Raw genomic sequence first — 72,089 nt, forward strand, 5'->3', positions numbered from 1 at the left:
TCCCTCCCTTCTCTGTTCCTGGCTGCTGATGCTCTCTGATGTTCTGATCAGGCTATTCAGATGCAGACTATTAGACTGAGAGTTGGTCATGTCCACTCCTGAGCTATTCCTTCTGTTATACTGCCACACAGTGGTTCTCCAATGCATTGTCCTCTGTAGGGATCACCACTGAGCTTCTCTATCAGATCCTTAATTCCTTCTCCCTGCTGGTCAGTTGCATTGATGTCCTTCCGCTATAGGGAAGGGTGTCTCAAACATTTTAAACTTAACATATCTAAAATTGAGCTTATTATCTTCCCCCCCAAAGTAACTCAGGCTTATAATCTGGGTTGAATCTCCATATCTGAACCCCCATATTTATTCTGTTGCCCAGTCTTATCAATTTTACCTTTGTTAGAGCTCTTGTATATGCTTTGTTCACTTTCCTGATTCCTGATTAGTTTACATAGTTAAACTCTCTGCTTCAAGTTTCTTTCTCCATTCTGGTCCATAGTCTACTCAGTTGTCAAATAGATTTTCTAAAAATGCAAATCTGATCATTTCATCTTCCTATTCAATAAGGTCTTGTAGGTCTCTTGTACATATAAGATCAAACTTTTAAAAAAATAACTTTTTATTGACAGAACCCATGCCAGGGTAATTTTTTTTTACAGCATTATCCCTTGCACTCACTTCTGTTCCGATTTTTCCCCTCCCTCCTTCCACCCCCTCCCCCAGATGGCAAGCAGTCCTATACATGTTAAATAGGTTACAGTATATCCTAGATACAATATATGTATATAGAACCGAACCGTTCTCTTGTTGCACAGGGACAATTGGATTCAGAAGGTATAAATAACCCGGGAAGAAAAACAAAAATGCAAGCAGTTTATATTCATTTCCCAGTGTTTTTTCTTTGGGTGTAGCTGCTTCTGTCCATCCTTGATCAATTGAAACTGAATTAGCTCTCTTTATCGAAGAGATCCACTTCCATCAGAATACATCCTCAAACAGGATCATTGTTGAGGTATATAATGATCTCCTGGTTTTGCTCATTTCATTTAGATCAGTTCATGTAAGTCTCACCAATCCTCTCTATATTCATCCTGCTGGTCATTTCTTGCAGAACAATAATATTCCATAACGTTCATATACCACAATTTACTCAACCATTCTGCAATTGATGGGCATCCATTCATTTTCCAGTTTTTAGCCACTACAAACAGGGCTGCCACAAACATTTTGGCACATACAGGTCCCTTTCCCTTCTTTAGTATCTCTTTGGGATATAAGCCTAGAAGTAACACTGCTGGATCAAAGAGTATGCACAGTTTGATAACTTTTTGAGCATAGTTCCAAATCACTCTCCAGAATGACTGGATGTGTTCACAATTCCACCAACAATGTATCAGTGTCCCTGTTTTCCCACATCCCCTCTAACATTCTGCATTATCTAAGATCAAATATTAAAACCTCTCTGGCTTTTAAAGCCCCTCATTACCTGGTCCCTTCCTACCTTTCCATTTTTCTTATACCTTATTCACCCTCATGCACTCTGAAATCCAGTGATACTAGCTTCTTTAATATTCCTTGTATGAGACACTTTGTTAAAGACCTTAGCTTTTCCACTGCATTCCGGTTTTTCTCCAGTTCTCCAGATCTATATCTGCTTGCTGGACCTAGATGGTTCCATTGTATCGCCTTTCTGATGCCATGGTCCTCTTCAAGAACAAAGGACAAATAACAACTCTTGGCTCTAGGAGTTTTCTAAATTTCCCTTATATCTAGAATTCTCTCCTTTCTTATCTCTGCCTCTTGGATTCCCTGGCTTCCTTTATGTCCCAGATAAAATCTCATCTTCTACAAGAATTGACTGAAAAATACAGGGGATGATGAGAACCAAATTGAAATGGATAGAAGTTTAGATCTGCTGTTTAAATTGTTGGCATTCTGTCTTGATTTGGAGCTCAGGAGATCTTGTTATATTTTGTAAACTTTCCTAAAGTAGAGAAAGATCAAATCATGTGGATTTGGTCCTTTCTGTAGTAAGCTAAAAACATGCTTAAAAATAGCAGTGGGGCTATATAAGAATATAAGAAGAATAAAATCGTGTGGGACTTGGTTACCATGTTGTTTATATTATCTTTCCACATAGTTTCTTTCTATGCATACACATAAGATTCTCCAACAAGGGGTAGAATAGAGACTCATGTTAGGTGAGAGAAGAAAGGGATTAGCTAGATACAATCATCAGTTCCCACCTTCTAAGGGTGAGATTGTAGAAGCTGATTTTCCTCTTCACCTTATCCAACCAACCCTCAAGAGTATCCAGCTACACTGAGAAATCTCCTACTCATTTTAAAATAATTTTACTCTCTTAGCCTACTTTTCCCCTGGAGGGGTGGAACCTACTGTCCCTTAGAGATACACTAAGTCAGAATCACTAAGACTTCAAGCATTCTAATTCATCTTTCACCCATTGTTATTCCAATATGTGACAAACTGTCCCCACTTATTACCCTCATTTCCTAATTGCTGGTTGCTTGTCCCTAAACTTCCATTCCCTAATCCCCATCTTCGTGAATCCGTCTCCTCCTTTATTATATTTCAACTTGTTCCATTCCTTTCAGTGTGCTCTTTGGAATTCTCATTTAATATTCCCAAATATTTCTTTCATTTTTGTTCACTTCCTCTTTAGATTTCTCACAACTACTTGCAATCATAGACACCCAGCTTCTCCAGAAAATTTTGTCCTTGATCATCATGGTTGCATCTCTCACGCCCCATGTACTGGTCTGAGAAGAGGAGTCAGATTATTCTTTGATCATTTGCAAACTTTCCTTTTGCCATTGTTACTAAGCAGCTTCTTCTTTAAAGGTCCTTCTTTGGAAATTCATTATTCAGTCAGATCAAGGTGACTAATGCCTAATGGGACCCAGTCATTCCCTTTTCTTTCTCAAGAATATCAGTACATTTCTCATTTGTCTTTTTTCCTTTTCTTCAACCTGTGGACTTCAACATTCATGTTGTTGCTCCTTCAAATACCCTAAATTTCTAGTTTCTTGGTCTCCTCAGATCCCATAATCTGCTTTTCATATATAAGGTTCTGGCTCTCATTTCCAAGTGTTCTACTTTCATGATCAAAACATCTGATGTTCCTCTATTTGTTTATAACTTCCCATCCTTCCACCCCCTCCTATGCTGTACACCTAAGCCTATTCTTCACCCTTCAGTTCCTCTACCTCTTAGTAATTTCTTGGGCTATTACACCTGCTCTTACTTTTCTTTCCTTCATTTTTTTTTTTTTTTGTCTTGGCTCTAAAATTATACAGTTCAACAATTCAAGTCCTTTGCTTTTGAATTCCTTTCCCTCTTGTCTTATAACCACTCATCCTTTACCAAATCCAACCCTTTATTACTTCCACCATCTGCCTTCTCTCCTATTCATATGCTGTTGAATGGAGTTGGAATAAGCCGTTAAACTTAACTGATTGGGTTCACTACAATTTCCCTTCCTCTCACCTCAACTGGGTCCTCACTGAAGCAAACAATCCTTTTACTACTCCCTAATTGATTGCCTATCTCCTTTCCCAAAGAGATGCTTCTAAATCTCTTCTTTCCTAATGTACCTCACAACTCCTTACCCCCTGCCTTTTCAGCTAAAGACATTTCTTCCTTTGCAGAGAAAAATTGAGGCCATTTTTTTCTTCTTTCTCTTCATGACACTTGCCATCATCCACCATTTTCTTCTCCTTTCTTCTAGTCTCTTATAATGAGATTCTTCCTCCTTATAAAAATGTCTTTGATCTAATTCTCTTTCTCTCTCCAATCTTTGATCTTTATGTACTGGTTCCTTCCTGGATGTCTTAAATCCAAATTTCCCTATCCCTAGGCAACTTTCACTAGATCCTTTTATTCTTTCAAGTTACTGGCTTGTATCTCTTCTCCCTTTCATAACATTGCCTCCATTTTTCTCTCTTCTCACTTCTCAGTCCTTTGCAATCTGTCTTTCAGCTATTTCACTCAAATAAAATCACTCTTCCCAAAGTTACCGATAATATCCAAATTGCAAAATTTGATGTCTTTTTTCCTCAATATTCCTCCTTCTCAACCAGAGTGTTGCATTTAACTTTGGTGAGCATGCTTTCCTCCTGAATATTCTCTCTTCTTTGGGTTTTTGCGATACTATTCTCTCTTGATTTTTTAATTTTAAAAGGACCATTTATTAAACTTTTTTCTTCAAATTGTAATCATTTTCTTGAAATATTTTGGTGCTCTGTATGTAACACACATATGAAACAACATTGTGTGGGTTTATTAAAATTGAATTTAAACTAGAGCATTTCTGGATGTTTCATCTAACAAGTTGTCTATTGCCATTTAATGCCATTTTGGAGAACACAACAAAACAAAAAATATTGTTTTGTATGATTCTACATTATTTGTAGTAGCTTCTATTTTTCTTACCTTCTCAATTTGGGAAGGCAGGGGAAGAAAATTTAAAGCTGAAAACAAAATTAAATTAAATTTAAGAAAGGGAGAAAAAAAGAGAAAAAAGTGCTTTGCACACTGCATAACACATAATAGGGATTTAAATGCTTGTTCCCTTTTCCTTCCTTTTTCTTTTCAGCATTATCATATCAGCCTAGGCTTTTTTTTTTTTCTTTTTTTTTTTTTTTTTTGCCTTTCACACCAGGCCCTCACTTTCTGAGTTTGCCTCAGGCATCCTACATGCTTAGAATATATTCCTCCTCAGTTCTGCCTTCCATACTCTTTAGATTCTTTTAGGATACAGTTTAAGCACCATCTTCTACTTGAAGCTTTTTCTGAATTCTGCAACTGCTACTGCCTTCCTTCTGTAACCATCTTGTATTTGTACTTATATGTACATGCTATCTCCTTTGATAGACTGTAAGCTCCTTGAAAGCAGAGATTTTTTTTCCCTGTCTTTGTATCCCTGGCATCTAGTATAATATTTGGCACACAGCACGTGCTTAATAAATTCTTGATTAATCTATTGATTCTAAGAAGTAACATTGACCTTTTTAAACTAATTAGAGCCAATTAAATAATGAATCATATTTTAGTCTTTCTTAGTATGAAGATTCAGAGTAAAGAGAGATTAGCATCAAGTAATCAATCAATAAACCTTTATTTTTTATTTTTCAATTTTATTTTCATTTCCAAATTTTCTTCTTCCCTTTACTCCTTCTTCCTATTGAGAAGACAAGAAATATAAAAGCCATCACAAATTTGAAGTCATGCAAAACAAATTTCTGCATTAGCCATATTCCAGAAAAAAAAATGAGGAGGAAGAGAGAAAAATATATATACACATACATATATATGTAAATAGATATACACACACTTCAATCTACACTGAGTCCATCAGTTTTCCTTCTGGAGGTGGGTAGCATGTTTCATCATGAGTCCTTTGGAACTGTGGTCCATTATTGTGATGATCAGTGATACTAAGACTTTTATAGTTAATTATCTCTCCAATATTGCTATTATTGTATAAATTGTTTTCCAGTTCTGCTCACTTCATTTTGCCTCAGTTCATATGAGTCTTCCAGAGTACCTAAAGTGCCTACTATGTTCCAGCAACTAATTATTAGATGCAATCTCTAAGATTACCAATTTTTTTTTTTGCACTTTGAAAAGAACTGTATATATTTTTGTATATTCTTGGACTAATCCTTCACTTAATCTAATCTCTTTTAAATTCTCCCTTCCCCCTTCTACCTTTTCCTTTCCCATATAGGTGAAATGTATTTCTCTATCACAATGTAAAGGGACAGCTAGGCGGTAAGGTGGATAGAAGACTGAGTCTAGAGTCAGGAAATGTCCTCTTTCTGAGTTCAAATCTAACTTCAGATACTTACTAGCTCAGTGATCCTGGGCAAGAAGTCACTTAGCCCTGTTTGCCTTAGTTCTTCATCTGTAAAATGAACTGGAGAAGGAAAAGGCAAACCATTCTAGTAACTTTGCCCAAAAAAGCCCCAAATGGGGTCATAGAGAATTGCACATGACTGAAAACAAATAAACACTTTAATGTATGTATATGTAATGTAGTCTTCCTTTTTTTGATCAGTTCAGATGAAGTGAGGAGCAAGTGTCAGCCATTCCCCAATTCCCTTATTCTTTTTTTGTAAACATGTCTCTTTAGGCACTCTAATTATGTGAGCTAATTCCCTTAATCTTCCTTTCCCTTCTTCCTCTTTCCTTTTCCTTTTTTCCTTTTTTGGGGGGGGCAGGGAGACAATTGGGGTTAAGTGACTTGTTCAGGATCACACAGCTAATAAGGTAAGTGTTAAGTGTCTAAGACTGAATTTGAACTTAGGTTCTCTTGTTTTCAGTGCTCTATCCACTGTGCCATTTAGCTGCCTCTTTCCATTCTTTTCATAAGATCATCACGATATAATAGAATTACTTCAAGCCTAGTTTAATTGAACTTCTTATATGATTCCTGATGATGATGGGGAAAAGGGGGGATATATATCATCTTCCCACTTTTGAATGTAAGCAGTTTGCTCTTGATCATGATTCATTCATATATACTTTTTAAAGTTTTTCTTTATTCCTATGTTTGTACTTCATAGTTTTTTTGATAGTTCTGACTTTTTCATCAGGAATGCTTGAAAGTCTTCTATTTCTTTAAAAAACATTAAAGATTTTGGCTATAATATTCCTAGGTGTGTTCACTTTAGAGATTTTTTTTTTCCCCCAGAAAGTGACTGATACTTTCTATTTTCATTTTGACCTCTGATTCTAAGACTTCTGGAAAGTTTTCTTTTCAGATTTCTTGAAATATAATGTCTATATGTTTTTTTTTTCCCCTCATGGCATTTGGAATCTGATAATTCTTATCTTTTTTCTCCTTTATCTGTTTTCTAGGTCATTTTTAAAAATGAAATATTTTATCTCCCTTCTTTCTCTTTTTTTCTACTTTGTTTTAATATTTCTTGTTGTCTCATGAAGTCATCGGCTTCTATTTGGTCCATTCTAATTTTCAAGGAGTTGGTTGGGCAAAACTGTGTATCTCTTCTGCCAAGCTCTTGATTCCCTTTCCAATTTTTCCTTCCCCAATTCTCTCTCTCTCTCTCTCTCTCTCTCTCTCTCTCTCTCTCTCTTTGCAATTTTCCCTCAAATTCTCTCATTCAATTTATAAAAAAAAATTTTTTTTCCATCTTTAAAAAAACAAAAAACTCTTGCTTTATTTATTTTAGGAATTATAATTGAGTTTATGCCCAATTTCTTTGAGGCTTTGCTAGATGTTTTGAAATAATTTTCTTCTTCTGGGTTTGTTTCTTGAGCTTTTTTGCACTATAAAGCATGCTGTGGTGGATTCCCTTTTAGTTTTCCTATTCTACCAGTGTATTTTCTTTGAACTTAATATTAGGATTGGGCTCTACCACATTTCTAAAGGGAAGATCTGGACTAGTCCTATTGGGGCTTTCTTGATGTATATTAATATTGTATTCTTCCAGGATTTCAGGAATTGGCAGGGGATCTTTTAGGGTTTTGGCCCTCCCAGACCTAGAACAAAGCCTGGTTTGTTTATTTATTTATTTTGGCTCTTTGGTCAGAACTCTGCAATTTCCTGGATTTGTATCTGAGAGAGAGAAAAAAACTGCTGCTAGATGTCTTCCCTAACAGTCAGATGGGGAACTCTTGATTCAGAGATAGTATTGTAGGCTCCCTTTTGGTTTGGGATTCCTACATTGATCATCCCTCAGTAGGCTGGTTTGGAAGTGAGACCCTGCTCTAATTCTTGGATCTGAGCCACAGCATTGCTCCTACTGCTGCTTTTGAATCTTTTCCTTCCTTAATACACAGTCCAAGGCTTCTCTATCTAGAAATACTAGTACCATGCTCAGGTTCCCTTTTCAGTCTTCCTTAGGTCTCTGACTCAGAACTGGGTAGTGGGTAACAAAGCTGCCAGTTTGCATGTAACCTCATTGCAGTATTCTGGTATCGATGTGGGATATCCTTTGCCCTGATACAAACCTCTCCCTAGTGCTACATGGGCAGTGTGCTTTTGGCTTAATCCCGTCCCAATGTCTGCAAACTTCCCTGTCTCCTTATGGCTAGCTGGGCTGGATCCACTGTGATTTTGTCTGGATTTCCTCAGAGAATGTTTCAAAGAGAAAGTAAGAGTTCTATATGACTTGAAAGAATTTAGAAGAAGGGAGTATTACCAGGTGACATGGAGACGGGAATGAAGACATGAGTATGGTATTTTCAGGGGTAAGGATGTTTTGGGACTAGTGAAAATGAAACTGCTTAAGGAAAGGTGGATCCAGATCTTGGAGGGTATTGAAAACCCAGCAAAGGAAGTTGAGATTTGCTCTCAAAAAAGTCAATCAAAATTTATTAAAAGCTTATCATGTGCCAGATGCTTGATGGGGCAACAAGACAGAAGTTAGTATGGTGAAAAGGCTGGTTAACTGAAGTTAACCAGATTGAATTGGACTCCTTAATCACACATTTAGTAGCTGTGGGATTTTGAACAAATCACATTATTACCGAGTCCTAGTATCCTCATCTGCAAAATGAGGGGGTGGAGGGTGGTTAGGATAGATGATCCCAAAGTGCTCCTCCACTGGCAACACAATGGAAACAATGTTGTAGGAATGCTATATTATTATTTTGTTTATGTTACTCTGGAGTATAGCAAGACAAGATAACTAAATGTGATCACTAAGTGTCCTTTGAAATATTGTTTCTTATTGCCTTTGGGCACATGATGAAACTGATTCCACTCAGCTCCTTTATTTGCCTTTCCAAGGAGAACTTGTGAGTCATCCTTCCATTTAGCTAAAACTTCCTCATGATTTCTGGTTCAGCATTGATGTGGTTCTATTTCTTAGTAGTATATCAAGTCATAAGTTGTTAGACAAATTTTTCACATTTACAGACAGTCTAAAAACTGTGAATATTAGTACTCTCTGCTTCCTTCCCACCATTCTGCTTCTATTACTGTGGAAGCAGAAAAGGTACAAACAAGAATGAGGGTCATTTTGTGTTTTGAAATATGAAACATTTCATATTAGCTATGAATTGGGCACTGAGTGTTGTTTATATTCTTCATATGTTTCTATATTTTGTAAAACTGTAGTGCATAGATCTCTATAATTGTGAAAACCTAAAATAATTGCAAAGTTGTATATTGTTATTTGACTCATTAGGTAACTGCAATGTTCAGAAAACTACTTGGGGAGGAGATGAGTAGATATGATCATGTCACTAGGACTTAGAAAAGGGCATTAATTTAGAGATTTATAAATCAGGAGAGAACTTTAGATATCATCCTAAAGTCTTACATTGGTGCATTTGGTAAATACAAGCCTGATCATGTTTCTGAACCCTTTCATAGATAATAATAAGCCTTTAATTATTTATTATTGTGTTTTTATCTTACTGCTCCCATCATATCGTAGCCATTTATTCTTCTTGAAGTCTAGCTCCTATCCCTTAACATAATTAAAAGTGCTTTCTTAAAGATGACCTCCTCATTATCCAATCAAATGCTCTTTTCCAGTTCTTATCATCTTTTATCTCTCAGTAGAACATTTCTCCAATGACTACTTCATCTTGAGATTCACATTCCCTCTGGCTGTCAAGATGCCTCTTACATCTCTAATCACTCCTGTGCCTCCTTCACTGCTTTTTCCACCTGATCCTCAGCCCTCTTCTTTCTCTATAATCTCTCTCTGAGTGATATCATTCATTACCCCAGCTTTGACTATTATCTTTGTTAAGGGTACAAGTTGTGATTAATCATCAATGTGGCCAAGAGCCCAGCTAGTGAAGTGGTGGTAGATGACCAGACTTGACTCCATGCGTCACCTTTCAGAGGGGATGGTGATGAGAGGTCCTTCAGGTGGGAACCTCCCTCCCCACCTCTCAGTTCTTGCCTCAGTTGCTACCTGAAAAGACAAAGAAATTTGGTCTGTTGGAGCCAATCGATTCAGCAGCCAATTAAAAGTCATCAAACAATAAACTAACAGGAAAAAATGAGAATATTTATATCTGAATTTATTCCGAAGTGGGGAGATCAAGGACCCTCTATCACATATTTCTGTTAGTGAGCTGCCTAAGCCTCCATATGGATTGGTCATTGGCCAGTTCTCCTTCTTCCCCTCCATTATATGTATAAATATGTTTCAATACCATTCTTTCTAAATCCCTTTGCTCCTAATTCTCTAATACAAGGATTACTATATATGGGCATTAAGCCCTAATAATAATAATAGCTGATGTTTAACTTATAAACTTTAAGGCTTTTAAAATGTTTTATGTACATTCTGCAAGGCAGCATGGTACAGGGAACAGCGTTTTCTTGGACTCAAATCCTGCCTTTGACACATACTTACTATGTGACTCTAGGCAAATCATTTAAGTTCTCAGTGCTCTAGGCAATTCCTATTAAGTTGTAGGGAAGGTACTGACCTACATTGGCAGGAGAAAATTTCCTTATTGGTTTTTTCCTATACCAATGAAGTCACAGGCCCCATTCCTTATAAACATTATCTCATTTGGTTTTTGTTGCTATTGTTGTTGTGTGTTTCATTCATATATGACTTTTCATGACCCCATTTGGAGTTTTTGTGACAAAGATATTGGAGTCTATATAGAGTTTTTTCCTTTTCCTTTTTTAAAAAAATCTCTTTGGGATACTGACCTAGTAGTGCTATTTCTAGATGAAAAAATATACATAATTTTATAGTCCCTTGGGTATAGTTTCAAATTGTTCTCCAGAATGGTTAGATCAGTTTACAACTTTACCAATAATGCACTAATATTCCACTTTTCTCATATCCTCTTCAATATTTGTCATTCTTCTTTTTTTGTCCCGTTAGCCAATCTGATGTGTGTGAGGTAGTATCTCAGAGTTGTTTTAATTTGCATTTCTCTGATCAATAGTATTTTAGAAATTTTATATAATTATAGTTTTGTTTTCTTAATTTGAAAACTGTCTGTTCATATCCTTTGACCATTTGTCAACTGGAGAATGACTCATATTCTTATAAATTTAACTAAATTCTCTATATATTTGAAATATATGGCCTTTATTAGACAAAGTTTTCTGCTTTTCATCTAATCTTGGCTGCATTGGTTTCATTTGTGCAAAAACTTTTAAATATAATATAATTAAAATGAACCATTTTACATTTCATAATGCTCTCTATCTCTTCTTTGGTCATAAATTCTTTCATAACGGGGAGCTAGATGATGTAGTAGATAAAGAATTGGCCTTGGAATGAGGAGGACCTGAGTTCAAATCCAGCCTCAGACATTTAACACTTCCTAGCTGTGTGACCCTTCAAAAGTCACTTAGCCCCAATTGCCTGGCCAAAAAAACCTTCCCAAAACACAAATAAATTCTTTCCTTATCCATACATCTGAGAAGTAGACTATTCCATGATCCCCAAATTTGCCTATGATATTATGATTTATTCCTAAAATCTTGACATCATATTGGTATATTTTCTTTTCAAAAAATGATTTAAAAAAACTTTTCAGTACCAGCTCCCTTATTATTTTTTTTTATAACAAGGAAGTCTCTGATATCTTCCTAAAAAATAGCTATTCAAAGTGGGATGAACAGCTTTGAGAGGAGGTGGGCTTTCCCCATGCAGAGCCTAGATGACCATTTGTTGGATATGGTAGATTGACCATTCCTGTTCTGTATGACTTGAACTCAGTGGCCACTGAGATCACCTCCTATTCTCAAATTCTGTGATGTTTACTTCCTACTGCCTGATCCCTTTTACTTGACTTTGTCTTGAATCTCTGGTTATTTACAGAACAGTCAGCCTTATTTGCTATCCTATTGATACCTCCAACCCAAAGTATTCCAAACTGATTTTATTATCTTTTCTCCAAGATCTTATTCTCCTCTAACTTTTATTTCTTTTGTTAGTGGCATCCCCATTGGCCTGTCTTGCTTATTCCAGACATTAGGGTTCAATTTTATCTGTTCTATTTCTATAGGACTTCACATATTGAAAGTACCTACTAGCCCTAATGGGGCTTTTTCTGATTGGTTGGTTTCTCTCAGAATTTCTATTTTGAGGAAACTCTGAGGTCACCCCTGTCTTCATTCTTCTTCAGATGACATTCTTGATTCTTCTCCCAGGCTCACTCTACAGTATATCAGGGGAATTTGTTTCCTCTTTCCCTTCCTCTCCTTTTATAGCTTACTTTGATGTGTTTTTTCTCTCATTAGAAGATATGTTCCTTGAGGTCAGAGACTTTCTTTCTGCTTGTACTTGTATTTCCAGGATACACACAGTAAGCACATAATAAATGCTTGTTAACTTACTTACTTACTTAAATTGACTAGAGGAAGTTGTATTTTCTTTAAAAATAGATTCATCAAGTGCCTTTTCTCCAATCCCACTGGTGGCTCCTTTTGCCTACTGAGAAGAGTTCAAATTCTTTCCTCTGGCATTCAAGCCTTTCCACAATTGGACATTACCCAGCTTTCTCAAGCTTATTTTATACCACTCAATCTATATAGTCTACATTTCCATCCAATAAGCCTAGTTACCATACTTTATAATGCCTAATTTTTTCTTGCTTCTGATTTTTTGTTCATGTTATTCCCTAAATTAGAATGATTTTCTCACTTTCTTTCTATTTGTCTAAATCCTACCCAAAATCTAAGGTGCAGCTCAAGTTTCATTTCCTCTATTATTCTAACCTGCTATTCCTGTCTCTCTTTTCTGAATTCTTATTGTATATTTGTGTGTGACAAATGCCTTAGCACTTGGGAATTAACCGATTCATATAATTTCCAGACGGTACAATGTGTACTAGTCTTTCTCTTCTACCTTGTTCCTGAGGACGTTCATCTTGTCTTAGCCTTCTTTTTTTGCATCCCTCCATGGCACCTGATGAACCAAGAGTTGATCAGTATTCACTTCATGGAGTGATCATGAACATTTTCCAGACTGACTCCAAAAAGGTTGCCTCATCATCAAGTGAGAGAGAAGAATGTGTTTCAGTAAATGAGAAAGAGATGGTAACTTTATCCAGATGTGGACTGGTTTAACGTTTACAAAGTACTTTTCTTCCATGATCTCATTTGAACCGCTCAACAGACCTTTGAAATGGGTTTTACAGGTATCATTAGTTGCATTTTACAGATTAGAAAACCGAGGTCCAGAGCTATTCAGTGCTCCATGATCACACCATCAATAAGTATCAGAGGTTGAATGCAAACTCAGGTCTTCTGAATGCTAAGCCCAATACATAGCATGTCAGAGTTGGGAGGGACCTCAGTGGTATTGGTGTTCTTATCTATAAAATGAGAAAGTTGGATTAGATTGTCATTAAGGCTCTCTTCCAGGTCTTTCTAGTCTATGAAACTTGAGCAAATTATTTTGCTTTTGTCTGCCTCAGTTTCTTCAACCATAAAATGGGGGAATCATAATAGCCCTTCCTTTTCAGAGTTGTTGTGAAGATAAAATGAGATAATATTTGTAAAACTCTTTTGCCTGGTACATGGTAGATGCTTAATAAATGCTTGTTCCCATCTTCTCTTTCTCCTTCCCTCTGTGTCATTCTTATTGAAAAAGGTTACTTTCCAGGCTAGCACATTATACTTACATGTAAGCCAAGTTGGACATGAACTGTGAGGCTCAAGACCTACTTGGCTCTACAAAAAGCATTCTTAGTTAATGCCTCTTTAAATGGATCTAATCTCTCCTCCACTATCCCTCCCCATAATCTTAGCACAAGCTGTGCTTCCAAATGGGAATGGCTTACATGCACATAGTAAGGTATTCATATCATGTATATATATATTTAAAAAACAATAAGGGAAAAGATAACAAGAGAACATTTTTGTAAAATCCCAGTGCGGAAAGACTTGGGGCGTTTTCATGAAACTTAAGACTCTTGGATGATACTATCTCTCTTAAGTAATGGTACTCTTGTGAGTTGAATGGCTCACTGCCAAGGCTTCTAGTGGTGAAATATTTAGTTCTTAATAAAAGGGTAATTAATAATAGTAATAATATTAACTACAAGCATTTATATAGTGCTTTATAGAAGGAGCTCAACATAGGAGATAGAAGGCTGAACTTCAGTTCTGAAAGATATGGTTTGGACACATTCTACAGGTGTCACCATGAGCAATTCACTTAACCTCTTAGTGCCCAGGTAATTCTCTAGGACAGAAGGTGAGATTACAAAGAGATAGATAGACACAGATCAGTGAAACATTTATTATGTACTTTGTAAGGTACCAGTATCTGCTAGTCCTTTGGGAATACTGTTTTTACTAAACAAGACAGTGTCTATCCTCAAAAAGCTTACATTCTAAAGACAACATATAAAGAAGAACTTGAAAGGGAGAAGGGGAAATGCAGAGGAGGAAAAGAAATCTGGGCATGTTGGTAACAAAACAGAAAAGAAGTCTAGAGAGTAAGTACAGATGAGAAGAGTAAACATGGCTGGGGTCCTTTCGAAATGGTGATCCATATGAGGAGTTCATCAATCAGTAGCCCACAGTGGGAAAATTGCTAATAAGGTGGTAGTGGAATCTAGAGAGTGAGTTGGATGATCTAGGAAGATTCAGGGATTTCTCTAAATTTCTGTAGGAAGGAATTTCAAAAAAAGGTCATTCCCAGCCAGCTTTGCTTTACAAAACGTTTGCTGACACCTACTTTTCAGTGGTATATGTACTGGATCCAGGAGAGCCTATGGTTAAAATTTCAATATAAACATTTTAGTGTGAGGAAATTAGCAAATGCTACAAATTAGGGCTTGGTTTATTGTTTTGTTGGTTGTCTATATATTTAAAGTAATATAAAAGAAAATGTTAATACAGATTAAAATTAAAAGTATGTCTAACATACATAATTTTCCTGGAGAGTCAGTTGTTCAATATTTACCAACAAATCTCTGCCTTTAGCTCACTGGGATAAAAGTTGTATTTCTTGGGTGGAATTGTTAATACACTGTCCCTTTACCTCTCCAACTAGTTCATTTTAATCCAATTGTAGTATAGATAGTAAGGGACTCTCTTTCCATTATTATCTTCCCTTTAGTTTTAGATTTATACAATAAGAGAGTAAAAGTTAATCCAATGCTGATAGCATTTGAATGACTCAATTTCATGACCAAATAGGATTTGAGTAGAGATATGACAAAATTTCACAGCCATGAAATGACGACACTCCTCCACATCATTCAGGGGAGTCTGTGGTACATTGTTGGGTGTGGAGTATGAGAATTTGAATTCAAATCCTGACTCTTACCACTTACAACCTCTGACAGTTGTCAGATTACTTTTATCTCTAGTACCTTAGTTTCTTTATCTAGAAAATGGAGGAGTTGGACCAGATAACTTCTGAGATCTCTTCCAGCTATAAATCTATGATCTTATGAATTTGACTGTTCCAATGTTTAGCTTTGTAAAGGAGGTTTAAAATTGTCTAAGTAATAATTTTAATCTCAAACCAATGTTATTTGTCTGTAATTTACTTATGTAGGAGCATGAAGTCAACTCAATAGCTGTCCATAAATTTCTCTAGTCCTTTTCCAATAATGCTGTGAGTGGAAACGGTCTACTTTTAACGACATGATGCTTCTTTTAAATAAATGCCATATTAAGTACACCAAATCCCTGAACTCAGAGATAAGTTCTATCCACCCAACTTGACAACCACATCTGTTCTGTCTGCACTTTCCCCTCCCTTATACCTTGCCAGAGGTGTTTAACCTTGGGGCAGAGCATACATTCATTTTTATTCCTTAAAGATCAGGTTGATTTTGGCCCAGAATAAGAGTAAGACTCACTTGGAAAGATTTTTTTTTTTTCAGAGTTTTGCAAACTTTGTCTCTTGGCTTTTATTTCTAGACTTCTTTGGTCTGGAAAAATAAAAGAAAATGTGTTTTATGACCATTTGTAAACATTTTTTCAGTCTCTAAGAGCAGCATAGATGATCATCAGATGGGTTTGGACTGCAAGCATCTTCTGAGATATCCTCATGGATTTTATAAAATAAACTGGGTACTTATGGGTGCAGAGATTGAAAACCATATAAATGTCTTCCAAGAAGGCAAGTACTCATATTTTTATATGCTGCCTGGCATTACTAAGCTGTTGATATTTTTATATCTGATGTGGCTCTCAACAGTTTCAAATTCCCTTATTTAAAAAAAAATCACATTCAGCTTGAGTGCTGGTTAATATCACTTGCTCTGAACCTTCTAGCTCCATGACCTTCATTAAGTCATTATTCTTTTCCAACTTTGTACTGGAAGAAACCATTCTGCACTTGATTTTCTGTGTGTTTGGGATGGGCTGAGGATGATGAGAGCCTTCATTTTTTTTTAAAGTGAGTATTATTCTTCTAACATCTTTTGCTTATCACTGGATGCCCAATGCATTCCATTAGCATTTCGAAAGTTGGATTGGAAGGGAGAATATGATGTTGATTAGGAAACATGTTACTTCTGGCTACACATGGCCAAAGCTTGCATACAGTAAATGTGCCACATCTTACCATTTCTCCAGAGACATTCCTTTTGAGATAATCCTGTTGAGAAAAAAAAGAGAGAGATAGTTGACTTAGCTCCAAAGAGGTGCAGTTTTAAAAATTTTATTTATCTCTATCTGTTCCTGTGGCAGTGGGAGACTGTTTTAGCCATGTGCTAATCCAGAGTTAGAGAAAGGCAGGACCCATATCCCAATAAGGTCCTTGTTAATTTTTTTCAAGGAAAAAAAATGATTTCTTTCATTCATTTGGCACCCTATGTACCTTGATAAAGGATCCTAAACTGAGATGAAATTTACATGTGTAAAAATGGGGGTTACATGGAAGGGGATTCTAATATATATTTATCTTAGGTACCTCTTCTGTGATAGATGGATTTTTCTACCAATCAATCAATTAAGATGCATTTATTAAATAATTAACCTGTGTTATGCATTATTTTAAGTATTGGGAATACAGAGAAAAAGCAAAAACTTTCTGCTTGCCTTTATCTCTCCAGAATTACAGAGTTAAACCTCAAAGTATTATTGGTTCAATATGCCTATAGGAATAAATGATGGGATGTTGATATCACCCTATTTGTCTTTCATGGTCTCATGGCCATTATTACTTTTGAGTTTATCTCTTCTCTAAGGGATTCTGTAATAATCATCATTGAGCCTCTGCCTTTAACATCTTGGTAATCAAGTTTGGGGTTGGGGGAAAGTACACACACTCTGTTTAACTGGTTCTTTCTTCTGTGATCCTTTCTATGGATGAGTCAACAAGCATTTATTATGTATCAGGTACCATGCTGAGTATGGGGAGGGAGCCACAAGGGTGAAGGATCCTTTCTGATGCAAAGAACGCAGGAATATGGTGCAGAGGTAGCTTCCAGGATAGGAAAAGCTAGGATATATAACAGAAAAATATAAGGATAAAAAGCATTTTTAATAATTTATGTAATTAATATCACTAATTATGCAATTTAACAGCACATGATTTATCATAGATGGGTAGTGGATCTAGAGCTCATTTTAAATCCAAGGAAATTTAAAGTTCTGTCTTTAATATCTCCTGATCTTTTTTTGGAGTCAGGAATCCAGGTTTGTCTTTGTCTCTGTCTCTGTCTTTCTTTGTCTCTTTCTCCTTTCCTTCCTCTCTCTGCTCCGTCTCTCTTCCTTCTTCCCTTCCTCTCTGTCTCTGTCTCTCTGTTTCTGTTTTTGTTTCTGCCTTTCTATCTCTCTCCCTCTTTCTTTTTCTCCAGCTCCCTCCACATACTTACATATCTTGCATATCAATAGTTATTAACATGTTGCCTTTGTGTGCAGGCCTTTTTCCCCCCTTCTGTCCTCATAGTTTAGTATGGAGCATGGCTCTTAGTAAGCACTTAATAAAGGCTTGATGACTGACTGATTGCTTGGAGACAACTTTGTCCAGTCCTGGTTCAAGCCTGAACTTTCCCATGGACTATACTCACCCATTCAGTGACAACCCCTCAAACTTTTTAGATTCTACAAATTAGGGTTAATGTTAACATAAGCAGAGAAGAGCAAAAGTTCAAACAAATGTTTAAAATATTGGGCTACAATATATTTCTCTCTCTCTACTTCCTCCCGTTTGTCTGAGAAGAGGGAGAGGGAGAAAATTTTTTAAAATTCAGTTTCCTTAGCAAAGGATCCTAAGGAAAGAAGGAAAGAAATAAGCCACAGACTGAATCTTATTCAGTCACAGGCAGTCCATCAAAAAATATTTATTAAACACTTACAATGTCCTAGGTTTTGTCTTAAGCACTGGGGATACAAGAAGAGGTCAAAGACAGACAGTTCCTCAAGTTATTTACAATTTAATGGGGTGTCTGTGTGTGAGAAAATAACAAGTAAACAAATATACATGTAAAATAAGCTATATATAAGAAAAATAAGAAATAATCAAGAAAGGGAAGGCATTAAAAGAAAGAGTGGTTGGGGAAGAGTGGGAAAAGGATGTCAAAAGAGAGATTTTAGACGAAACTTAAAGGAGGCCATGGAGGTCAGTGGTCAGAGCAGAGGAAGAAGAACATTACATGACTGGGGAACAGCTAGAAGAAAAATGCCCAGAGTCAAGAAAAGGAGGATCTTGTTTATGGAGCAGCCAAGAAGTTGGTCTCATTGGTTTGAAGAATATGTGGTGGAGAGTTAGGCTTAAGAAGCCTGGAGGGGTAGGAGGTTATAGAACTAACTGAGGGTCATATCTGGGTCTGGTAGCTGTGGAGTCACTCAGGGTATGGATAAGCTGACTGAGTACTAGACATCAGTTGACATCTCTTCCATTAAAAATATCATGGATCACACGTTCCCTTTTTTGTGAGTTTTCTCATGATGGGTTGGATCATAGTTCATTTAGTTTCTAGGCTCTCTTTTTGAAAAATCAGTTGTAGGAGGAATGAGTGTGGATGGGAGAGAAAGGGGCCTCTTTATGGACTGCAAAGAACTTTTCCCTCAGTTACTGTTGGTAAGTAGTAGAACTAATGCTGGACTTGGAGAGAAGGGACCAAGAATCAAGAGAGCCAAGATTCAATTCTTGGCTCTGATACTTGTTTTGTTGTTGTTTAGTCACTTTTGGTTGTGTCCAACGTCTGTTTTGGGGATTTCTTGGCAGAAATACTAGAATAGTTTGTTACTCCCTTCAGGTCATTATATAGATGGGGAAGCTGAGGCAGACAGGGTTATGTGACTTGCCCAGCTACTAAATGTCTGGCACAGTGGATAGAGTCTGAAATCAGGAGAACCTGAATTCAAATCTGCCCTCAGACACTTAACACTTCCTAGCTGTGTGATCCTGAGCAAGTCACTTAACCCCAATTGCCTCAGCCAAAAAAAAAAAAGATATAAGATAATATATAAACTACTTACCCCACAATATTATTTCATAAAATAAAAGTGAGATGTTATTGTTGCTTTGCAAGTGTCATTTCTCTGCCTCCTTCCCCAATATTAACTGCTTCTCTGACTTTTTCCATTCCACAGTGAAACACAGAATTTTCAGTTCCAGGACTATGCATTTAGGACTGAAAGTTATTTTCCATTTCACTCCTTAGTGAAGGAGTGGCCCAGAGTAGGTACTTTAAAATGTTCTTCAAATCAATGTGGTCAAAAAATTAATATAACTTATGTGAAAAAAATTAGTTCAATCAGTCAACAAGCAATATTATAATGTTATTAAACATGAAAGGGAGCAATTAGAAGGCCTAGTGCATAGAGTCTTGTACCTGGAGTCAGGAAGACATCTTCCTGTATTCAAATTCTGCCTCAGATATTTACCAGCTGGGTAACCCTGGGAAAGTCACTTAATCCTGTTTGTCTCAGTTTCCTCATCTGTAAAATAAGCTGAAGAAGGAAATGGCAAACTACTCCAGTGTCCAAAATGGAGTCACAAAGAGTTGGACACAATTGAAAAATTACTGAGCAAAAAAAAAAAAATGACTGAACAAAAAAATGACAAAACAAAAATGACTGAACAAAATGAGAAAGAGCTGATAAATGATGTATATATAGAATAATTTTACATATATATGTATTTATGCCATCTCTGAAAGGAGAAGAAAAAATTTACATGAGAACTTTATCATATATTAAAAAAGAATAGCAGGTTATATATAATAGTTTTGTGTACAATTATCTTTTCAAAATTATACTGTATTATGGAAGTGCTTTGTTTCATAAATTAAAAACTAACATAAATACAAATTTTTAAAATTGTGTTTGAGACACTGTGCTAAGGTTAAAGGAAGGAAACCTGTGTTTATCCTGGGTTAGGTCAGACTTGGAAAGGCAGGCAAAGATTTATTTTGAAATGAAGGAAGAATGGAATTATTTTTAACAGTCTACAGCTAGCCTGCCAGTTGTAAATGCCATCCCCAAAAAACGTTCCCTTATTTACCACAAACCAAGTTATAGCCATTTTTAAATGTTTGAAAGGAACTCTGAAACTTCCCAGCACGTGACAACTCCTTTAATTTTTAATTCTTTGAAAATGATGCTTTTGCTCTTCCAGGCATTAACATGGAAGCATTACCTTGGGGGAAACTCATGAGTACCGAATAACAAGTTGCTCTTGTGTCAGACTTTCATAAGCACAAAAGGCCCCAGTAATACAAGCAATTTTTCTCACGTTTTTGGCTCAGAGACGACTCAGAAAACTTGAGTGTATGCATGGTGTAGGTCCCCTTTTCCATTCTGCTCTTTCTTCTTCCCCAAAACTTGCAACAGCAAGCATTACTGTAGAGTCACCTTGGGGTTTGGTTAGTGCCTATCAGAAGGACAACTCTTCCTAAATTCAAATATAGTCACAGAAGCTAACTAATTGTGTGACCCTGGACAAGCCATTTAACACTGTTTGCCTCAGTTTCCTCATCTGTAAAATGAACTGGAGAAGGAAAAGCAAATGGTTTTTCTTGAGCTAGACACGATTAAACCAATTGAATAACAAAAAAGTACATCTCCCTCTTTCATTTTGGGTGTTACAGAATGAGTTTGACAGGATGAGGAGGAATAGATGGGTCTTGACCTATAATCCCATTACATTATCTTCCCACTCACATCTATCCCTCTTCTGAATGTCCTATTTTTGTTAAGAGCATCTCCTTCCGTAAGAAAACTTTCTAGTCCTCCTGAATTTTTGTCTTCACTCTGAGATTATCTCCAATTTATCCTAGGTATTTCTTGAATGTATAAAGTTGTATGTTTTCTGTTTGTTCAGGGAGTTCCAGCACCTTTTGTGTGAGAGCTGCTGAACCCTTTTCAAGGCTGCTCATCCACCTTTGGGATCTACTTTCTCCTGTTGCTCCAAGAAGCTACACTCCATGAAAACCATTTTGGCAGACAGGCTGAAGAGGTTGAGAGTAACTCACAGGCTTCAAACTGCTTGGTGAGTTAGGGGATTGTCTCCCCCAAATATTGAAGGCTTTTTCTGGTGGAATGGGTGGACAAGAATGTGTTCCAGTGGCCATGAAGGTGGCTGAAAGAACGGAGCCCTGCAAGTTTGGTCAGACATCAAGGTGTCAAAGTTATTCCCTGCATCCCCAGTCATCTTTCGATGTTTGGACTTTAATCTTGTGACTGTACTTCAGTGCCTCAGGAAGGCTGATAACCGCACAACTCTGCCTCATATCCAATTCATGTGCGATGGATTCATCATTTGTGATGTCACTGATTCACTTTGAAAATGAAGGGCAAACAATAATTCCCTTTAGTTTGTGAGCTCTGGTATAGCATGGACTTAAAAAAAAAACCCCAACATCCTCGGGACAGCTAAGTGGGGCAGTGGATAGAGAACCAGCCCTGAAGTCAGGAGGACCTGAGTTCAAATCTTTCTCAGACAGTTAACACTTCCTAGCTGTTTGACCCTGGGCAAGTTACTTAATTGCCTCAGCAGAAAAACCAAACCAAAACACCCCCCCCCCCAAACACTCTTTATACCCATAGGGCTTAGTATAGTGCTAGGCAAATAGTAGACACTTAATAAATGCTGACTGACTGACTCCCGAAAATCCAGGACCACAAAATTCTTGTTGTCCAGTCTCCTTCTTCTCTCTCTCCACATATCCAAACATTGAATATCTCCTCTTCTCTCTACTTTCATGGCCACTATTCTAGCTCAGACTAGCTCAGCTCATTACCTCTCACTTGGACTATTACAATGGCCTAATTGGTCTCACTGCTCCAAGTTTCTCCATCCTCCACAGAGCTGCCAAAGTAATTTTTCTGAAGCTCAGCCCCAACTTTGTCACTTCCCTACTCAATAAACTCCAATAGCTCCCTGTTGACTTTCAAATCAAAAGCTATTCCAACTTTATATCATCCCTTTAAAGTTTTATAATGTGTATAATTTTTTTTAGTATGTAATATACATAGGATAATAAGGGCAGGGATGGATCCTCTGATTTTTTAATATTGAGAACTCCTGGGTGAAGAAATGCCCTCGACCAATGCAGGTTACATCTTTTCTGCAACTTGTGGTCTTAGAAAGTTGACTAGAGCACAGAAAGACGAAATGATTATCACTGGATAACACAGACATTGGACAATACTGTCCGAAGCAGGGCTTGAATCCGACTTTTTCTCTTTCTCCTTTTAAGGTCAGCTCTATCAACCAAACTATTTCTCTCCCTCTCTCTCCTTCTCCCTCATCCCTCTTCCTCTCCCTCTCCCTCTTCCCTTTCCTCTTCTCTCTCTTTTTCTCCCTTCCTCTCTTTTTCTCTCCCTCCCTCCCTTTCTTCCTCCCTCCTTCTCTCCTCTCTTCCTCTTTCCCTCCCTTTCTCCTTGGTTAGTGCCTATCAGAAGGAGAACTCTTCCTAAATTCAAATATGGTCACAGAAGCTAACTAACTGTGTGACCCTCCCTCCCACCTTCCCTCTCTCTCTTTCCCTTTTTCCCTTTCTCTCTCCTTCTCTCCCTCCCTTTCTCTCTCTCCTTCCCTCTCTCTCTCTTTTCTTCCTTCCTTTTCCTTCTTTCCTCTCTCTCCCTCCCTCCCTTCTCCCTCTCCCTCTTTTCTCCCTCTCTCCCTCCTTCTCTCTCTCTGTCTCTCTGTCTCTCTGTCTCTCTGTCTCTCTGTCTCTCTCTCTCTCTCTCTCTCTCTCTCTCTCTCTCTCTCTCTCTCTCTCTCTCTCTCTCTCTGTCTCTCTCTCTCTCTCCCTCTCCCTCTCTCCCTCTCCCTCTTTCTCTTCTTTTCCTTCTATTTCTCCCTCCCTCTCTCTCTCTCCCTCCCTCTCTCTCTCTTTTTCCCTCTCTCTCTCCTCTGTTTTAATCTCTCTCCACAGAAACTTACTAGCTGTGTGATGCTAGGCAAGTCATTTAACCCTGTTTGCCTCAGTTTCATCATCCCACTCTCTCTATCTCTGTCTGTCTTTCTGTCTCTCTATGTTCTTCCCCCCCTCCCTGTTTATATCTCTGTCTCTTTCTCTTCCCCTCTTCTCTCTCCTCCCCTCTCTTCCCCTCCCTTTCCTTCTCCCTTCTCCCTTCTCCTCCACTTTCCTCTTCTCCCCTTTCCTCTTTTCTCTTTTCCTCTTCTCTCCTCTCTTTTCCTCTTCTCTTTTCGCTCTCCTTCCCTTTTTCCTTCTCTCCATCTCTCTCTTTCCTCTCTCTCCTTTTTTTCTCTTCCTCCTTCCTTCTCTCTCCATCTCTCCCCACCACTTTCTCTCTCCCGACTTTCTCTTTCTGTTTTTTATCTGTTTCTCTTTTTCTCTTCTTTCTTTTCCCCGCTTTCTCTTTCTTCCCTCTTTTCTCCCTCTCTCTTTGTCTCTCTTTGTCTCTTCTTCCTTCCCTCCCTCTCTTCTCTCTGTTTTTGTCTCTGTCTGTGACTATGTCTCTATCTCTTTCTGTCTCTTTCTGTTTTTTTTCTCTTTCACACACATACCCCCGCCATGTATTGCAAAAGTTTTAGTGCAATTTTTAGTTATTAAAGCTTAAAACTATGCTGAGATTTTGGGGATTTAATTATATATTGGGGGCATATGCTCAAAATAGTTTTCTCTCTAAGATACATAATTAAGAAAAAGCAACTGCTGCCTTAATAGGTATTGATTTTTTTGAGCAGGATTTTCCTGGTGACCAATTTCTGTCTTGGTTATAACTAACAGTAGTTACACTATCCATCCTCTCCTCCCCTTGTTCCACTCCTGAAGGACAAGTATGTTACATTTCATTTCTCCTCAGCATTCTTTGTACTCTTGAGGGGGTTTAATAGATAGTCTGTCTCTCATTGGTTCTAATTACCCTCCAAGATGTTCCCTCAATCTTAGGGGTTCTCTGCACCCCAATTGCATTTATCTACTTAATTGCCTAATCAACTCTTAAGTTCCCTATGCTACCTTAGTCTCTAAACAAGGGAAGGAGATTAGATTCACAGTTCAGTTCCAATACAACACAGTTCCACCAAATTCCAAGTCTTGCACCTTTGCACTCTGGCTTTTCATTCTCCTGATGGGGATGGCTGTACATCCAACCTGGAATCCTGCCTCCAAGATCACTATGGTTCTTAATCAGATTCAATGGGAATTCCTTTACCCATACACAGAACTGAAAAGGACAAATGAAAGAGACCAAAGCAAAACTCTAAGCTCATTTTGGAGGGCCACAGGATAAAATAGGGGGAGAAGATGCTTCTTCACTAATTCAATTCATAGTGCCCATGCTTGGTGAGAAAAATCCTTTCTGGATAGTGGATGAAAAGAGCGTGACTGTCCCAGATTAATAGTTTTGAACATAGTTTTTTGACAATGGAAAGTGATTGGGGCTACCCATGTGGTTGGGGAATATAGAATATCTTTACCCAGAAGTAAGACCACTCAATATTAAGTAATTTGAGCATGTGCACAACTCCTGTTACATAAGGAAAGCAATGTTAAGAGAACTGTTTCTTTCAGGAAGCCTTTTGTGATTGCCCTAATTGTCAAAACTTTTCCGTTCATACTTTATCTAATACTTCCTTATCTACTTACATGTCTACTCACATGTTGTATCCTGGCCTTCCCAGTAGAATGCATGGTCCTTAACATCAGGACCTTTTTCTCATTTTGCCATTATAATTCTACCTAGAGTAGTGCTTTAGTAGAAAGCAAATAAATGTTTATTAGACCCAATACCAATAATTATAGTGTATTATAGGAGAAATATCTCTAAATTCATCTGATGAGTTTTTGTTGTTCAGTTATTATTTAGTCATGTTCAACTCTTCATGACAGCAAAGATAGTGGAATGATTTGCCATTTCCTTCTCCTGCTAATTTTACAGATGAGAAAACTGAGGTGGTCAGAATTAAGTGATATGCCCAGAATCACACAGCTGGCAAGTGTCTGAATCCTAATTTGAATTCAGGAAAATTAATCTGTGCTTAACCTGAATTAGGGCCTTTGCCCTGATAGTTTACATTTAATATTAGAACTATGAGATAATCTGAAGTCATCCAGCAGTTCACAAAAATAGATTTATTTTGCTATAGCAAGGAAAGACTATTTCACAAGGATATACAGTGAGGACATTTATATATTAATTCAGTGAAGCTCTCCTGCTTCTGAGATGCTCATTGTGGTTCGCTAGCCAAAGCATCAGAAAGTAGCTAAGGTTCCTCAGTGCTTGCATTTGAAAATCCAAGAATCCATGCTAGCATCCTGAATCATTAGTCTCCTGAGCCAATTAAGTTTTAAGGATGGTTTCTGTATCTTTTAAGGAAAAATTAAGGTAACTCCCCTGGTAGTGGGAAGTTAAGATATTGCTCCCACTACAGCTGGCTTTAACCATTAAATTCAACATTGTAGGAAGTAAAAAAAGGAATTGAGACTACTTCTTGTCAGTAATTAATGGTCTTCTCTTAAGGATCAGGAAGAAACTTGAAGGAAGTTTTCCCTTTCTTTCCCATCTTTATTTATTCATTATCAGATTTTTATTATTATTTGTTTCCCCACAATTCAGTTGTGTTTTCTCCTAATTTTCTCCTTTTCTTTATCTGATTAAACATTAAACATTTACAAGCATATCTCTGGCCTTGGAGGTCATGCTGATAAAGTTGGATTTGTATCCAGGTTCTCTGGTTCCAATCTGTCAATCACTCTACTGTATCTTACAGTAATTTGACAACTCTGTAAGTCTAGGATTCTGTACTTCTGTAAAGAGACTCTCTCTATTCCTATCCCTAGAGTTTCCCAAGATCTGGAATCCAGGGAGGGAAAATATGACTTACTTTTTTTTGTTCAATTGTTTTTTCTGTCATATCTGATTCTTTGTGACTCCATTTTGGCAAGATCTTGGAATGGTTTGCTATTTCCTCATCTAATTCATTTCACAGATAAGGAAACTGAGGCAAACATGAGTAAGTGACTTGCCAAGAATTGCATATCTAGTATCTGAAGTGAGATTTGAATTCAGATTTTCCTGATTCTTGGTGAGACATTCTATCCATTGTGCCATCTAGCTGCTCATAAAACAATTTGAGTTTGTCCTTATAAAAGCAACAAAAACCTCCAGAAAACAAATAAACAATCTGGTGGTAAAGGGAAGAATGGAGTGGAAACCTATGGATTCAGACTCTCTTTCTATCATTTATAAAATAAGAAATAATAAAAATGTAATGGGTAGCACCAATAATTAAATAACTCCTAACTACCCTAAATATTATCATTGCTTTTGACTATCTATATTGAAATTCAGAAATATTATATTTATATTTAGCATAGTTGATAGTGATAACACCTCATTCAATTCTCTGTTTTAAAAGACTATTACTATATAGATGATTTTATTATTATTTTATTATCCTCAGATAAATGGAAAACACCAAGGGGCATCATTTCCTGCTGGTGTTAATAATTGGTTGCAAATAAGAAAGTAGAGTAAAAGTTGAGCTTTCTGTATGGAAAATCTAAAAGCCAAGGGGGAATAAAGGCTCTAAGAGGAAAAGAATTATTAAAAGAAGTGTTTTCATGCTATTTCATAGCTGCCATTAAATTACCCTGAAAATGAAAAATCAAACCCAAAAAACCAAATTACCCTTATAGTGGAGTTGGGTGTAGGTGGGAAGTTCTTTATAGAACCTTGGAGCTGGAACAGAGGGACAGGGTTATCTAGTCTGTCCCTCCATCCAGTGCATGAATTCTGTCAATTAAGTTCCTGAGAAGTGGTCATTTATTCTCTACTCTAAAAATTTCAATTAGCTGTCAAGAGACAGCTGGGTAGTGCAGTGGGTAGAATTCTAGGAACGAGTCAGAAAAACTTGATTTTAAATCTAACATCAGTCACTTTTTTGTTGTGTAACACGGGGAAAGTCAATTAATTTCTGTCTGCCTCAGTTTCCTCAATTGTAAAATGGGGATAATAATAATACCTATTTTCAGGGTTCTTGTAAGGATCAAATGAGGTAATTGCAATGTTTAGTACAATGCCTGGCATGTAGTAGCTATCTCATCAATGCTTCTTTTCTCCCTCCCTCGTAAGTGTATTTCCTGGGGTTTCTAGTATTTTCTCTCTTGAATCCATTTTTAATAAAAAAAATACAATTTTAATTGTTTAAGAAGTGTCATTTAAGACGATGACATGGAAGATACCTAATCCAAGTCAATCCAGCTTCCTTGAATAAAAATCCCAACAAAAATCTCAAAGCATATCAGATAAAGTAATGATCAGTAAAACCAAAGGAAAATACAAGTAAGCTCATTGATCCAGGCTAACCACACAAAAAGATGGCACAAAATTTGCAGGACCTCTGAGCCTGGATGTTTCAGAGTGCCTAAAGTCTCCTCCACTTGGCAAATTTCACTATAGTCAATTAACCCTTCTCCAGGCAGAATACAAAGGTTAATCTTAAAGATAAATTGCTTATACCAGTTGTAGTGGCAACCCAACAATAAGGTTGATGATGCTTATTGGGTAATAAGCATTGGGTAACTATTGGGTATTTTTATTGGGTAAATTCAGGGTAAATTGGTATGGCTTGTATTATTAGCAATCAAGGAAAGAGTCTTACTGATGAATTTGCCCTTACTGGTATTTATTCAAAGGAGAAATGATGGATCTATAACTTGGGAGCTAATTTCTCTGAACTCCTAAAATATGGTAGATGGATGAATGAATGAATAAAGCATTATATTAAGTGTTTACTATGTGCAAAGCATTGGAAACAAATAGAAAAGTAATACAATTCCAGTTTTCAAAGGGGTTAACTTCTAACAAGAGATATAACACATAGGGGAGTCTTATCTAAAAAGAAGATGAAAAGTCCCATAGTCCTGAGGGGACAAGTAGCAAAGTAGATGGCCATGCTTCTTCTCTAATGAAATTTCAACTGATGGAATCACATCACTTTCTGAAGATGAACCATTTGATAGGGTCAAGGTCTTTGGAAACCAGCAATTTTCTTTCTGGCTCTCCAGTAGCTGTGTCTGCAGCCCATGCAGGGGCAGTGGCCAAGCTGATTTTCCTAAAGAAAGCAAATATAGAAGGAATGGAAGGGAACAAAAGTTTATATAGTGCCCATTGTAAGCCAAGAACTGTGCTTTAGAACAATTATTTTCTCATTTAATTCTCACAACAACCCTGAAAGGTGGATGTTGTTATTATTCACGTTTTACAACTGAGGGAACAAATACAGGTTTGTGACTTGTTTAGAGTCACACAGCTAATAAGTGTCTGAGACTAGATTTGAACTCAGGAAGACCTGAGTCATAACTACCTTATATGCAACCCTCCCCCCCCCCCCAAAGAGTAGCCATATGTATGAAAAATATATTAACTAGATACTGTTAACTGATCATGTTTCCAGATACTATGACTTTGATCATGATAGCACTTTCCTCAAAAAAACTGTCTTTGGCCACCTTTTACCTAGCTCCAGATTTTTCAATACTTTTCCAATACCACATTTCCTTCACTGACTCTTTATTGCAGTCAAAGTAGATTGCTTTCACTTTCCTAGTCTTGCTTGACCTTTGGACTTCTTCCACAACCTTGCTCTTGATTAGGTAGCTATTATATTATTTTTTTTTGTTGTTGACTACCCATATCAAACTCTCCATAACCCCATCTGGTGTTTTCTTGGCAGAAATAACTGGAATGGTTTGCCATTTTTTTCTTCAGCTCACTTTATAGCTGAGTAAACTGTATTATTAAACTTGTATTATTATACCTATATACTTGTAATATTCTACCCACTCTCAAGGTCCCACTATCTCTATTAAAGTCTCTTTTTTCCTTCAAGCCCCAACTCAGATGCTGTTTTCTCCATGAATTCTTTCCCTATGCTCTCCTCCCCTCAACCCTAGTAAAAGAGAGGCTTTCTAAAAGCCAAGTTGTTTTTGGAGGTAGTGAATTACTTTTTTTAATTAATGATCTCCAGACAGAAGTGGTATGACTCATATGAGGTTTGTGTTCAAATCCTGAAGTATTTTATTGATGAATAATTTCTTACAACAAAAGTGTTATCTTTCAGTGTCTTCCAAATGATGATATCATCATTAGATATTTCAGTCACAATATACAGGAACGGGAAGAATCATCATTAATGCTAGTAGATATGAATCCAGACTTCAAATAATTTTGGAATTTTTTTTTGCTGAGTCAATTGGAATTAAGTGACTTGCCCAGAGTCACACAGCTAGGGAGTATTAAATATCTGAAGCCAAATGTGAATTCAGATCCTCCTGACTTCAGGGCCAGCACTCTATCCACTGTACCATCTAACAAAAAAAAAAAAAAATTTTTTTTGACAGAAGTAGCTTCTTGTTGGATTGGAGTAATATTGTTTTTAAGCTATGGAATGTGATTGTTGGAAAGCTACTACTAGCAGTAGGAACCTCAGTAATTATCTTGCTGCACCATCACCTTTGCAATTCTCCTGTTATTTGCTTTGGCTCATGTTATTAGTATTATTTTCAATCTGCAGTTTCTTTGCAGATTGAAATACATCTTTCCATCCTTAGATGTTAAAATTAGGAAAAGCCAGACAACTTTTAAGACCATTTCACTGAGCAAATGCAAAATGCAATATATTACAACATTCTGAAAAAGAATGAATAAATGAGTTCCTGTCCAAAACTCTGCAGTGCAAGATTTCTCCTCTTCTCTGAGAATGCCTGATCATCTGGAATATAGACCTAGTGAGAACACTGATATCAATTCACATTTTAAATTCAAGAAAAGCAGTTTCTTGTTTTGGGTACAAAAATGAATAGAAGTGGATCTAATATTTTTTCCTAAACCCCAATGGATCATCTTGTATGTCTCCTTATATATACCTTACTGGACTAGAACATTAGGCTTTATCTAATAAGATGGAATTAAATTGAGATAGATGTAAAATAATACACATAAGTTAAAAAAATCAGCTTCTCAAGTGTAGGATGATTGGAGATATGAGTAAACCTCTATCTGAAAAAATACCTGAGAGACTTAGAATACTACAAACTCAATATGTGTCATCAATGTGATGTGGCAATCCCAAAAGCAAATGTGATCCTGGCCTGCATTAAGAGAATCATAGCTTCCAGAAACAAGGAGGATCTAGCTTTTCTGTCAAACTGCAGCTGGACAGTTGTATTCAGTCTGGGGCATTTCAGTTCATGAAGGACATTTATAAGATGGACAATTTGGAGGTCAACCAAAATAGTGGAAGGCCTTTGTGTTCATATCATGTAAAAATCAGTTTGAAGAAACTGGGAGAAAATTCTATAGAAGAGGAGAATTGAGGGAAAGTTGATTACTTGGAGAAAATATTCAAAGGGATTTTATATGAGGGATTATTAGGCTGCTTCTGTTTAACTCCAAAAAAGAGAACTGGTAACAATGGGTAGAAATGCAAAGAGGCAATTTTCCTGGCATTGGTCAGGGAAAACTTCCTAACAATTGAAGTTTTCCATGAGTTGAGTTGCTCTTGGAAATGGTGGATTAATCTTTACTAATGACCCTCAGACAGAGGTGGAATGATTTCTTGTCCCATTAGTTATTACAGCTTTTTCTTTTGGCTTGGACTACATAATTGCTGATATCCCTTTCAATTCTAAAATTCTGTAAGTCTGTGAAGATTGGTTCCTACACTTGAGGTCCATATAATTTACCAATCTAATTACTTTTTCTGTGATTTAAGAAGACACAGGGGGAAAATGAAATTAATATGTGACTGTGATTTTGACATTGGGCCATGATAAAATTAATGGGAAAGTCATTTTCTGTTAATTCTATTAATTATCTATTTGCTATAAAGATCATTAGTCTGTCTGTTCAAAGATCATTTTTTTTTTCAAATCAGAAAGTACATAAATTCACCAGCTGGTTTTCCATAAGAAGCAATAGCAATCGTTTTCTCCATGGGGCTTTATAAATGTTGAGATAGTAGTCTGACACATGAAACACAGTCAGTGTAGTTATTCAAGCATTCTTTCTTAAACATGTCTTAATGATTTGTTATTCTATTCCTTTTTATAAGTCATGAAGCAATTTTCCAACAAGTGAGAGGGCAGCTGTTTCTTCATGAGCGTAATGTCACTGGACTTGAATGTGTTTGAGTATGTAAATCTTCACTTGGAAGTTAAGCGGCAGATTAATTATTTTGCAGATGGAAGGTAAATGAGATATCAAATTCTTTAATTTGAATTTAAATAAAACCTTTAAATATTTTTATATTCAGTGAGTTAAGATGAAATAGATACTGCTTCAGAATTTTACCATGTCTTGAGAATTAGAAAGAAAAGCATTGAGAGAATATTGGCATGCTGAAATTTTTTTTGGTATGGTTAACCCAGAGCTCCCTCAAATTTTGACTTCCACAAAGCTACAACTCAGTACCAGGTATATCTGGGCCAGCGTTTATCTATAACTCACGAGATCTTATTTCATAATTTTTTTTCCAGATCAAATCAGAGAACACATTAATTAAATTAACAAAATTATTAAATAGAATTTCAAGATAAACAACAAGGAAGTTTTTCTCTTTATCCATAATTACAAACTTCCATAGATTTTCACACGAGTGATGGAAGGAAAAAAACATGCAGATAACTTATTTTCCTAGGGTTATGTCCCAGCTGGAAGAGCTCTTTATTGCTACTTCCTTAAAGAGCTATTGATATAATCTGCAGTACTGTTTAAAAAAATTTTTTTTTTTCTATTGAGCAACTACTTCCATCTGCTGAGCTACTACTGCTTTTACTTAACTGGATTGCAGGTGCCCTACAGACTCCTTGTTGCAAGGGATTGTTGACAATTTGTGCATTAATCCAAAGCTTTAGGACTATTTCAGCTCTATTGTGAGACCCACAGCTGCACCTAGACAGCATACTGAGACTTCTTTATGGTCAAATCAGTCCTTTGAATGATTTTGCTTTCCTTTCTGTTCTAGTTTTACTCATATCTACTTATTTCCCCCCTCCCCCCCCACTCCTTTTTTTTTGGGTCTAAATGTGATTTTATTGGTATAGGAAACTCAGTTAAAAAAAAAAAAAACAACTTACTCTACTATTGCAGATCGACATCTGATATACAATTTAAAAGCTTAAGTCAGTAACTGAGAGGGTTATACAAACAATATATATCAGGGGCAAGACTTGAACCCAGGACTTCTTGGCTTTGTGACCAGTTTCTTATACACTATGACATGTTGCCTTGATGTTTGGGTTGGAGGAGAAAATCCATTCAACTCTCATGTCCCTAGCAGGTAACACTAAAGGCATACAAATTATCCTGTAGCTTCCCTTATCAACTCTGGATAGACAATGTGGAGGTGGTCCCTTTGGTCCTGCCTTTCTACTGCTATACTCAACATTTTGTATTCTTCACATTTCTCCAACCCATTTCCACATTGCTAATTTGTACAAATAACATGAAGTTTAATCGAATCTGAAAAATATTACAGAAGGAATTGTATTCCATGATTGGATTTCTAGAAGATGTTTTGTTTCTATCATTCCCCTAGACTTCTCAGGTAATGCTATATGCTATATCAGTACCTTGATCTAGTTCACTTGTCTGTAGCTGCTGCCCTGATTCTTGGTACTTCCCAGGAAACTCTTAACAAGCCTGGATCCAGCCCCCAACCTATAGCCTCAATTTTTGCTCATGGGACTTCCCAGAGAGTCTTATTTCATCCTGGGGTACAGGCCTGAGACCTCTGTCCTCTGTTTTTTGTTCCAAGAACTTCCTTAGTATTTAGAAGACTGTTCCTGGATCAGATTCACCTCAAATTGCCAGCTCCTGTCACCTATTCCAAAGCTGTATCTTCACCTGTTCCTGATTGTTGTGAGTCAGGCTTCCTGGGCCCAGCAGAACTCAACATTACCACCTGCCACAAGATTGGTCAACAAGGAATGTCCTGAACAGTTTATTTATAAGCCTCCCTCAATTCTCTCTAACCACCGATGATGTATCTGAACTCATTGATGTTTAATGATTTTCAGATGTGTCTTTATGACTCCACTTAAGGTTTTCTTGGCACTCCATTCTCCAGCTCATTTTACAGGTGAGGAAACTGAGGCAAACAAGTTGAAGTGACTTGTCCAAGCTAGTAATTGTCTGAAGTCAGTTTGAACTCAGAAAGTTGAGTCTTCCTGACTCCAAGCCCAACATTATATCCACAGGGCCTCCTTTGTAACTGATTTGAACATAGTACTCAGAATAACTTGGTCACAATTATTCTTTAATCAACATTGCTGTTACTGTATACATTCTCTTGGTTCTGCTCACTTCACTTTTCATTATTTCATGCAAATCTTTTCATGTCTTTTTAAAATCAGCCAGTTCATCATTTTTAAAAATACAATAGTATTATTCCATCACAATCATATAACTTACTCATTCCCCAATTGATGGGCATCCCCTGAATTTTTAGTTCTTTGACACTATAAAGAGAACTGCTATAAATATTTTCGGTCATATAGGTTTTTTTTTTTCCTTTTTCCCTGATCACCTTAGGAAACATACATTAATAGCAGTATCGGTGATCAAAGGGTATACAAAGTTTTCTAACCCTTGGACACAATTCTAAATTTTTCTCTAAAATGGTTGGATAGGTTCACAGTTGCACCAACAGTGTATTAATATCCCAGTTTTTCCATACTTCCTCCAACATTTGTCATTTCCCCCTTCTATCATTTTAGCCAATTGATAGGTATCAGATGATACTTTAAAGTTGTTTTTAAAGTCTTTCAATAGTGATGATTAATGATCAATAATCAATAATGATTTAGAAGCTTTTTTACATATGGTTATATATAGTTTTGATTTCTTCATCAAAAAAACCTTGCCTGTTATTATCCTTTGGCCATTTGTCAATTGGGGAATCTGCCCCTCTTTTTTTTTCCGTTTTGTCACCAATGGAAGCAGATGGAGACTGCATTGAACTAAGACTATGTAAAATTTTTGTTTATTTTATGATTTGCCATGGCTAAAAAAATTCATCGCTAGGGAATCCATTGATGGCTAGTATGATCCTTACAAAATAGATTTATTTTGTTACTGGGGCCTTTTCAGCAGAGAATAATTTAGCAGAGTTTAGACTGCTGATATTGGCTTGAGAATAATTAGAGTTTTCATTGATTGAGGTTTTCTAAGTATATTGTCTTCAAATAAGAATTTCTAAAATTATATCAAATAGCCATGCTTTCTCTCTGCTGGTAGTGGGAAAAATTTCTAGTATTTCTCCATTGTAAACATTGGTAGTCTTTGGTTTGAAGTATGTATTTTTGATTTTTTAAAAGAGGGAGTTTTCCATGTCTTTTGGTTTATTTTTAGGAATTTTAATGTGAGTGTAGTATATTATTCAAAAATTTTTTAAAAATGCATAGTTCTTGTAATTTTTTGTTTATATAATTAATTATGTAATGTAGAACCACCCTTACAATCCTAGTATAAATCCAATTTGATTAAAATAAATTATTTACTTGATACATTTCTGCTGTCATCTCCTTATAAGATTTTACTTATCATTTTTTCTTAGTCACACTGGTCTAAAGTTCTCTCTCTCTGTTATGTGTGTGCATCTCACACACACACATATACATATATATGTATACATACATATATACATATACATATATATATATATATATATACATATATATATATATGTATATATATGTACATATATATATATATATATATATTAAATGTACATACACATAACCCTGAATATATATTCCCAACTTGTCTCATAAAAGGAGGGTAGAGTGTGATTTCTGTCTTTGAAAATGATTTTTGTAGTAGAGGCATTAATTGCTTTTTGAATGTTTGACAGAATTTTCTTGTAAATTAATTTTGTTCAGCTCTCTTCACCTCCTTTTGGCAATTGATTTATAACTCTCTCATTTTTCTCATTTTGGAATTGAGTTGCTTAAGTTCTTTAGTTTTTATTTTATCATTCCAAGTATTTTGAATTTTATTATCTACTCTCTAAAATCCTTTAAACTCTTAGTTTTGCTGTCATATCATTTTTCTAGTAATTGATATTTATTTTATTACCTTTTTATTTTTTGAAAATTTAACCAATTCATTAAAAATTTTTTTTCTTTTCTTTTTGGATTGAGTTATAATAGCCTATTGATTTTGCTAGTCTTTTCAAAAATTGCTTTTAGTTTTAATTGATTACTTCTGTAGTTTTTTCATTTTTGTGTTTCTTCTCTGATTTTCCAAGATTTCTTCTCATTTTAAAATGTTAATTTGTTTTCTGGCTTTGTTCATTGATCCTCTCGTTTTCCACTTTGCTAACCTGCTTTCAAAGATATCAAATTTCATCAGAGGACTGCTACAGCTGTGTTTCTAAAATTTTGGTATGTTGTTTCATTGTTATCTTTATGTGTAACATAATAATTTATTGTTCCTATGGCTTATTCTTTAACTCAATAGCTATTCATTATTCCATTACTTCCTTTCCATTTTGATATGTATCTTTTGCTCTGATTTTCTTTATTTTGTTGAATTATGGTCTGTAAATGAGGTGTTTATTATATCTGCTTTTTAGCTTTTGTTTATGATTCCTTTATCCCTAGAACATCATCAGTTTTTGTAAAGGCATTTTGATAAAAGAATTTCTGGCAGGTCCCATAGCCAGCTACAGCGGGTAGAATTTAGCTGAGACATCAAATTTTAACTCAGGCAATTAAATTGTTAGTGATGAGAGCATATCTGGCTTAGCTTTATTACCTCTATTTGGTTAACATAAGCGTGTCAGTTAACTAGCTTAGCTCCAGTATTAATGTTTAGTCCTTAAATTCCAGCTAGGGCAGCTAGGTGGTGTAATGGATAGGGTTTCTGCCCTGGAGTCAGGAAAACTCATCTTTCTGAGTTCAATCTGGTTTCAGATACTTCCTAGCTATGTAATTCTGGGCAACTCACTTAATTCTGCCTCAGTTTCCTCCTCTGTAAAATGAGCTGGAGAAGAAAATGGCAAACCACTCTAATATCTTTGCCAAGAAAATCCCAAATGGGGTTGCAAAGAGTTAGTCATAACTGAACAACACAGTCCAGCTATTTCTCCCGTGTTTACTAATCAGGTTATTATTTTATTTGATGTAGATCTTTCCCTTCTGCTCTTTTTTAATGTATCTATTTTTAGCTCCCCCTCTTGCCCTCTGTAAAATTCCATTGGATTGCTCCTGCTTAGGTAACTAAAACCTTGTTGGATTGTATAGGAACCACTGATTTTTGTATCCTGTAGATTTATGCTCCGAACTTATGATAAATCAGTTATTTTTTTAACATGTTTCTGTATAGACATTATGATTGGTAGTCATATCCATCAAATCCTTGGACAATTTTTATATCCATATGGGGAATACTAAGAAATATTTGCATTCTTTAATATTTCCATTCAGAAATCCTCAGAGATCAGTCAAATATAGTTTACTCTTCAATTCATTCCACCCTATATTTTCCTTTATCTTTATGTTGTCTACATATTGAGCTGTGAGAGATAGAGAATAGAAACTGGATCTGTGATTTCATTGATCCAGGGAATGCCATGCTAAGAGAACTCTCTTTACAGTGTCACCAAGGACACTGAAAGATTATGGCCAAGGGCATTGAAAGATTATGGCTTGCCACAGGGTTACAAAGCTGGTACATGCCAGACAAGACCTTGATCAACTAAGTCATATAGGCTTTGAGACTGGCTCTCAATGCTGCCTCTGTGATAGAGGAATCTCTCACTAGTGTGTGCTCTTAACAATGCTTTTTGTAATTTGTTTTGATTTTTTTAAAAAAAAGTATTTAAAAAAGGAATTTAGTTACCATGTCATTTGGCAATACACATTTCATAGTGTATAATAATTTTTTGCAACTGATCTTCCAATACATTTGTCATTTGATGCAATGCATATCCTCAATCAATAGAAATATAAATCTTTTTAATAGTAAGTGGAAATTGATTTTGATTGGTAAGAGTTTAAAAGAATGTATTTTCATCTCTCAGAGTGAGCTTGTCTAATTTCCTTTTTATCTTCCACCTCACACATGTGTGACCCTTTTCATTACATTCTGTTTCAAAATCAGAATACAGCTAGTGGTGCAGTGGATAGAATGGTGGGCCACAAATCACAAAGACATGAGTTTTAATCCCCCCCCAGAAACTTATTGGTCAAGTCCCAGGATCTCTATTTGCCTCAGTTTCTTTATCTGAACAGAAACTCCTCAGACCTTCTTGGTCCAAGATCCATGGTGCTTCCCTTTGCTCACACACACACACACATATATTTATTAAAACTTTTTATTTTTCAAAACATAGGCATGGACAATTCTTCAACATTAGCTCTTGTAAAGCCCTTTGTTCCAAATCCCCCTTCCCCCACACCCTCCCCTAGATGGCAAGTAGTCCAATATATGTTAAACATAGTAGAAATATATGTTAAATACAATATATATATACATATTTATACAATTATTGTGCTGTACAAGAAAAAAAAAAGGAGCAAAATAAAATGCAAGCAAACAACAACAAAAAGAGTGAAAATGCTATGTTGTGAACCACACTCAGTTCCCACCTATGGTACTTTTAAATGTAGTTTTCTTATTTGTCTTTTTATTGTCTCTTGATTTGTCATGATGACTGAGTGGCTTTTTTAGTCACCTGAAGCATAATAGATTTGTTCTTTCCCCTAATTTTTACTCTGTGTATGTCTATAATTAAAATTTTTGTTTGTTTGTTTAGTAAATAACTGGGTTTTATTTTTTAACTTGTTCTGCCATTTTATTTCTATGGGGAATTAAAATACAGTAATACTTAGGATAAAACTTTTGTTTTACACACACATACACACACACATATACATACAATATACATATAGACACACAGATATATGTATATGTATGTGTCTCTCTGTGTAAACATGCATGTATATATTAAATTAGATTTCTGTTTTCTTCCACTGATTACGCATATAACCACACACATGCATAACTATACACTCGTACCTAATTAATGAGAAAACATAAATTGAATAATAACATGTTCAAATGGTCAAAATCTGTGATTTTATTGCTGAGGGAGCTTTTGATATTGAATCTCTTGGCCAGGGTAGTTAGAAAATTGTTTATGTCATGAAGAAATGAAAGGAGAGATGGAAGAAAACAAGCCTTTATTTAAAGCACTTATTATATACCAGCCACTATAACTAAGTGTTGGGATACAAATACAAGCAAAAAGATAGTCCCTGTCCTCAAGGAGTTTATATTCTAATGGGAGAAGATAGCATATAACAGGGAGTTTAAAAGGTATGCATGTGCATTTGTGTGTGTATGTGTGTCTGTATGGATGAATGAATGACTGAACAGGGAATAATTCTAATGTTCATAAAATAAGGAATAGATCTAGGAAAATAATGAAGGCAGGCTAATTCCAGTAGAATCACATAAAAGGGAAATGGAAGGGCTGTCTTGCCCATTCCCATAAGATTAGAATCCCATAAGGGTAGTAGGATGTTCCAGGATAAGGAGGCACCAGACTCTGAGAAAAGTGCCAGAATAGGAACAGCAGAGACATAATTTTGAAGATGATAAGGTCAGGAATAGAGCCATGAGGGGAATGTAACTTGCCTAGGGTCACACCATTTGTATTTTTTTTAATTCTTTAAAATTTTTTTAGTATTTTATTTTCCCCCAGTTACATGTAAAATAAAATTTAACATTCATTTTTAAAATTTTAAGTTTCAGATTCTCTTCCTTCTTCTGCATCCTCCCCCTCCCCCCACCTTGAGAAGGCAATCGATTTGATATAGGTTATACATATGTGGTCATGCAAAATATTTCTATATTAGTCATTGTTGTAAAAAAATATAGACCAAAAAAACCCCTCAAGAAAAATAAAGTATTAAAAAAAAGGACACTTCAATTTATATTCAGACACCATCACTTCTTTGGAGATGAATAGCATTTTTCATCCTAAGTCCTTCAGAGTTGTCTTAGATCATTATAGTGTTGAGAATAGTTATGTCATTCACAGCTGATCATCTTACAATATTGCTTTTATTTTGTACATGATACATTTCACGTTGCAAATGTAAGTATCTTTACTTTTCTTTTTTTCTGAGAGCATTTTGCTCATCATTTCTTATAGTATGATAGTTTTCTATCACAATCACATACTATAATTTTTTTTCAGTCATTCTCCAATTTTCCTCAATTTCCAATTCTTTGCCTCAGAAAAGAGCTACTACAAATATTTTTTTATATATAGGTCTTTTTCCTTTTTTTTTTTTTTAAGTTTCTTTTTAAGTCTGTAGGGATACAGACCTAGCAGTGGTATTGCTAGGTCAAAGGGTATACAAGATTTTATAGCATTTTGGGCATAGTTCTAAATTGCTCTTCAGAATGATTAAATCAATTCACAATTCCACCAATAATGCATTAATGTTTCATTTTTTCCCCACATCCCTTCTAACACTTGTCATTTTCTTTCCCTATTCTTTTAGCCAATGTAATATTTATGAGGTAGTACCTCAGAATTGTTTTTAATTTGCATTTCTCTAATCAGTAGTGAGTTAGAGTATATTTTTCACATAGCTACAGATAGCTTTAATTCCTTCATCTGAAAATTTTCATATCTATTGATATAAATATGCTATATCAATTGAGAAATGGCTCTTATTTTTATAAATTTGACTTAATGTTTGAGAAATGAAGCCTTTATTAGGGAAACTTGTGTTAAAAATTTTTTTTTCACAGCCACTATTGCTAACTGTATTTCCCTCCATCCTATTTCCCTCTGTGTTTATTCTGTTCTTTCTGACTTACCTCAAAAGTGTTTTGCTTCTGACTATTCTCTCCCCCAGTCTGGTGTCCCTTCTATTATACTCTATCTTCTCTTAACCTTTCCCCTCCCACTTTCCTGTAGAGTAAGACAGATTTCTGTAACCAATTGACTGTGAAAATTATTCCCTCCTTCAGCAAATTCTGATGAGATAAGGTTCACTCACTCCCCCATATCACCCCCCCCTTTTCCCTTCCACTTACCTTTTTTATGTGAGATAATTTACCCTATTCTACCTCTCCTTTTCCCTTTCTTCCAGTAAAATATTCTCTCATCCCTTCATTTTATTTTTTTTTAGATATAATCATTTCATATTCAACTCATACCTATGCCTTCTGTTTACATATGTTTCCTCTAACTACCCTATTAATGGGAATTATTATGAATTACAAGGATCATCTTCCCATATAGGAATGCAAACATTCCAATCTTATTAAGTCTCTTATGATTTCCTTTTACTGTTTACTTTTTTATGTTTTTCTAGAATCTGCTATTTGAAAATCAAGTCTTCTATTTATCTCTGGCCTTTTTTATCAAGAATACTTGAAAGTCATTTATTTCGCTATCTATTTTTCCTCATGAAGGATTATATTCAGTTTTTCTGAGTAGGTGATTCTTGGTTGTAATCCTAGTTCATTTGCCCTCCAGAATATTGTACTCCAGGTCTTCTAATCCTTTAATGTAAAAGCTTCTAAATATTGTGTTATCCTGACTGTGACTACACAATACTTGATTTTCTTCTTTCTGGTAGCTTGTAATATTTTATTTTTGACCTGGTTGCTATGGAATTTTGCTATAATATTCCTGTGAATTTTCATTTTGGAATCTCTTTCAGAAGGTGATTTTTTGGATTCTTTCCAATTCTATATTGTCCTCTCATTTTAGAATAGCAGAGCAGTTTTCCTTAATTTCTTGAAAGACAATTTCTAGACTCTTTTTTTTTTTGATCATAGTTTTCAGATAGACCAATAACTTTTAAATTAATTTCCCTGGATCTGTTTTCCAATGAGATATTTCAAGTTGTCTTCAATTTGTTTTCATTCTTTTGCTTTTGTTTTATTGTTTCTTGATTTCTCCTAAAGTTATTAGCTTCTATTTGCTTAATTCTATTTTTTAAGGAATCATTTTCTTCAGTGGGTTTTTGACCCCCTTCCCCTTTGACTAATTCTATTTTTAAGGAGTTTTTAAAGTAAATTTTTGGGATCTCTTTCCATTTGGTGCAATTTTGTTTTTTAAGGCATCCTTCTCCTCATTTTTTTTTTTTTTGTACTTCCTTTACCATTTGATTTAGTCTGTTTTTTAAGGTGCTATTTTCTTCAGCATATCTTTATTTATATCTGTGTGTGTCCTAATCTGTTTTTAAGGTGTTATTTTCTTCAGTATATATACATAAATACATATATTTGTGTGTGTCTCTTTTACCAAGATGTTGACTTGTTGACTGTTTTTTTGTATCACTCTAAACTCTCTTCACAATTTTCCCTTTATTTTTCTTACTTGATTTTCAAAATCCTTTTTGAGTTATTCCATGGCTCGAGTCAAATTCACATTGTTCTTGGAGCCTTTGGATGTAGAAGCTTCAACTTTGTTAACTTTTTCTGAGTGTGTGTGTTTTGATCTTCCTTGTCACGATAGTAATTTCCTATGATCAGAATTTTTTCCTGATGTATATTTATTTTTCTAGCCCATTTCTTGACTTTTAAATATTTTTAAAAACAGAGCTCTGTTTCCAGATTAGAGGGCACACTGTCCCAACCTTTAGAGGTTTTGTGTAGCTGTTTTCAGAGATACTTCTAGGAACTGTATGTTTTCAGTTCTTCCAAGATGATATAAGGACAGGTTGTTTAATACTCTCCTGACCCTTGCTTTGATCTGTGAGTGACCATAAGCACTCTTTTCTGCCCTGGATCTGTGAGGAAGGTTCTTACTCCATTGTGGCCATAAATTTGGTATGCTAGTGCTCCTCCTTGGGAGTGTCACTCAGGATTGCAACCTAGATCTGAATATGGGCAAAGGAATAGCGTTTTGCTTCAATGCTGGATCTCTGTAATCTCCTTACTATTTGTGGACTGAGAGCTTTGATAGCAATCACTGCTGTGGCTGATTCAGTGGTTTCCAAAGCTCGCTTCTGATTTGTTGGGGCCACAGTTGTGCTGGTGCATCCTGTGCTGGATTGTGCTTCACTCTCACCCAGGTATGACAAGCCTTTCCCCCTAACCTTCTAAGTTATTTTTGGCTAATAACTTATAATATAATAATAATATAATAACTAATAATAAAAGGTTCCAGCCTTTTATCTCTACTCTGTATGTATCACTCTGCTTTAAATGTGTTTCTTATAAACAACATATTGTAAGATTCTGGCTTTTAATCTAGTTTATTATCTGCTTCCATTTTATGGGAGAGTTCATCCTATTCCCATTTACAGTTAATTGACTAATTCTGTATTTCTTGCCATCTTATTTGCCCCAAGTTATGTTGTTCCCTTTCCTTTCCCTATTTCCCTCCACTCCAATATTTTTCTTCTGACCACCACCTTCCTCAAACAGCCCTCTCCCTTTCTTATACGTTTCTTCTACTACTTCTGTTTCCCCTTTTATTATTCTCCCTCTTTCCTTTCCTCTTTCCTCTACCTCTTCTCTATAGAATGAGATAAGTTTTTCTGTGAAGCCAAATATGTCTGATATTCTCTCTTTGAGCCAAATCTAATGAGAATAAGATCCACACATTATTTATTTCCCTTCCTTCTTTCCCTCAATTATAATAGATCTTCTTTGCCTCTTAATGAGATATAATTTCTCTCATTTTACCTCCATTTTCCTCTTTTTTTTAGTATACCCCCCTTTCCATCTCTAGTTTCTTTTTTATTTTATAAACTTTTTTATTTTATAAAATCAAATTATATCTGCACTCTCCAAGTATATCCATAATGGAGATATAGTTCTCAAGAGTTTCCTTTTTACTTTTTTATGCTTCTCTTGAATTCTGTATTTGGAAATCAAATTTTTTGTTCACCTCTGGTCTTTTCATTAGAAATAAATGAAATTCACCTATATCATTGAATGTCCATCTTCTTCCCTGAAAGATAATGCACAATTTAACTGCATAGTTGATTCTGGCCTACAAGCCAAGTTCCTCTGACTTTTGGAATACCAGATTCCATACCCTTTGATCCTTTAGGTAGAAACTGCTAGGACTTAGGCAATCCTTATTGTGACTCCTTGATACTTGAATTTTTCTTTTTGGCTGCTTGCAAATTTTTTCCTTAGTCTGATAATTCTGAAATTTAGCTGCGATATTCCTTGGAGTTTTCATTTTGGGGTTTCTTTCAAGAAGTTATTGGTGAATTCTTTCTATAACTATTTTACCTTCTGATTTTAGAACATTAGGGCAGTTTTCTTAGATGATTTCCTGAAAGATAATGTCTAGGCTTTTTTTTTTTTTTAATCATGGTTTTCAGGAAGTCCAATAATTCTATGGTTGTCTCTCTTAGATCTATTTTCAAGGTCAGTTGCTTTTCCAATGAGGCATTTTACATTTTCTTCTATTTTTTTTTTTTTTTTGGTTTTGTTTGACTGATTCTTGATGTCTCATTGAGTGACTCATTTCCATTTATTCAGTTCTAATTTTTAGTGAATTATTTTCCTCAATTATTTTTTAGCTTCTTTTGTATTTGGCCAATCAAATTTTTAAATGAGTTGTTTTGTTCAATGGATTTTTTTTTCTATTTCACAAATTCTGTTTTTCAAGGTGTTGTTTTCTTTTTCCACTTTGTCAAATCTATTTTATAAGGAGTTATTTGCCTTTTCCATTTCACTAAGTCTATCTTTAAGGAGTTTTTTTCAGATAATTTCTGTGTTTCCTTTTCCAAACCCTCTCGTAAAGTTTTCACTTACTTTCCCCATTTTTCTTCTAACTTTCTTTTAAGGTTCTTTTTGAATACTTCAAAGAGAGTATTGTGAGATGGGGACCAATTCATATCACCCTTTGGGGCTTCATCTGGAGATGATCTGCTTTTAGTGTCCTCAGGATTTGAAATCTGTTCTCTTTCTCCATAAAAACTATCTATGATCAGAGTTCTTTTGGCCTTTTTGCTTTTTAAAAAAAAAAAAAAGTTGAGATATGCTTTTAGGGCAAAGGGGAGATTGTCCAAGCTTCCTCTACTGTCAATAGTGCTGTGTTGGATCAGTGCTGACTAACTTCTGGGGCTGGGACCATGGCCAGGTCCCGCATTATTCTAGGGGCTCACTACTTGCCTTTTATATTTGTATTAGATGTCTTGCAACTAATCTGCTGATGTACTGACTTGCAACCAAGACAGAGTAGCCTATACTCTTTAGATTCCTCTGGTTATATTTGGCTTGCTGGATGCCACACTATCCTGGGACCCTGGCTTCCCTGTGCTAGGTCCCTCTAGTGCTTTTGTCATCTGTTTGCTAATCATTTCAACTATGGCTTGGAGTCTAATGACCCTATTCAGCAAGCAAATTAGTATTTTGTACCCCAACTCCCATCTGGGGCTATTACTTCAAGAATTTGTGTCCCCAGTAATTAGAATAGGTAGCCTTTTACAAATAAAAATGCCTATTAATTAATTAATCTCCCTCTCACCAAAACCTTTCTAATTGCAAATTCAATTTTAGAGATTAGAAATTGTTTTTAACAGTCCATTCTTGAGATTCCTCCACAGGTCCTTTAAACCTGATGTTCTCAGCCTCCAGACTGCAATCTCAGTCATTACCAGATACCAGTAGTATCTGGTAAGGTCCTTCTACTCTTCTTCCAGAACTTAGTAAGTGCCTACTCTCTTGCAAACTGCAAATTCCAAAGGTATTATCTGGGTTAGCAATCCTTGTTTCATAAGGGCTAAAAAGGAATGAGGATATTGCCAGTATATAATTCCTTAAAAACTTATCCTTTATTTCAAGAGAAGGTCTTTCCTTTTCTTCTCCCAAATAAAACAAACCAATCTCATGTGGGAAACTTGTTCCCAGGTCACTTCTGGGAACAGTTTTAATTCTTTAACAAAGCAATAGGCAAACATTTGGTTCAAGGAAATTTAGTCTCTAACATCAATTTAGTAATCCATTTCTTAAGAATCTGATTCATTCTTTCCACTTTCCCTGATGAGCAAAGATCTGCCCAGGTATATGGAGTTGCCACTCAATTTGTAGTCCCTGCCCATTATTTCTTATAAAACTTTAGAAGTAAAATATGTTCATTTATCAGAATTAATAGTCTTTGCCAATCCATACTTAGGTATAATTTGTTCCAGTGTTATTCACTAACCCCTCTTAAAGCAGCAGAGCCCAGGGGAAAGCTTCCACCCATCTCCACTATTTCTCAGTCTCTCCCCTCCCCCCCCCCCCCCCCCTTCCCCCAGTGCTATTCAAATTTAACCTGAATATTTTGGATCCAGGCTCCTTCCCTCCAGAGGAATACTTTTGCAATACCTTCTTATTCATCTTTAGACATACCTTTCACATACAATTTGTTTTATAGTTATATATATTCTTATATGCCAAATTTTCTTTTACTTTTTTGTTAAAGGGAGAGAGCAAGACAAACTTTAAGATTCAGAATATAGATAATATCTAAATAACTCTGGACCAAATTTTACAAAATTTAAACTACATATGCAGCTGCACTGACAAAATGTTAAAGCACAGCTCATACAGTTTTTACAAATTACCCAATATACAATCTAGAAAGCATATAATAGTTTAAATATATTTCCTCTAATTAGGAGATACAAACATGTGACCTCTTTAGATAAATTACCACAGAACCAAAACTTTTAACTTAAAATCAAATACAGATTTAAATTTCTAGTAGCAATACTTCAATATTAGTGAACACATATTTTAAAAAATCTCATACCAGAATAAACAAATTTACAATTTTAGTATGAATTAGTTAAAAGTGATTATCTCATACAATTTCAGAAACATAATTTTAATTTAAACACACACAGCCCCCAAATCTGAGGTGTCAGAAACCTGCCCTTCGAAGTCCATTCATAGAGCTTTAAGAAATTGGCAAACAAGATCCTGGGGAAAAGAGTAAGAGAAATTTGGACCTTGGTATCTGGCTGCAGGTCTGTGGTCCAGTGAGTAGCCCACTCTCCATGTAAAAAATGACAAGGGGCCATGTTGAAGAATTTGGGGTATCAGCAAAACCCCCAAAGAATCCAGGGTAGCAAGGGATGCCAGCTTAGTCAGTCTAGATTCCACAAACCTGAAAAGCTTGGAAAATCCCAGCGAGGGCAGTTTTTTAAAGTCTGAAATTTTTCTGTAACTCTCAAGTTACCTTAAGCCTTACCTGGTTGTATACAACTTACCTGACTGTTTTCAAATTTTTCTCAGCTGGCTGTTTCCTGGATTGAATTAATCCTCTATATTTGCTAGCCTGCTCCTGTTTTTGCTTTTTCCCTTTGGGAGTTTACCTGATCAGAGAGAGAGAACTGAGTCCAAGAACCTGCAGAGAATTCTCTGGAGGGTGCTTGTCCAAGAATTCTGTATAGGAGAGACCCCTCATGAATAGGAAATATCCTGGGCAAGCCCCCAAACTGTGTGAGACAGTAGCAGTCACAAAAATAGTCAGACCCTCAGAGTAAGAAAGGCAAAAACAGGTTTATTAAGATCTTGCAAGTAAGGACAACTCCTCTTTGACAAAGTGTTTGTCAGTAAAGAAGTGCAAAGCACAAACTGCAAAACACAAGATTAAATAGAACAGAAGCCTCCTTTTCCCCATTTTGACTTTTTCTTCATTGTTTGGGGGAGTCCAGGCTTATATTCCAAACATGAAAATCTATCCCAGAAACAAAAGAATAAATTGCTTTTCAAAGAAGTACTTAAATACTAATTAAGAGATGGGAGAAATAGGAGGGGAATATTCATTCAAGACAACTGAACACCTGCAGCCTTTAAGCTATAGATTAACATATTGCAAAGTGTCAAATCATAATTAGGGCATAGGTTGAAACCACATCCTTTTGAATGAATCTTCACTCAGTTTATCCCTTTATGTAGAAACAGAAGCAAAAAGAATGAACCCACTTCCATCTTGAGAAGGGACTCTTGAATAATCATAATAGTTCTGAATGAAAATGATAGTAATAGTCTTAATAATTTTTCTTACTAGTCCAGTGGATGGTTTAATTTTTATTTATTTTAAGCTCTATTTACTTATGTATGTATGTATGTATATTTGTATGTTTATTTGTTTTATTTGTTTTTCTCATGTGGAGAGGCAGGGGCCTTTTTCATCACATCTCAGCTATCAATCTTTCTGCCCCCCCCCATAGTTCAGTCTAAGAAAACAAACAGAATTTGTTTGTATCCATGAGTTTATTTCTCCTAAGAAGGCAGATATGCATGGGAGCACAGTTAGAAATGAGCTACGAGTGGACATGGAAAGCAAGAGTTATAAAGATAAAAACCATAAAGTCATGGGGTGGGGAATTGTGATTGCATAGTAGTCTTACCAGGTTTGGTTATCACTTTTATCAGATTTGTTCACTGGGCTAAGCTGCTTCTCATGACATGCCAGGTTAAGGAATTCTTAATTTGCCTTCTGCTTGACTGATTCAGATTCCCAGGTCAGCCTAGTCTCTTCTGAATAATAGGGAAACTGGAGGAAATCAAGATGGTTAGCAAAAATTAACTGCCTCAGTTCCACACAGTTTATATTGATCAAGAATATGATCCCTTGTCCCTTTAAAGGAAGAACAATTCTTCTACTCTATTTCTCTTAGTTTCTGTCTCTCTCAGTTTCTTCTCAGTTTATCCCTCCTTTTCTTTCTCTTACTTTGAGGGAATAAATTATCTGTCCTCCACAAAAGCAAAATCACCTCCCCCCAATTCTCTATTATTATCATTAACCACACAATTCAAGATTTTGGCATCCACTAACTTTTAAATTTTATTTATTTTTTTTACATTATAATTGGAATAGAATCAAAATAGAAAGAGTGGTAGTCAGGATAACAAAAGCCTGAGTTCTGGGGACTTTGGTGCTGATATCCTGGGGAGAAATTCGCAATTCTGCTATTTCTCTCTTTTCTAGTCCCCATGAGCAAAAAAAAAAGCCTATTTGAAAATCAGAGAAAAAGTCTTTAAACTAAGTACTTTTCTGGATAGAGGGAAGAATCAAAGCATTGAAGTGACTCTAATCTTTTGAATTTCATAAACACATCACTTGTACTCAGTTATAGTCATGGCATGCTTTAAGGCTTGCAAGCACTTTACATATTATCTCCTTAACTTTCCTAACTAAAGTTCACATTAGCAATTTATCCACTCAGTCTTGGAGCTTCTGGGAAGAAAATCCCCATAAACCCCCACTTCTATTCCTTTGGGTAGCTCAGCAAGATGGAATCTCTTTCTCAATGTTCTCATTTCAGGGTTCAAATGTTATTGTTTCTGTCAGTCAGGTAGACAATAAACATTCTCTCTCTCTCTCTTTTTTTTTTTTCCAATAAATCCATTTATCCAAATTGGGAGAAAAATAGAAGTCAGAGAAAGTATATGTAGGAGAATATATACCAGACAATACGGAATAAAGGAGAGAGAGAGAGAGAGAGAGAGAGAGAGAGAGAGAGAGAGAGAGAGAGAGAGAGGAGAGAGAAGAGAGAGAGGAGAAAAAGAGGAAAGAGAGAGGAAAAAGAGGGAGAGAGGAGAGAGAGAGAGAGAGAGAGAGAGAGAGAGAGAGAGAGAGAAAGAGGAGAGAGAGAGAGAGAGAAGAGAGAGAGGAGAGAGAGAGGAAAGAGAGAGAGGAAAAAGAGGGAGAGAGGAAAGAGAGAGAGGAAAAAGAGGGAGAGAGGAAAGAGAGAGAGAGAGAGAGAGAGAGAGAGAGAGAGAGAGAGAGAGAGAGAGAGAGAGAAGAGAGAGAGAGAGAGAGAAGAGAGAGGAAAGAATGAGAGAGAGAAAGAGAAAGAGAAAGAGAAAGAGAAAGAGAAAGAGAAAGAGAAAGAAAGAGAGAGAGAGAGAGAGAGAGAGAGAGAGAGAGAGAGAGAGAGAGAGAGACAAAGAAGGAGTTGGAGTTGGAGCCAGAGCCAGAGCCAGAGCCAGAACCAGAGAGACAGAGATGGAGAGTGAGATAATGGGACACTTGGTCCTTGGTATCTGGGAAGGTCACAGGGAGGGAATATTAACCAGATTATTGTAAACAATGGAGAAGTCAAGTTGAGAGGAGCACTATTCTTAAGTGGACCTTTTGTTCTTAAGTGGATCTTTTGTTACTCTTAAGTGGCCTTTATTGGAGTAAGTCCTTGTTGAATTTCTTGTAGATTTCCTTGCATTAAAAAAATTGTCCTGATTTTCACAGTTACTGTATCCAATCATAAATCTAAATTATGTTAACCCCAGAAGTTATTTTTTTCCCTATAAAAGAACTTACTGATACCCTACTTCTTCCCTAACTCCTTTTAGGGGTAGCCAGCTTACTAAGAATCCTAATGACTAAATCCTTTTTGGGAATTTAGCCCCCTGGAATGGCATAATATCTGTTAACTTCTTTAGGTATTTAACCTAATTTATGGCAGTTGCTAGTGATGTGGGTGTGATCCCTTTAAGAATTGACTTATTCCTTTCTTTCTGATTCCCAATCCCTCCTAGTTGATGTAATTATCAATCAAGGACCTTTTGATTCACAAATCCTGGTCCCTTTGAATTCCAATAGAAGATCTGGATCTGAGCCAACTTGGGGCTACACCCACAGGCCCCTCTAGCTAAATCTCCCATTATAAAAGGGGCCAAGGTGGGACACCCCTCTTGGCAGAGGTCCCAAACATGCCAGCCTTACACCTGGCATGTCAGGACCCTCTGTCCACTGGAACCCTGTGTCCGGTGCCCTTTTTATCTCTACCTTCACCTATTTCCTTAACTATACTTTAACCTTACTTCCAAATCTTATAATGAAACTCTTTATCAATCTAGCTTTTTGGGCCAATAATGCTTTTATTGGGGACTCACGCTGCTACTAGAGTTCATTTAACTTAATATCCTTGCGCCGAACCTAAGGGAGCTGCAGGGGAACTCTATTTGACTCCCTGTACCCCAAACCTGCCACTAGACCTCAATTAAGCCCTAATTTCATTTAGATACCCCATATCTAGACCTCATGAGCTAGTTCATTTAAAATTTAGTCCCACCTTATGGCTTCTTCCCCCATGTTAAATCACTAAAACTTCCTTTTGGAAATTACTACTGTCAGTAGAATAATAAAACTTTTGCCTCTTGATTTGGACATGTTTAAGCCTACACATTCTTTTGAGACACCTTGCAACACTAGCCTGAAACCCCAATATAATTTTGGGTCCAACTCCTGTTCCTCTACTTTTGGTGGACTGTATAGGGAGAGTTCTCGAATCCCAATATATTTGTGGGCTTGGCACTTCTGCATCCCCATACCCCATCAGAGAGACAGTCACAGAGAGAAAAAGGAAGAGGTAGAGAAACACATGTTAGAGAGTCAGACACACACACATATGGAAAGAGCAAGAGATAGACATGATAAGGTTCTGAATGGTATTTTTATTTTTTATTTTTATTTATTTTTTAAATTAAAGCTTTTTGTTTTGAAAAAATATATATATATGGATAATTTTTTACATTCACCCCTACAAAGCCTTGTATTCTAATTTTTCCCTCCCTTTCCTCCCTAGTTAGCAAGTGATCCAATATATGTTAAACATGTACAATTCTTCTGAACATATTTCCACAAATATCATGCTGCACAAGAAAAATCAGATCCAAAAGTAAAAAAATGAGAAAAGAAACAAAATGCAAGCAAATAACAACAAAAAGAGTGAAAATACTATGTTATAATCCACATTCAGTTCCCACTGTCTTCTCTCTGGGTGTAGATGGCTTTCTTCATCACAAGACCATTGGAATTGGTCTGAATCATCTCATTGCTGATGAGAACCATGTCCATTAAAATTGATCCTCATATAATCTTGCTGTTGCCATATATAATAATCTCCTGATTCAATTCATTTCTCTTAGCATCAGTTCAAGTAAATCTCTCCAGGTCTCTCTGAAATCATCCTGCTGATCATTTCCTATAGAACAATAATATTCCATAACATTCATATACCATAACTTATTCAGCCATTCCCCCACTCAGTTTCCAATTTCTTGCCACTACAAAAAGGGCTGCCACAAACTTTTTTTTTTAAATTTTATTTAATAATAACTTTATATTGACAGAATCCATGCCAGGGTAATTTTTTTTTACAACATTATCCCTTGCACTCATTTCTGTTCCGATTTTTCCCCTCCCTCCCTCCACCCTCTCCCCTAGATGGCAAGCAGTCCTATATATGTTAGATATGTTACAGTATATCCTAGATACAATATATGTTTGCAGAATTGAACAGTTCTCTTGTTGCACAGGGAGAATTGGATTCAGAAGGTAAAAATAACCCAGGAAGAAAAACAAAAATGCAGATAGTTCACATTCATTTCCCAGTGTTCTTTCTTTGGGTGTAGCTGCTTCTGTCCATCATTTATCAATTGAAACTGCAGTTAGGTCCATCAGAATACATCCTCATACAATATCTTTGTCGAAGTGTATAATGATCTCCTGGTTCTGCTCATTTCACTTAGCATCAGTTCATGTAAATCTCTCCAAGCCTCTCTGTATTCATCCTGCTGGTCATTTCTTACAGAACAATAATATTCCATAACATTCATGTACCACAATTTACCCAGCCATTCTCCAATTGATGGGTATCCTTTCATTTTCCAGCTTCTAGCCACTACAAATAGGGCTGCCACAAACATTTTGGCACATGCAGGTCCCTTCCCCCCTTTATCATCTCTTTAGAATACAAGCCCAGTAGAAACATTGTTGTATCAAAGGGTATGCATAGTTTGATAGCCCTTTGGTCACAGTTTCAAATTGCTCTCTGGAATAGTTGAATCAGTTGACAATTCCACTAATAATGTATTAGTGTTCCAGTTTTCCCACATCCCCTCCAATATTCGCCATTATTTTTTCCTGTCATGTTAGCTTCTCTGATCAATAGTGATTTAGAGCACCTTTTCATATGACTAGAAAGTGTTTTAATTTCTTCATCTGAAAATTGCCTGTTCATATCCTTTGATCATTTATCAATTGGAGCATGGCTTGAATTCTTATAAATTATATCTCATGAGGAGGCTAAAAAAGATCTATTATAATTGAGGGAAAGAAGGGAAGGGGATGAACATTGTGTGAATCTTACTTTCATCAGATTTGGCTCAAAGAGAGAATATCAGACATATTTGGCTTCACAGAGAAACTTGTCTTACTCTATAGGGAAGTGGAAAGGGAAAGGGGAAAGGAAAGAGGGGAGGCTAATAGAAGGAAAAACATAAGTGTAGAGGAAAGGTATAAGAAAGGGGGAGGAGCTGTAAAGGGGGAAAGCTGTTTGAGGGAAGTGGTGGTCAGAAGCAAAATATTGGGAATGTAGGAAAGGGGAACGGGAAGAGAAAAGCATACCCTGGAGTAAATAAGATGTTAGGAAATACAGCATTAGTCATTTTAACTGTAAATGTGAATGGGATGAACTCTCCCATAAAAAAGAAATGGATAGCAGAGTGGATTAAAAGCCAGAATCCTACAATATGTTGTTTACAAGAAACATATTTAAAGCAGAGTGATACACACAGAGTAAAGGTTAGAGCAGAATTTATTATGTTTCAGGTGAAGTAAAAAAAAGCAGGAGTAGTAATCCTGATCTCAGATCAAGCATAAGCAAAAATAGATCTAATTAAAAGAGATAAGAAAGGAAACTATATCTTACTAAAGGGTACTACAGATAATGAAGCAATATCAATACTAAACATATGTGCACCAAGTGGTATTGAAGTGGGAGGGAAACTGTTCCCTTTACTGAAGGTGTGTCCCCTTTAAGATTATCACTAAACTGTGTTTCCTTTAAAATTAAATTGTGTCCCCTTTTTGATCTGAGAGATCAGGATCTCCCAGGCTCCAAGGAGGCTAGAGAGAGGGCCCATCTTCCCAGAATGAGAGAAGCAACACTATTCAAGGGCAAATCAACTCCCATTGATCTTTTTGAAATTCTAAATTCTCATTCAATTGAAAAATCCTGGTCTGATCAGCTCAGGCTGTCTCAGCCCCCACCACCAAGATACCCATATAACAAGTTCCCTTAAACTCACTACTTGTAGAAGGCCTAAAGTAGCTTGCTTAGCTGCTAGGATTTTCTACCCGCTAAGAAGGCATTCTCTCAGCACCAAATTCCATTTTCGCAACAGGATTCTGCCATTATAGAAGTCAGTCTCTTAGCAAACTTGTTTCTATCCAACAATAAACTTTCATTTTGCAATACTATATTAGCATATGCTTGGAAAATGGCCCTTCCCACTATTCTATGCTGGCTCAATCTTTTGATGTATACAGAGAATTGTAGGAGGGACTAGGGGATGAGGTAAGACAAGCCAGAGTTACTTTGGCGGTAGATGAGGAGAAGGGAGGTCGTGGAGATCCTGATCCATCCCCTTCACTTCTACCCCTAAAGACCAAGAATAAAGACCAAGGACTTTTGCTTATCCTGACTCCAGCTGATTCTAAAGCATCCAGGGTACTAACTTAGTCTTCACAATGGGATGCAGTCAAAGCAGTTCTTAGGGGAAGTTTTATATCTCTAGATGTTTATTGGAATAAAACAGAGAAAGAGAAGATCAATGAATTGGGCTAAAAAAGCTAGAAAAAGAACAAATATTTCCTCCCCCCCCCCAAAGTAAATATCAAATTTGAAATTCTGATTGGTATTTTTGACAGAGAGAAACTAAAGAATTGATCCCTGAGGCAAACAGAGAGAAGGCAATGATAGAGATCAGTTTAGGTCCATGGTCCCATCCTCTGAGGAGGTTGTCCAGTCTGAAATCCAAATTATGTCAAAGCCCTGGGACCCACCTTCTGAAGAGGTCTTGAGTGGTTTCACCTTGCCAATCCCTGTTAGAAATCCCAGTCATGGGTTTCTGAGGTTAAATTTTCCCTATAAAATCTATTTATGGACCAATCCACAACTGCTGCCTTTTTTTTGAGTCAACCTGCCATGGCACTTTGCCTTGTGATGTCTTTCCCCTTCCTCTTCCCTCATGCCACATGGCATCTCTCCTAACTCCACTATGCTTCCCAATCCCACTTCTCCTCATAGTTAGCTAACTCTTTTATGGTGCTATGTCCCTTTCAGGAACTTGTCTTTCATATGCTCTCTCAACTCTATTTCATATTTACCATTCCCAGTGTCTATTGTATTCCTTCATTTTGTCTGTAACCTATTCTCCTAAGTACATCTACCTTTTACCAATGAGAAATGGCATTGTGAATTTTTCACATGGCTGAACCCCAGCTTTTGGAGCCTGCCATCACTAGGGGTCCCCATTACCTACATCATGTTGGTCTTTGAACCACCATCATAGATCACATCAGACAGACAAAGACACAGAGAAACAGATAGAAAGACAGAGGCAGAAGCACAGACACACAGAGATACAGAGACAGATGAAGACAAATTTAGAATTTTTCTAAAATTCTATTTACATTCTTAACTTCTTTTTTATTTATTTTATGGTTTGATTTATCTAGTTCTGAGAGACCAGGATTGAGATCCCCCATTATTTCTTCTTCAGGCTCTCTTAACTTCTCCTCTAAGAATTTGGATGCTATACTGATAGAGACAGAGAAATATAGAGACAGAGTGAAAGAAAGGAAGACAGAAGGAGAGAGATAGAGACATATACACTCACACACAGGAGACAGAGTCAAGAACAGAGACAGAGACAGAGAGACCTTGATCTCATCCAAAGGAAAGTTCCTCCAAACTTGCAAACAGCAGAAGACACACACACACACACACACACACACACACACAGACAAACATAGAGAGACACCCCATACTTTCACAGACTCTCTTTCCTCTCCTCTCTCATACCCACATACAGACAGACATAGGATCAGAGACAGAGATAGAGAAATATAAAGACAGTGAGAGATAGGAAGATCAGAGACAGAGAGAAAGCAGAGACATATACACTCTCACACACAGAGAGACAAAATCAAGGACAGAAACAGAGACAGATCTCACCCAAGAGAAAGTTCCCCAAACTTGCCAACAGCAAATATGCTTATGATGAAGACTGACAGCTGTACTTATATTAGTTTTTTTCTAGCATCTTTTCCTTCAGTAACCTGAAGTGGGGTTTGGTATTGTCTATGTCACTTGAAGCTAGAAGCCAGAAGATCCTGAAGTCACTGAAGAGCCTAAAGAAATTTAACAACCTGAAGAAAACTCAGCAAACATTTATTAGACATCTACTACATGCTAGGCAGTGTGTTAAGTACTGGACATACAAAGAAAGGTCAGCTAAGGACAAATAAGCTATAAGTAGGATAAAGTGGTAATAATCAGCAGAGAGAAGACAATAGAATTAAGAGAGATTGGGAAAAGCCTCCAGATGAGGTGAGATTTTATTTGGATTTAAAAGAAGCCAAAGAGTACAGGAGGTGGGAGGGAGGATATTCCAGGAAAGGAAGACAGCCAGAGAAAATGCTGGAGTTGGGAGATGGAGGGTATTGTCTTTAGATCACAGAGTACCTGGGGTTGGGTAGGGGAGATTGCAGGTATAAGAAGCCAGGCAATGTAGGAGTGGGGCAAGTAACTGAGGATTTTGAACTTCAAACAGAGGATTTTATATTTGATCCTGCAAGTGACAGGGAGCAACTGGACTTTACTAAATAGGGAGTGACCTGGTCAGATTTTTCACTTTGAGAAGCTTAGTTTGACAGCCAAATGTAGGATAAATGGGAGTGGAGAGAGACTTGTGGTAGGAAGACTATACCAATAGTCCAATATGTTCAGTTGCCATAGATACTTCTGGCATCCTCAGTTTCTCTGGTAATTCTCATTGACTGGCAAGCCATCTAGGGCAGGTTATGTGCACATAAAACTCTACCTCCTCTTTTATGTCAGCATTTGGTCTTTACTATTTGTTTTGCTTTTGTAACAAGAAATTGCACTGAGCTAAAGGAGCTGGAATACTCTCTTTCCTTCTCCACAAAAGGGCTCCTCTCAATTCTGAATTCATGTACTTGTGGAGTCTCTTGGGAGCCTGACCATCTAAAAGAATAAGTCTATTGTCTTATTGTTTCTTTAGCTCTTTAGAGCATTGCTCTATTCTCTATCTCCCTTCCCCACCTGGGAGATTTAGGAGAATTAGTTAAAGCTTAGGTTTAGTTCACACCTAGGATTTCCCATTGAGGGGACTTAAAAGGTATAATATAAATTGGAGATGAGACACCTATTTAATTAAACTACACAAAAGAAATGCTTAATACACACAAGATTCCCAAACATTCATTGGTAGAAGAAAAAAAAAACACAACCTTAAACCTAGTAATAGTAACTTATAATCATTGTGACTTTTGCTGGGATGCTGACACTTGAAACATTAGTACATTTTTAGTTTGTGGGACTACTGAATACACATTTTTTAAATTTTACATTTCATCTTGGCTCTGCCCTGCTTAAATAATTCCCTCCTTCTGTCAAGTCAGACAAAGTTTGAATTCATTCTTTGCTTGGTGTTCATCTCCCTTAAAAAACATAGTAGAGGATATACAGAAGAGTCTTCCTCCCATTGACTGAAGAAGGATCGTTCTGATTCACAAGATGACTTCTAAGACTGGGATTATAAATTGGTCTTCTTCTTTGATGATTCTTCCTCCGTCCCTTCCCCTCCCTTTCCCTTCTCGCCCTCCCAACCTTCCCCCCCTTTCTCTCTATCTCTGTCTCTTTCATTTGATTGATTTTAACTTAATCTTTTAGTATCAGCCCAAGAAATAAAGCAGAAATGAGAGCCAAAGTTCCCAGGCTTATATTTACACATCTCATGTGTTTGCAGTTTGCTATTGTTTTTGGTTGAGGAAGGATATCAGCCCTGCCTCCATCTCTCCAGAGTGAAGTTTGAAAATTCTTGCTATGCTCAGCAAATGGGAAGAGAAGGGAAAGCAGAGGATAGGTCATTTCCTTTGAAAATTTTACCAAATTATCAGCCAATAAAATTCCATGTGGATTGTGTCTTTGGAATCTCTGGAAGATTCTGGGGATTCACCAGGACCATATTTTCCAAGATGGCCCCTATAAACTTATTCCCTTATCTATTATTTGGGATGAATCCTTCATAGCACTTCCACTAAGGTCAAGCCAGGCTGCTTCCCCCAATTTTTCGTCTCTCTCATAAACCTGTTCTATCCTAAAGTCCTTGGGTTTATTTTTATTGTGTATGTATATATATATTTTCACATTTTTCCCCTGGGAGACCTTTAAATCTTTTTTTTCCTCTGAAGCAACTGGGGTTAAGTGACTTGCCCAGAGTCACACAACTAGGAAGTCTTAAATGTCTGAGGTCACATTTGAACTCAAGTCCTCCTGACTTCAACACTGGTGCACTATTCAATGAGCCATGTAGCTGCCAGTAAATCTTAAAGTGCTTTTTTTAAATATCCATTTTCAAATTCTGCAACTCTGTTTTTTTTTTTAAAGTTCACATACATTCTTCCATTTTGTTTTTGAATTTTTTATTCCATTATGTTTTCTTTTGTCTATAATTTGTCTTGATTATTTCACTTTATTCTTCAGAGAATCTATTGTTCATGGACAATGTTTTGTTCTAAATTCTCTAATCCTTGATTAGACTTATTTATGTGATTTTTAAAAGCTCTAATTTCTATTTGTATTTCATTCATTTACTTAATTATTTGATTTACTTTTTTGAATTCTTCTGGAAGTTCTTAGAATTCCTTCATTGAAATTTCAGAATACTTTGAAGAATTTGTTCAGACATGGAGACCTTCCTCAGAGAGTCTGATGAATTTTCTCCTGTTGTAAAATATTTGTTCACTGAGATGTATTTCTTCTCCCACTCCATCTGAATAAATGAATGAATTCCTGTTCATTTGTTCTTCTCATTTAGTTTTTGTGCTTTGAATCAAACACACTGTTAATTTTTCCACAATGTCCTAGCTACTGTTTACAATTAGATGGCCAATTTCAGGGCAAAGATCAGAGTTAGTAAAAAGAAAGAAAGAATAATAATGAGAATAATGAGAAAAACAAATGAAACAACTCAGTCCTGAATTATTTAAACAGCAATGAAAAATGGGAAAGGGACATCAGAAATAACTGCAGCAACAGCTACAATAATTTTATATAGATGTTTTACCAGTATATATTTATTGCTAAAAAAAAAAAAAAGAAGACCAAAGGGTTCTAAAAGGCACCTACATCAGCAAAATTTGACATGCTTGCCAAGTGGAGAGAGATACCAGCTAATCACAATAATTACTTAGACTATAAAGTCATTTGTAAAGTAAGACAAAGATCCACAATTATGGACAGAATCAACCCATAAAGTAGAAAGAATCAGTAGATGCTAAAAATTACTTTAGAGCAAATGTAGCAAGATACCAACTAGGCAAAATTATCCCAAGGACATTTAAGGATGATGACAGATGGAAAAAAATATGGAAAAGATCTACAATAAATAGTTTTATCTATCAAGGACAGCAGAATCACTATACTAGGATCCTTAAGTGCTTATATTTATGTTTATAGAGGAGGTAGAAATATTCTTTGATTTTGAGCTCACAATCTAATGTGGAAGTCAACAGTAAAGAATATTGATTGGGGAAAAAACACTGTATTATAGTAAGCATATATAGAGGAAATTCTTATCAAAGGAGAAATGATTGTTAGAGCACTAAAAAATCAATATACAGGATATCAGAAGGAGAGAAAGATAGCAAAGAGACAACTGAAAAAAACATCAATAGCCACTAACCCATATGCTTACTCTTCAACCTAGATAAAATTTGTGAGAGTCATCTGTACATGAATCAAGGATATACTAAATAAGAGTATAATTAGGAAATAAGCAGGCATTCACAAGTGCTCTTGAATAATGATCAGTGATCTTAAAACACAGATTTATGTAACCTCCCCACCCATTAAACTCTGCATGAAATCACAGAATGGATTTATTTAAAATCTATTTAAGTGTGAATAAGTCAAAATGGGAAGCTAGTTGTCCCAGTGGATAGAGTGCATGGCCTGGACTCAGGAAGACTCTTTTTTCCTGACACTTATTAACTGTGGGACCCTGGACAAGCCACTGAAATCTGTTTCCCTCAGTTTCCTCCTCTGTAAAATGAGCTGATGGAGGAAATGGCAAACCACTTCAGTATCATTTCTAAGAAAACTCCAAATGGGGTCTTGAAGAATTGGACTTGACTGAAAAATGACTGAACAAGTTGGTTTCCAGGATGGCTAGTAGGTTAAGGTGACAGATCAGGAAATGGTTTCATATCATGAAAACTGCCTTCCTTAGTATTTATATAGAGAGAATTTATATTTATTTGATATTTTAATACATTGTATTGTTCAGCTTGGCTTGCAGAGATAATTTGGAATCTGAGTACCTGGATTCAAATCCCTGCATTGCTATTTATTAGCTCTGCAACTACCTGGGCCTCAGTTTCCTTGCATGATAGTTAAGGTCTCTTCCAGATCCAAATTAAATGAAGTTTTTTGGTAACACAGTTATGTTTCTTTCAGTTTGGGGCTAGAGCAAGCAAGGAGGTCTCAGACTTCCAGTTTTCTCTCCAGTGATGAGGTGGCATCTGGAGGGCTGGGAACTTGGTCTAAGAAGTTTTATAGGTAACAAAGAAACTGAAAGAGGAAGAAGATTCAGTTATTTTAGAAGCAAATGTGAATCTAGAGTTTTAACTGGATAAAGAGATGTCATACTGAATCTGTCACTAGAGGGTACTCCAACCCTTTCAGTTTTGGAGTTCTTTTCTCTCTCTCTCTCTCTCTCCTTCCCTTCCTCCTTCTTTCCCTCTTTCCCTCCTTCCCTCCCTCCCTCCTTCCTCCCTCCCTCCTTCCTCCTTCCTTCCTTCCTCCTTCCTCCCTCCCTCCTCCCTCCTTCCTCCTTCCTCCTTCCTCCTTCCTCCTTCCTCCTTCCCTCCTTCCTCCTTCCTCCCTCCTTCCCTCCTCCCTCCCTCCCTCCTTCCTTCCTTCCTTCTTTCCTCCTTCCTCCCTCCTTCCTTCCTTCCTTCCTTCCTTCTTCCCTCCCTCCCTCCTTCCTTCCTTCCTTCCTTCCTTCCTTCCTTCCTTCCTTCCTTCCTCCTCCCTCCTTCCTTCCTTCCTTCCTTCCTTCTTTCATTCCTTCCTTCCTTCCTTCTTTCCTTCTTTTCTTTCTTCCTTCCTCTCTCAATCAATTAACATTTATTAAGTGACTACCATATGCTAGGCACTGTGCTAAATGCCAAGTATACCAAAAGAGGTGAAAGACATTCCCTGCCCTCAAGGAGCTTTCCGTCTAATATCAGTATTTTATCAGTAGCTGAAGAAATTACCTGCTGATTAGTCAATGAGTAAATTCTTAATAGGTGCCTAATATACCCAAAGTACTATGTTAAGTCCTGGGTATACAAATAGTAAAACCTATTCTTTGATTTTGAGCTCACAATCTAATATGGAAGACAACATGCAAATAACTATGTACAAACAAACTATCTACAGGATAAATTGTAAAGAACTGACAGAGGGAAACAAGGGGAATTGGCAAAGGTAGAAGGTAGGATTTTAATAGGAACCTTAAGGAAGTCCTGGAAGATGGAGGTAATGGGATAGAAATAAGAAAAGCAAATATTCTAGTCATGGGAGAAACACAGGGAAAATGCTTGGACTGAAGAGATGGAGTGTTCTTTTTCAGGACCAGCAGGAAAGCCAGAGTGAGTGGATCATAGAGTATATTACTGGGGAAGTATAAGAAGATATAAGGTTTTAAGGTGTAAGAAGACTAGAAAGGTATGGGGGCAGGAAGAGGTTATAAAGGACTTTGAATGCCAAACAGAGGATATTACATTTGATTTTGTAGGTGAAAGAGATCCATGGGCATTTATTGTGTAAGGGAAAGGGAGGTGACATAGTCAGGCTTGCATTTTAGGGAAGGATGAGGGAACAAAGATTTATTAACTGCCTACCTTATACCAGGCACTTTGCTAAATGCTTTATAAGTATTATTCTTTGATTCTTACAACAACCCTTGGAAGTAAGTGCTATTATTATCACTATTTTATAGTTGAGGAAACTGAGGCAGATGGGGTAAAGGACTTCCTCTGGGTCACACAGCTTTGTTTGAAAAAAGATTTTAACTCATCTTCCTGACTCCAGGTCTAACAATCTATCACCGTATCACCTCGTTGTCTCTTTGATAGCATTACTGCAGGACAACAGCATTTAGACGACTTAAAATATGAATGTGACGAATTTCTCTGATTTTAAGAGAGAAAAAAGTGTTAAAATGGGATCAGTCAACATGATTTGGCATATTTCAGCTTTATTTGGTACCTGTGAATAAAAAAGATTTTTACCATAGCTATACATTTAAAGAGGGATTTCAGTTATGCTAATCAGTACCAGATTATGACTGCTTGGAGGACATTCCTTTTTGTATCTACCCTTAAGACAAAGAGAGAAGAAACCCTTAGAATGGTTCCAGCTGCCCATTCTGCTCCCAGGGTAGCCTTCCTCTATTAGAAACAGAGACAGAGTTATGATTATGCAATAACAACAACAAAATAATTCACAGGCTTTTCTTGGTTCCCACATACCACCATGAGTCTTTATCATATCTATAAACTCCACCCACCTCTTTAGTATAAAGAGAGTCCTCCCTACTTCCTATGAGCCCTTGTGGGCTTTCTCAAACTAGCCCACAGGACTCCTTTGAGATTGTTTAAGACCTTTAGCCCTCCCCTCTTTTCTATCTTCTCTGTGTCTCTGAAAGTTAAGTCCTCTGGCTCAACACATTGGCTTTTACTTTGTCAAAGACCACTCCAACTTTATCACTGACCAATACTCAATAAAGAGCTGTAATGACGAAAATCAAGAAGTCGTCAAACAATAAATATTCATTGTTAAATATTTATTTAATAATAAATATTTAATACATTTAATAAATAAATAATCTAATGAATAAATATTTATTAGGTATCTATTATGTGCCGGTCACTATGCTAAGCATTGAAATACAAAAAGAGACAAAAGAAGTCCTGCCCTGTAGGAGCTTACAATCCATTGAAAGAAGTTACATAATATAGAAAGTTAATATTTTAATGTTTATTTGATGATGATGATGGTGATGATACTGCTGATGGTGGGGATGACACTGGCCAAATATTTCTCTTGGGTTAGAACAAGCTTTAAGCAGCAGACAATCTTTCTCACTGTAATTGGCAAAATGCCTTATTCAGTATTTAAGAGTACAGGATGTAGAACATGGAGGGATCTTCAGAGATCAGCTAGTCCAAAGTCTTCATTTTTAAAATGAGGAAATTGAGACTCAGAGGGATGAAAATTGATTGGCTTAAGATTAAAAAGGAAATAGATGGCAAAATATAATGCATTCCTTCCTTCCATAAAATTGTTAGCCTGTGTAAACATCTATGGAGGGGCCACAATACTGGATCTAAAGTCAGGAAGATCTGAGTTTAAATACTGTCTCAAACACTTATTAGTTTAGGTAAGTCACTTACATTAGTTTTCTCATTTGTAAAACAGGGACAATAATAGAAGCTACCTCAGGGGATTATTGTGGGGATCAAATGAGATAATATGTATTAAAGAGCTTTGTAAACATTAACGTGCTACATATATGCTGGTTGTTATTTTAATATTTATTCACTCCATGAGATCATCTATGAAACAGGACCCTTCTGATTCAAGCTTTACAACCCAAGACATGCTCAGTGTCCCATAGCTATTAACTTGTCTGAGATTGTAAGGGGAAGAGCAAGACTTAATATCAGATCTTCTGATTGCTGGAGACAGGGTGTATATATATATATAGTTTCCTCCATATATATATATATATAGTCTTCTCCCCTTAAACCTATCTTTTATTTGTCAAATATTTCCCTAAGTTTGGAGTTTTAAGTAATTGGTTAATATATATATTTCAGTCAAATTGGTGAAGTGTCTAGTGGAAAACTGACCTATGGGGTTCTAAAACCTTGTATTGAGAAGTTATAGGGCCAGAATCAGAATCAGAAATGAAGGGAAGGGAGGTTTATTTTACAAACAACTTTGCTTTAAGCTTAGTCTCATTTTATTCCCCTTCCCTGGGGAGAGGTACCAAGCTCCTGTGAATTCCATTATACATACGTAGAGTATATAAATGTAAAGTTATTTTTAGGCTGAGACCTCAAGTGGAAGATTACATTCTGGAAATAATTTTTTTTTCATGCTAAATGACCAGGTTTGTCTCAAAACCATGAAGATTGTTTTATAGTAATTTCGAGAAAGTGAAGGAGACCCTGTCTGAGAAGAGGGATGGGAGAGACACTGAGGGTACCCCCCACTTTGAGGTTTATAGTTGGAAGTAGATTTAAAACTAGCACCTTCTTCAAGGTTATGTTGGGATCAAATGAGTCACTCATGAATAATTGAGCAGTTGACCAAAGGAGATTAGATTAATATGCCTTATAGTTTTGGGGATATTAAACAATTATACAGTGGCACTTGGATTCTGAAAACAAGACCCTTCTCTCCATAAGGAAATATGGAAGGTCAGCAGGACAGAATATGGTGAAAAACACGGTGACATATAATCTTCAGAAATTCACCAACTCGGAGGGGCTCTAGCTCCACGTGAGTGGGACTTTTAAATATCTTTAAGTAACCAGAAACTTATAGCAAGGAAAAAATGCCCAATCATGTCCTGGGATACTTTGATGCCTTTTAGGGAAAACTAATCCCTGTTGTTGAAAATGGGAAAAGCTATATTCCTATTGTGGGATACAGAAGAACACTCATCCTAACATAGGGTATAAAGCAATGTTTAGTAATTGAATTAAAAACTAGATTGGGTGTACAAAAGGTAGTGAAATTTATATCATATACATTAAGAGGTCTAAACATATATTAACTCATTTGATAATAATACCTGACATTTACATAATCTATAAGATTTACTGAATTTACAAATATCATCCATGACCAAGCATGATCTTAGTTTTCTTTAATTTATTTTAAGGTAACCCTATTCCTACATGATCTCCTCCCCTTAAATCTACTTTTATTTGTCAAATATTTCCCTAAGTTTGGAGCTTTAAGTAGTTGGTTAATTTTTTTCTTTTTTTGTTTTAGTTGGTCATCTTATTCTTCCATTCTTTCCTTCTGACTTTTTTACTTAACTGGTTAGTTCAAAATATTCTCTTCCTTTCCAAATTCTTTTGTTAGTTTTAAAAAAATTTTCTGTGATATTTTTCTTAGAAGAATTTATTTACCTTGTTTCCTTCAGTCTCTATGTTTATTTTAAATGTTTATACTTTGACTCATCATCTAGGTGCTTATTTATTCCTTCTTGAAATTCTTTGTGTTTCTCTGTGAATTAAATTATCTGAAGCCCCATGTCTGGTCTCCCTCTTCTAACCAAGGTCTACTTATTGCATTTGAAGAGCTTTTCTCATTCCCCCTTCCTCCATCCTTTTGGTGTCTCAGTCTAGAGAATCAATTCATGAATGAAGTAATGAGAATAAAAGCATGGCCCCAAGATAGATTTCATTCAGTGTTCCACATTATCTGGTCCAGTTCTATCCATTGTCTTACCCACAATCTCTGCCTTGTGATATTATATATGGGTCCATGTACTCCCACCATCCCAGCAATTGGTTTGCCCCCAGGAGATAAAATTTTCCTCTTACCACGGCAAGATGTTAACCATGGAAATACAACAGTCAGAGAAGGTGGTTTCCTTGTGCACCAATTCCCTCCAAATTAAAACCATACAAGGCCTTATGTCCCATCACTGATATAACTCGGACACTACTGAACAACAACTACATACAAGCAGAAAAATCAGCAGAGAAAATATTATAATTACTACAATATTGATATTATAATTAGATCTTCCCTCCTGGAGTGCTCTTCAGTAGGATTGTCTGTATTAACTTGAGACTTCTCTCTTCCTGCTCTCTATGTCATTTTACTTTTTACCTCCTACCATCTCTCCCATTTTCCTATAGTTTCTCATTGCTTAGAGATGTAATTCCTCTTAATTTTCTTTGCATGGATCTAATTAGGGTATATCATACATTCTTCTTTATCCTCCTTTTTCCCTCTTCCCATTTATAGATCAATTTTGACTCATAAAATACACTACTTATCTATGAAATGGTTTTTGTTAGTTTATGACAATTCGACATCTTCTTCCATTGTCACTTCTACTTCTTTAAATTTATCTGATATCTTTTTGTATGTACTTAAAAAATCTCTTAATAATCCTTTTAAGGTTTTTCTTTTTTTTCTTCGTTCCTTCATTTCTTCCTTCCTCTATTTATTATCCATATATCCATTCATCCATTTATTTACCTATCTACATATATACCTTTTTATTTATTTGTCTATCTTGTCTTTCCATTTTTTGGGAGGAAAAGTTTGCAAGACAAATATTCTTCTCATATCTGTCCTTCCCTCTTCCCTAATAATATCTCTTTTGTTAATTATTCATATTTTCACTGATGATTATTTTCATATTTTCAGGATATGCCATTTTGGTCTATATCTTGAGTTCCTTTGCTTTTTATAATACTCCCTTCCTTTTATGGTTCTTAGTGGTTGCAGAATAGTCATTTTAAATTTTCTTTCCTTTATAAAGATTAAGCAAATGAAGGCACTTTTCTTGTTGTGTTTTTTTTTTTAAATAGAATTTGTTGTTTGTTATTATATTTGTTAAATTTAACCACTATGATCTTAGAGATTTAAGAGTGCGGCTATTTTTCTAAAAGCAATCTTTGGATTCTTTCAAGTGGTGCTTTGTTTTCTGCATACAGAAATCCTGGACAGTTTTCTTGTATTATTTCATCTATTATGATGTTCAAGTTCTTCAATTTGTTCTTTTCTTCAGGGAGACCAATGAGCCTTAAATTGTCTCTATGCAGCTTCTCTTTAAGGTCAATGGTTTTTACTTGTATGTAAATCATGTGTTCTTTTGAATGTTATTACATATGCTTCTCTTCTTCCAGATTGTACTTTGCTTCAGGATATTAGTCTTACAAATATCTTGCTTTTTTTTTCAGTTTGTTGGAGAGGCTCATTATTATAGATTCAAATTTTTCTGTTCTGCTACTTATTTCTTCTAGGAAGGCTACGAGTTTTCATATTTGTTTTTTTCTCATTTAATTATTTTATTCATTTAAAAATTTTTTCTTTCTAACAATTTTGAAACATCTTTTTATTTTTTCCTTATCCTATTGAGGATTTCATAGCATATTTTAATCAGATATTGATTAAATTTTCTCTGTTAGGTAATATTTAAAGCATATCGTAATTTTTTTAGTATTTAGCATTTATAAGGCCTGCTAATTATAATATCAATATTGTAGTACTTATAATATTTTCTCTGCTGATTTTTCTGCTTATATGTAGTTGTGTTCAGTAGTGTCCAAGTCTTTGTGACCCCATTTAGGGTTTTCTTGGCAAAGATACTGAAGTGGGGTTTACTATTTCCTTTTCCAGCTCATTTTACAGATGAGGAACTCAGGCAAGCAAAATTAAGTGATGCCCAGAGTCACACAACTAGGAAGACCTAACTTCCTGACTCCAGGTCTAGCACTCTGTCCACTGTGCCATCTAGCTCTTTGTGTAATTGCTTTTAAATTGAATTTTTTGTCCTTAAAATCTTTGGTGATTTAGTCTTTCTCTCTATCTTCCCCCTTTTCCTGTTCTCTTATATTCACTTTCTGATTTCTTGGTCTTTGATGGTAGGTTACTTCTTGAGATGGAATGAAAAGCTTCTTTAGCTTCCTCATATATTGGGAAATGTATTTTTCACTGGTTTTATTTCTTCCCTAATTAGCTTCTAGGAAAATGGGACCAGTCCCAGCTAGATTTCAGTTTCCTTTTCTTAGGTCTAGTGCAACTACACATAATGTTTTCATATCTCAGATCTATTGATGACTTTTATTCTTCCCTACTCTGGCTGGGATGAATTGGCTTCTGCTGTTTTATTTTACAGATTTAAGGTTGGGTGTGCTGGGCAAAATCTCTGTAGTCTTGTAGTTCTGCAATTTAGGAGATGCCTTAGAATGAATTATATCCTACTTAATCTCCAATTTCTTCTTCCTTTTAATTTGTCTGTACAGAGTCAATGTCTGCTAGCATGACAGTGGTATGGGGAGAACCATCAGATTATCTGCTGAAAGGTCAAAATCCCTTTGTGGGGCCCATTTGAAAGCCTTCATACTGGTTTGTGCTCCCTCAGAAAATACAGAAAATGGTTGGGGAGTGGTGTTGAGTGAATGTATTAAGGATTAATGCTTTCCAGTATTAATTCACAAAGTTGTTATCTTGTTGGGATTTTCTCTTGTCTCATTATAATTGTTCTTTTTTTCTGGTTTATAATTCTTTTGAGATCTTCTTTTGCAAAGTTAATGGGGACTGGAGAAAATACCTATTCTATTATCTTGTGGATTATACGATTCAAGGAACATACATTTTAAGAGGAGGGGACATAATAATGTTGAGAAGGTAGAAATGACAAGATATGGCAGCAGACTGGATATATAGCATGTGTATAAATGGTACTGAGAAGAATCTGAATGACCAGGAAAATGGCGGTAATAAGGAAGGAAAGGGAAGATTTTTTGGGAAAGATAATGAATTCTATTTTGTATATGATGAATTTGAGATGTCTACTGACCTTCCAGTTTACATTAAAAAAGCACTTAGTGATGCGAGACTGATGGTTAGAAGAAGGTTGGATAAAGATATTTGGGGATTATTTATATAAAGTTGATTTTTGAATCCATGGGATGACAAATGATATAGTAAAGAGAAAAGAGAAAGGGGCTCAGAATAGAACAATGAGGGAGACCTTAGAACAATGGGGAAGCAGATCCAGCAAGCCTGGGAGGTAATGGTCAGACAGTTAGGAAGCAATCAGGGTTGAAGAAGGCAATGCCATAGGGAAGAGGGCTGTGAAATAATAAATACCCTAGTAGTAACTCCTTACACTGATGGAATCAGAAGCCAAAATACCTCCCAAATCTCTTTAATCCCTTCCATTTTCTGACAGTGCAGCAGCACTCTTTTCCTAATGATCCAAATACGGATTTGTTAAAAGCCAAGCAACATGGGAAGAAATCTTGTTTCTTTCCTTCTTTATGGTACACATGTTTGTGACTGAGAACTTGTATTCTAAGACTAGCTATGGGCAAGCTCAGACACATTTCAATGTCATCCAGTGCTACCTCCTCTTGCATCTGCTCTTTTTTGAACTGCCCTCGTTAATGATCTGCTTATTCATCTCAAACATGACATCTTTCCTATACTGTTTTTGGGGGAAAAAAAAAAAAAAAACAGCTTCTTCCATTTCTCTCCTCTTGAGCAATCTCAGAAGCATTTTTTTGGATTGGGAGTTGAAGGGGAAAGATTGGTTAAAGAGGTCACAGTTTTCTGTAGTAAAAAATGTTACTCGATAGATTAAAGAATTATAGTATCCTTATGAGGGAAACAGAGAAACATAAACCTAATCCATAGGCTTAAGATGGATTTTTAAAAATGTGTTTTCTTTTAGTCCTCTATAAAAGCCCTTCTCTGTTGTTTGATCACGGCACACCAGGGTAACATAAGTGTTGGCAGGTTCTATGGCATGAGAAAGGCCTTATGTCCAGCCTTGACGAAAATCTGTTTTTTCACAAACCAACCTTAGTTTTTAATCAAACACTATGCTGTTAGGTAAGGTTGCTTCTCTGTGTTGTGTATCTAATTTGTTTCACTGATCTTCTTGAGGAAAATGGAAAAAAGCAAGAATTCACTTTTGTATTTCTTGCAATAGTCTAATTCACATAGAACAGTTCCACTAAAAGGAGTCCCAAATAATCCAGAAACCACATTGGCCAGCATTTGATCTCTTTGCCAAGTGGGGAGATGGTTAGCCAAGAACAATACCAATATAGGATAAAAGCTCATTTGTAAAACACTATTGAAGATGTTGGTTATGAGCAATAGAGCCTCAGGAAAGAGTGAAAATCAGTGGAAGTGAAAATGAGTTTGCTGACAACCTGGATATTGGATTCAACTGATCTCTCTTATCCCAAGAACATTCAGAAATGAATTAGGTGGGACAACAAACAGTCAGAAAATGGAACAAATCAGTTATAGTGGAACCACTGAATTTGGACCCTAATTCTTTGATCTCCAATATGTTAATAATGATACCTAACATTTATATACTTCTTTAAGTAAAGCATTTTTATGAAGTGCTTTACACATAATATCTCATTTGTTTTTTATGATACACTGAAGCATAGGTGCTATTATTATTAGCAGTATGACAGATGAGGAAACTGAGACCAAAAGAGTGACTTGTCAAGTTTGTCAGTCCTATGGCTAGTAAGTGTTTGAGACAAGATTAAAATCCATATTTTCCTGACTTCAAATCTAGCACTCAATCCATTAAGCCACTTCTATAGGGGGAAAAAATTATAAGAAGCTGAAATTGGGATAAGTGGTTGGATTTCATCCAAGTTTACACTGGGTAAATCCATACTGGTTATAGTGTCATTTTGAAAGCATTTAAGAACCATTGAAATGAGAATAGCTAGCTTATATAATACTTTAAGGTTTATAAAAGACATTACATGTTATCTCATTTATTCTTACAATCATCCTGTGAGGCAATTGTTATTATTATCCTCACTTTCCAGAAGAGGAAACTGTGGTTAATAGCAGGGAAGAAACTTGTCCAGAACTATTTAACTAGTAAGTCTTTGAGGCAGGATTAGTATCCATGACTTCTTGACTCCATGTCTAACACTCAATTAACCATACAGCTTAGCTGCCTATTTCAGGAAAGAAAGAATAGAATAAACCACAGTTCATATTATTGCCAGAGAATTACCTGATATGCCTATTTTTTCATCTTTGTGAGACTTGTGCTCTGATAGCGAACTTTTGCCTCATCTCATTTCACCAGAAATTAGATCATGACTGTATTTCCCAACTATTTCCAAAACATGTCACCTGCATTCTCTCCATTTTCATCCTCCCACTGAAACTCAGGTCCTGTTCCAAAACCCTGGCAGTCAAGCCACCATGTCATTTCCTGGCCATTTGTAAACCGTGTCAACATGTACATTCTCTTAACTTACCAATTCTAGCTCCCCTATTAGAACATAAGCTTCTTGAGGACAAGAACTGATTGTCTTTCCATTTTCATCACTTAGCACAATTCCTGGCACAGAGCAATTGAGCAATAAATGTTTTTTCCATTTGTCCATCCATTCATTTATAGTTAAAATATCAGAAGGGAATAAATAGGCTTTTGTGTATAAAACCCAATTTTATGGATCTCATGTTAAGAATCCTTGATCTAGAGCAGGCTTCTTAAACTTTTTCCATGCATGACCCCTTTTCGCTTGAGAAATTTTTATGTGACCTGGTCTCAAATCTGAGCTGAGGTGTTTCTGGAATTATTCATGTATAAACAGTGCAAAGTACTCATGCTGTGTTTAGAACCAAGGCTGCAGTGAAGTCCCACAATACAACACAGATAAGCGCTGCCAGAAACACTTTGGATTCATTACACATCAGATTTTGAATTACTTATGGATGTTGTGTTCAAAAATCTTTTACTGTTATCAAATTTTTGTGATCCCCACATTCAGTGATGTGACCCTATATGGTATCACAACTTATAGCTTAAAGGCACCCAGCAAGCTCCTCAGAACATCTATGGAGGTCCTGTGCAAGAACACAAGTGAAAAATGCAGAAAGTGAGAAAGCTTGAATGAGTGGCAACCTCTCTGATGATGCAAGAAATATTCACATTGATTAGTTCTGTGATTAGAAGATTGAAGTATATTTATAGCTATATCCATATATACCTCATTAAGGAAAACATAAGTACTTTAGATAGCTTTTGTTTTATGGGATGGATTACAGCAGGGTATTTGAAAATATATTTTTCCTGGATGGTATCATGGTACCAGAAGTATACAGACATCTATCATTAAACACTCATGAATTATTGATAGAAAATGGACAGATTATCAGGAAATTGTAGAATGTGGAATTACATCCTGGATAAAAGGGTCATCCAAGTGGTATCATAGCCTTATAAAGATATAAGGGCTTGACTTAGGATTGGGAAATCAATCAATTAATTCATCATTAAAAAGAGTACTGACTCTAGAGTTAGAGAATCTGGGTTCAAATCCTATTTCTGACACTATCCACATATTCTGGGGCAAATATCTCTTTATCTCCTTGGGCCTCAGTTTCTTCATCTGTAAAATGAGAATGTTGTACCATCTGGTTTCTGTTTTCTTTTTCATTAAATCTATGATTCTATGAAATAATTATTAAAGAACCTACCTATTATGTGCTGAATATTGACATAGGTATTGAGGGAGAAACAGTTAAAATGAGATATAGTTCCTGCTTTCAAGGAGTTCCCAGTCTAATAGGGGACTGTGATTCAAATAAGATACCACAATACAAAACATTGAATGTTAAAGGCATGTGAAAAGTGCCTGCCTTTAAAGGGCTGTTTGAGGTCCAAAGGATAAGGTTGTGAAAGTACAAGAGATGGAGAAAAAAAAAACTCAAACCAACAAATGCTACAGTTCTACAAATGAAAAAAAGCAAAATGCGTCTCCCAAAAAAAGGCACAGAGAAAGAGTCATAATGAAATTAGGTGAAATATAATATGATTTCAGCTTTAAAGTCAGTTTCAGAAGCTCTGAGTGACTGCTAAATATTGGATTTGTTTTGAA

The sequence above is a fragment of the Antechinus flavipes genome, chromosome 6 (assembly GCF_016432865.1).
Source record: "Antechinus flavipes isolate AdamAnt ecotype Samford, QLD, Australia chromosome 6, AdamAnt_v2, whole genome shotgun sequence".
Classification (NCBI taxonomy): Eukaryota; Metazoa; Chordata; class Mammalia; order Dasyuromorphia; family Dasyuridae; genus Antechinus; species Antechinus flavipes.